Source organism: Talpa europaea (genome assembly GCF_964194135.1).
Source record: "Talpa europaea genome assembly, chromosome: 6".
NCBI lineage: Eukaryota > Metazoa > Chordata > Mammalia > Eulipotyphla > Talpidae > Talpa > Talpa europaea.
In genome coordinates, this window is record NC_140072.1 from 62,313,268 (window position 1) to 62,385,356 (window position 72,089).

General features: G+C 42.7%; 1 protein-coding gene across 1 annotated transcript; it reads right to left on the reverse strand.

Annotated features, from left to right (window-relative positions):
• Positions 1–12,725: 12,725 nt before the first annotated feature.
• LGALSL (galectin like) lies at positions 12,726–17,509 on the reverse strand (the record flags this gene model as incomplete). Its single annotated transcript, XM_084235568.1, has 5 exons — positions 12,726–13,252; positions 15,560–15,737; positions 16,383–16,471; positions 16,616–16,687; positions 17,474–17,509. The coding sequence occupies 5 exons, from the start codon at positions 17,507–17,509 to the stop codon at positions 13,109–13,111; spliced, it is 519 nt and encodes a 172-aa protein (XP_084091694.1). The 3' UTR covers positions 12,726–13,108.
• Positions 17,510–72,089: the final 54,580 nt, after the last annotated feature.

Genomic DNA, 72,089 nt, shown 5'->3' on the forward strand with positions numbered 1-72,089 from the left:
TGGGGACCCCAGTATACTTAGGGAAACCAGGGGTCCAGTATTCCCATCCTCCTTTCTGTCCCTTCCTCTGCACAGTCAGGGTGCATATTCCTATTTTCTGACCTAACTCGGGTACCTCTTTGGAAACCTTGCTCTCCCCCATTTCACAGGAATGAGCAGTCCTGTACAAGGCAAAGAACCCCAGGGCCAGGGGTTATCCATCTCTGCACGCCAATGCCCGTTTAGAGTGTGGGCAGTGGACACACTTGGTCAAGTTGGTCCTTGGCACCTGTCTTTGAAAATTAAGCCATTCTTGCGTACCACAGCTGATAAATTTATCTCTGTTCTCTTTCAACAGACTCTGCTAGAATTATCCTTACTGATCTGAACTATCTACAATACCTCTGGCAGACTACTGATTTTGCCTATAGCTGTCCAAGTTCACCTGCTAATGCTCTGTCTCAGGCCTTCCCTTCTGTAGGACAGCTGACTAAATTGAATGTGCCCTTCTCTCTTTTTGTAACAGTTTTCCTTATCTTGAAGCACAATCCAGTTACTTGGAGGGGCACCTTCATTACTCTTTAATCCTTGAAGAACATGTGAAGTACTTGGAGCGCCAAACTCCTTTCGTTTCCAGCCTCTGCCACACCCTTGGGCACTCTCATTCCACTTCTGGTTCTCACACAGCTTCCTCTGTACCTGAGTTTTGTCCTTCAAAGAGTCCTGGCCGAAGAAGCAGGAAATCAGCCTCCCATCTGTGTACACCTTTGAAAAACTGTGATTTTTAAAACAGATTTATTTATTTATACATACAACAACTGGGGTAAGGCCAGAAGTGCGGGGGGTGAGAAGATTCACCACAGACAGAGTGGGGAACAGAATAGGCAGATCGACTGAAATACACTCTGAGGGGAGGAGCGGGTGAGTCAGGGGAGGTCTGTTGCTCCATGTGGGTAGCTCCCTGGCCGGTAGGGGATTAAAATCGTGCTGCAGAGGCTGTGGATAGCTTCACAGTGCTGTGCTTAACCCCTTGCACCAGCAGGGAGGCCCTGAAAAACTGTGATTTTATGTAGCTGACTTCATGGCTCTGGTCTCAGTTTTCTCATCTGTCAAATGCCAATAGTAGATCATCTCAAGAATGAGATTCATGCCCCCAGTCAATTTCCTCTCTTGTTTTAGACTTGGTCTCCCAGGTTCCAGTCCTGAAGGGCCACTAATATCCTTCTGGATATTTTCTTTCAGTTCTGCACAGGAGCTGTCTAGAGGAAAGGCCTCTTCTCCAGAGTGTGGCTCCCCTGCTGGGAACCCCATGCCCTGGTTGGGTGGGGGAGTGATCGCCCAGAGCACCATTCTATGGTGTCCACTACCCTTTACAGAAAATCAGATGCCCAGAACTTGCTTGCTTAATTGATACTCCCTTGTGCTCAGATGCTTCAAGTGTAGCAATCTAGTGCATAAACAGGAATTTTCCTTCCTTTTGGCTGTGGTACGGGATAGGATGTACCTTGAACTATTGTAAACACAGATTGACTTTCCGCTTGACTTTCTCAGTGAGGGCAGCTGGTAGAACCTCATATACAGAGCTTCTAGTAAAGGTCTATGCTAGGCACTGACATCCCACCCTTCTGACCTAAGAAGGGCCAGGTGCTTTGTTCATTGCCTAACCAGGGAATTACTTTTTGTGGAAAAGAGAAAAAACTGACCTTTTTATCTTCCAAAGGGTAGGTTCTAATAAGTTCCAGAATGGATTTAAAAAAAATAAAAAAGAAGTGTGCTCTTAGGGTTAAAGATGGAAGTCATCCAGGTGAATTGAAGAGAGCCTTAAAACCAGGCAAATATAAGCACAGACTCATAATCTCGCATTTGCAAATGACTTAATAGCCACCCAGAACATAGAATCTAATCAAAGCAGGAGGCTGTCCAGTAAGGAAAGCCTTAAAAAAAAAAACAAAAAAAAAAAACCCATAACTAAAAACAGTACCCCCCCCCCAAAAAAAAAAAATAATGAAAAGATGGGATAATTAGTAAGACTCTCAGGAATCTCCAGAATTAGAGCCAAGCAAGCTCGTTAAGGCCTAAGTGGCTGTTTTCCATCTGGCTGTAGCTGTTGGATGCACTCGGGTGCCTTATTGGAATAAGGATGCCCTGTCACTGCTGTTTTAGCAGCCACTAATTAGTCCCTTCAAACCATCGCTGGGAGGTGGGTCAGGCACATGAGCCTCCCCTGAAGAATCAAGTAAGATGATAACAAAAGCCCAGCTTACCCCAGAATGGCCTTGGGGAGCCATGACAGGTGGTCCCAGGCCTCTCGTCAACCTGCCTGAGCCGGTCCCCATGGTGTCTCCTTGGAGAGCCAGGCCCAGGATCCTAAGAAGCAGCGAGGAGCAAGTCGCACATGGACAAGTCATTCTCACTCTGGGCTTGCTGTTTTCGTGTACAATATGAGCACCATGTGAGCTCGACCACTCAGGTAGCTCGGAACTGCAGAGTGGAGGTTTAGAATATAAAACACCAGGTGAGGGAGTCCTCACTCTGATCTGTGTCTACCAGCAGCACATATGGAGCTCCTGTTTCGAGCCAGGCCCTGTGCTAAATGCCTTATGAACCTTCTTTTGTTTAATCCTTATAATAATCTTGGGAAGATGATTTTTTCAGCTTCGTATTACAGAGGAGAGAAATGAGGCTCAGATTGGTCAAAACTTGTAAAAGAGATCTCAGAACTGGCAAGTGGCATGCTTTGAGCCCAATCTATCTGTCCTAATGCTCTTTTCCTTTCTAAGTGGAGAGAAATTGATTTACCTACAAAACATTGCCAAATACAAAGAAGGCACTGCAATTATAGAGCCTCAATCAAGGCTGCAGACTACAATAGCCCTGGCAGACAGCTTAACTTCAATATCATCACTGTGGTGATATTATTTGGAAGTTACGTTGCTCCCAAATTCCAGGCCAAAATACATTGCATGCGATGATAAATATTTATTGTTTTACACCTCTAAATTTTGGAATAATTTGTTGTACAGCAACATAACTACTACAACATCTTAGCTACCATCCACTCATCCAACGCATATCTATTCATTATTGTATGACAAGCACCATGCTCTGGATGCAGCAGTGAACAGGACTGCTCTGGCACCTCCCTTATGGAAATGATAATCTGGCAAGAGAGAAGGACCTTAAGTAAGAAAACAGAGAAGAGAAAATTGAGAACAAGGCAACTTTTTAAAAATTAACTTCCTGGGGAAGTTGAAGAAGAGACTGTATACCTGAGCCCGGAAGACAAAAAGTACTGGGAGGTTCTGACATTTTCCTCCTCACCTGTCTTAATGTCTTCACTTTTTGCTGCTTGAGTTCTTTTGAAAATGAGGCAGTGTGTTAAAGAAACTAAAATGTAAAAGGATAGAGAATTCTTGTTTTTCTTAGGGGGAGAATGTCCCCTGTGGAAAAATTGGCCTTTGCTGGGTAAATGATTTATAAAGTCCCCTGAGACAGCTGATGGTGCCAATAGCTCTGCATAAGGAAGGGAATTGGGGAGATTTTGAGGTTTCCTAGGAGAAGGTCAGAAAGGGGTAGAAGCTACAGAGGGACTTGGGGGAGAAAAAAATGTCTAATAGCACAATTCTTATTTCTTTGTTAGGATGTACATGTGATGAAATCCTCTTCTTCCCATATTGTGAGGAAAATCTCTTGCTCCCTAATACTGTCTGGAATAGGTCGGCTCTTTAAGGATATGACAAAGCTCTGTACCTTTCTTCAAGGTCGACAGCAGGTGAACTGGACGCTATTCTCAGGAGACCAGCCACTTACAAGCTAGACAAAATGTAAGTACAATGGTGTCAGTCATAGAAATAAATAAATGCTTCTGATCACCACTGCAATTCCAAAATGGACAGCTGTGCTCTGATGCTGATCAGTGGCATTGGCATGCTTGATGACAGCTGTACAGAGGTTGCTGATGACAGAGGCCCACCAGACACCACCACAACTGCCAAAACTGCTGGCGGCCTCTAGCACTATACCAGCCACATAGGGAGTGCTCAGCACATGGTGTCAAGACTGAATGCTGCCCAAGGTTACTGCAGCTGCCTTGTCCTTCAGTGCTTCAGGGAGTGGGGTTCACAGGGAAGCAGGGTGACTATTGCAGCTCCTTGCTCTAAGATTCAGGTGGGACTGCATGGAGTTGGACCTGGGACAGTGTGAGTGACAGCACAGCACAGCACGGACCACAGTCGCCCCTTTCTTCAGCAGCTTCCCTTGTCTTCCTGAAACAAACTCCCCGGACAGTTCTTTCTCCCTCTGGGATGAGTTCTTTCCCACTGGCTCCTTGGTCTCTCATATGAATAGGGTACCACTGGCCTTCAGAAAGTGTCCAGACATTGTGTATTTGAAGGTGAACATGCTTTAGGTTTTTCTGCTACTCTGAAAATTCTCTGAGTATTCTAGACTAAGCATGAGCCTAGCAGGGTCTGATGTTCTAGACCTGCACTGTCCCATATGGTAGCCATAGTCACATGTGGCCACTGAAAGTTAAATTAATTAAAGTCAAATGAAATTTAAAATTTCAGTTCCTAGCTGTGGCCTCCATATTGGGCATTGCAGGCTATAGAATCTCTCGAACATGACCGAATTTTATTGGCCAGTCCTGTGTCTAGAACCAGAGTTCATAAGATGGGTTCTGCAATCAAGGAGCTGGCGATTATATATAAACAAGTAAATTATCTTCTCAGAACAAATGGTGGACGTCTGTAGCACACATGGGCCAGGCACAAAAATTAGCATGTAAGGCAACATTTGCTTAAACTCAAAATTTCCCTTGGAAGAATCCCTTAGGAAGGGGTCACTTTGGAGACTTTCAGTAAATCCAACACTGCAGTTTTTCATCCACTGTCAGCACAGATCTATTTTTCTTTAGTTGAGCACCAGAAGGATCTGGTTTGTAGTTGGGAGCAAAGCACACGAAATAGCAACAGTATCTTTAAACGCTGGTGTGACTCTGCAGGGAGCTGGAAGGTTCCACTGGAATGACCCAGGAAACAACCAATGGAGGAAACTTCTGAGTCACATCCCCCTTCTCAAGCTCTTTGCTCTTTCAATGGGGTGACAGTGGAATGGCCCACAGTTTGTAATAGTCCTATTTCTATACATGGTGTTCTGTTCTGTGTTTTGATGCCAAATATGTGGAGCTGAAGTTAAGCATATTAAATGCATTTAAGATGCTGTTTCCCACAGATATTCCAAGAAGCACCCCCTTCTTTGCCTGGGGCTTCGTGAAAGAAAGGGTCTTCTCCCTAGGAAAGTTAATCGTGTGCTTTGTAATGAAGGAACCCTGAGTTTGCTCCAATTTTTCATTGGGAGGCCAGAATTTCAACTGCAAGCTTTGGGAAACACACCGCTGGCTCCTCGCCTCAAACCCAAAGTGGGTGTGGACTATGGAGTTTTGGTGCAGCACATGGGTGCAAAGGGTGTTCAAGCTCTGGGAAGCCAGTGGAAGTCCTTTATTCCCATTTGTCCTCCAGAGTCACCCTGGCAAGCAGCAAGCTCTGTCTCCTGGGAATTCCTGTGCCATGCAATGTTCTACCCACTCAGTCTGGCCCTGCTTATTGACATTCACCTTTATGTATATTTTATAGGCGCATGACCTGTCTTTCCAGTTAGATCATAAATTCTTCAAGGGGAGATGACATGTCTTTTATCTCTTTTTTGTAATTCACAGTGTCTAATATGGTGCCTTCATATAAAAGGGATCCATTCATATCTAGCTTCATTAGCAACAGTTATGAATCTCTTATAGGACAGAGGAGCTATGCATGCATTAACTATGCAGACATCCTTTAAGAACCCAAACTATAGTAAAGGAACTGTATTTACCCTTTCAATTTAGCAGCTGAATTTAAAAAATTGTTTACTTAATCTTGAAGTTAGTGAGGATTGCCAGGGGATTCCCAAGACTGGAATTTACATCATTTATAAAAGCAAAGAGAATATTAGTTGCCTTAAGAAACCCAAAATATAAGGCAACCCCAATATTTGACTTTAATCAGGGTCTTATGACAGGAGGTCTATTTCTAGTCTCCTCAAATAAAGAGACTGTGGTCGTGTTGTCTATAATGTGTTTGAGTTTTGTTTTTTTTTTTAATTTGGGTCTTTAAAAAATGTGGGATAAATGAATGGCTAGAGTCATAGAAGAATAGATTGCACTACTCCATGAAGAGGCTCATTAAAAAAATATTTTTGGTAGTTCCTTATCATTTTATCCCTATTTTCCTATTTATAATAGTAACGCTGAACTGAAAGTCATCTTTGTTGCTTTCGGAGAAACTCATGCTTTCTAATATTGGGACAGCTATAGTCATTCAGAGTAAAAGATCCGTAAGTATATTTTACAAGAATCATTCTAAATATTGGTTACTATGCTGCTAGTTTTAGCTAAATTTTAAATAAAATAGACTTCCATGTGATGCCATGAACAGTATACTCTGATGGATCAGACCTAGTTTCAAAGATTTACTATCCACTTACAAAATTGTGGAGGATTATTATAGAAATGGCTATCATGATTTTTTAAACTCTGGCTTTATCATGATTTTTTAACTTTGGCTTTATCAGCTATGAGAAGTGTTTTAGTCCTGCACTACCTGTTATCTCCTCCGGCTCTCCAAGCACAATGTCACAAATGTCACTATTTCCATTTCCCCGGGGGAAGCATATTTAGGCCTGGGATTTAAAGTACTGAAGGGAGCACACTCCACAAATCTGGGAGGGCTGGGTGATGCATTTCTACTTCTCCTCCTCCTGCAGCTTTCTGTCCCCAGACCAAGTGTTTAGGTAAGCTTTGATTATTTGTGTCTTTTTAGAATTAATGATGGAATATGGACAGAAAGGGAGATGAAGTTACTAGCAAGCACTTGTTATGGGTCTTACTCATGAAAACTTGGAAGGTTCCCCAAACCCCATATCATACTGGAAGCTTGTTGCTTCCCAGGACCTATTATTTAGGGATTGTGTTGCTCTGTGTGAAACAATGATGCCTCCTTATCCTGTGCTTGCTCACCTAGTCACCACTTTTCCCTGGGAGATGGAAGGGTGTATCAAAGCAAGAGAAAGAGCCAGTGGCTATTTCTTCTCTTCTTTTGGTTTGGTATTGTTTCAGCACCTTGTATACACCCATCTTAATTAATTATGAAATATGTGTCTGGCAAGGCAGTTCTTGGCCTTTTGCAGGAGGCACTTTTTAATAGGGAAAAATCCTTGTGAAATTAACATGGTGATTGGGAAGCAAGGCAAGCGGCAGTATGGGCACACACACAGCTGCGTTTTCTTGTGAAAGGAAGACTTTAAGTATACATCCCAAGTGCCATGAACAATTCATTTGGGCTTTTACCACTTGCCCTTGGCCTCTTTCCAAGTTACAAGCCACTTCGTGTTTTTGCCTCACAGAACAATTGGGCTCCACCCTGGTGATTCTCCAATGAATAACTAATTGAAATGCTTACAAAGGAGGAGGACAGGCTTCCCTCCCCAACCTCAATGTTTCTCAGAGCATCCACCGGGTAAGACAAGTATCATCAGGGTGCTACTGAGGTCATACGCCAATCAAATAAGACAGATTTTTACAGAACTCAGCTTTGTTTTACTAGTGTTTTATATTTGAGGTGTGGGGAGGAAGAGTAAGAGGTCCAATCAGCAGTGTCACACAACTGTGGCATTATGATGTCAGTTCCATGATTCTTGGCAGAACAGGATACCCCTGTGTTGAAATGTGTTTTCATAGAAAAATATCCATAGATCAGATCTCACATATCCATACAATCCGATAGTTTGATTCAGCGGATGTTTATGGTAACCTCAAAGGCAGAGCTACTTCATTTGCAAGCCAGGACCACCTGCACTACCCAGGGTGTTTCTTAAAAATATAAACTCCTAGAACCTACTCCAGAACTCCTGAATCTCTGAGGGTTGAGGGTGGACTTCTGCCCCACATGCAGGCTTTCTGGGTGATTCTTGAGCACACTAAGCTTTAAAACCACCAGAGATGTTCGTATGCATCTAAGTGCCTGCAACAGCAACTCACACAGCTCAATAAATACCTGTTGCATGCATGCAGGCCCTGATTGTGGAGGCTTCAATAATGAATGTCTTCTAGATCATTTAATCCAAAATGCTGTCATAAAACAAGTATAATGTCATTTCCCAGGAAGCAGCTTCCTAGCTAAGCAAAGGAAGCAGATGAAATTCCCTGATCTCTGCCCAACAGTCTCAGAAACTTGTCCTCACCTTAACAGTTTCTCTCTGCCTGTACTTAATTGCAAAAACTGTAATACAAACCAACCTTACAGATTTGCAACCTTAAAAAGAGGGGCTAATAACACCAGTTAAGGTATAAGTAGGACACTAGGTCCAGATGTAAGAAAAATATATGTTCATGACTGAAGCATGGCAAACTTCTGTAAGCCATAGTTTTATTTGTAGACAGACTAGCCAAGGGATCAAATTTCCTTCCCAATCATTCAGATCACAGGAAAGAAATACAATCTTGTCGTTGTACATTCACTGTGTCAAGACCCTGTTTAATGATTGTAGGGTAAGCAATGGTCAGGCTTTTGCGCCATTGGCTTCTGCAGCTATCATCTGTGACCTTGAATGCAGGAGGCACTTGGGACTGTGGACTCGGGGTATGTATGCCTGATGGTGGATGCCTGGAGTATGGTGTGGGTATGTGTAAGTGCGCACACCTGAGCCGAGAAACTGAGCCTTTAAGAACGGCAGAGGATGGTGCGGCAGAGAGCAGCAGACCTAGTGGTGGAATGGCTGAGAGGAAGAGACCACAGGACCACCAGAGAATGCCGGAGAGAGACCAAAACATAGATTCGCCAGGGGCTGAGAGGACTGCCAGCCTCCTCACCCCTTGGTCCCTCTGCCTGCCCTACACCTGGTTGCCTCACTAACCTGACTCATGCCTGGCTTCCACTATGATGATTTATTCAGAACCCACTGCATTCTTAACAGGTGATTGGATAAAGAATGGTACACTCATGCAATGGAACGTTACTCAGCAATAAAAAGGGAAAATGCTGATGCATCCAATATGAATCTTAAATGGTATCAACATAAAAATATTATAAACTCTTGAAGTCCTTTTTATGCGATACCAGGAAAGGGCAAAAGCTATAGGAAGGGGGAATCACTTGCCTGATTAAGGTTAGAAATTGGGGACAAGTTTAACTACAAAAGGGTAGTATGAAGGAATTTTGGGGGATGAGGGGAAGTTTCTGTATTCTGAACACAGTGATAGTTATGGAACGATGCGCGTGTTAGAACTCATAGGACTATACAGCCCCCACCAAGTAAAGGTGAATTTTTTGTTTATAGATTATATTTTGAAAGAACCTACTGCATATACAACATAAACTCATTAGGGCTCTGAGGGCCTCGAGACATTTTGGTTCTCTTGATCATTTTTTTTTAAAAAAGATTTATTTTATTTATTTATTTATACAAGCACTGGGCACAGTCAGAAGCGCGGAAGGGTGAGAAAATTCACCAGAGCCAGAGCGGGGAGCAGAGCAGGCAGAAAGACCAAAGCACACTGCTGAGGGGAGCAGCGGGCGGCAGGAGAGGTCTGCGCCCATGTGGGACCCTCCTCTGGTGGCCAGGGAGCAGCCCTGCATCAAGCCGGTGCTGCAGAGGCTGTGGGCAGCTTCGCAACCCAGCGCTCAATCACTGCGCCACCGGGGAGGCCCCGACCATTTTTTTTTTTCAAGATTTATTTATTTATGCACACAAGAACTGGGGTACAGGCCAGAGGTGCGGGGGGTGAGAGGATTCACCAGAGTGGGGAACAGAACAGGCAGACTGACTGAAATACACTGCTGAGGAGAGCAGTGGGCGAGACAGGAGAGGTCTGCTGTGCCACGTGGGTAGCTCCCTGGTCAGGGATAGAACTCGTGCTGCAGTGGCTGGAATAGCCCCTAAGTTGCATCTTAACCCCTTGTGCCACCAGGGAAGCCCTTGACCAGTTTTTTAAATGTGGAAAAGACACCAAGTGGCTTGGAGTAAGAGTGTGAAACAAGGAAATGCTGGGACACCATGTGGTCTATGCTAAATACATCACACCTGGTGTTCAAGTTCAGCACGTTAAAAACCAGAAACCATTTTGTAGAAAATTCCTTTATTATAGTGCAAATAACTTTCAGCAGTGACATAATAATGTAAGAACACATTTAGTAACATTTACACCACACAGTAAATAAGAAGGTGTTTCTTTGAAAATATGTCATCACAGAAACCTTATTTCTACATTAATGCCAGAAAATGCCAAGACCGTTCCTCTCAAGGCAAAAGGGCTCTCTCCCTCTTTTGGAATATTTTCTTTAATATAAATGAAAGAATTTGCCATTTCAATAATTCACCATCAATTCTAAAAGTCATCTCTTCGGGGGCTTTGAACTGAGGTTGGCATGATTTGAAATAGGGTTTCAAATTTAAAAAAAATAATAATTTTAAGACAATTCTGGGACAGCCCAGAAAGTGGAAGTCACTTTTTGCTAATGTTAAAGAGATTCATACATTCACTCCAATTTTGCTGCCCAAACGGACAGATTGTCTAAAGCCTACCTTTTATTTCCCCAGAGCTTGATTGTTATTTATATTTCTTGGTTTTGGTCATATTGCAGAATTAGGGCTCTGGTCAGAAATAACTCATTACATACCCAAATGCTTTCCTGTGAAGCTTTAAATTGCACTTTCCATTCTGAATTCCCACCTTAGACCTCACATGCCAAGAGAGGATGTGAATTTTGTTTCCAGTTTCCAGCTAATGATTAGTACAGCCAGACTAGTCCCCTGCTAATTTAGCTACACCTGAATCCAACCATTACATAATTTAACTGAATTCTAATAGGCTTACCCAAGAGGTTCCCACTGACCTCAGAAAAATGAAGGGTTAACGGTGTATCTTTACACTAAGACGCCTAAGGCTTGGCTGCTAACCAGTTAGCTGATAGGTAGAGAGAACAGTGTCAATTCCAATTTAGTCACACTCAACTCCTCTAGTTTCTGCTGAATTATGCAGTGAGTGTGAATGTATCGAGTGATAGTCAAAGGAGACCTCCTGTGTGTGTGGGGTCTTCCACCCTTGGTAGAATCGAACTCCTCACAAATATATTTCCCGGTGTTCTCTAAGTCTGTACAAACAGTCCTCAGAATCTAGTGGCTTTACCAATTGTGAGAAGTTAAACACAGGCTTTATAATACCTGGAGCCACAGAATAGCCCTCCTGGCTGAACATGGTTGATGAAGTCAGCTGGTACATAAAGCCTTTCAATGCTCAGCCAGTCTTGTTTGATGTATCTTCTTATATAACACAATGGTGGTATGCTAAACAATTCAAAGTTGAGAAGAATCCAAACATATCAGCCATAGAAAATTCACAAATTTAGGCTACTTTTTCTTAGACTTTGGTCTGAAACAGTCTACATTCTTGACACGTGAAAATGACGTGGCCTTTTCAGTGCCTCTGCATGTTGTGTAAAAACTCAAAAGCAAAGCAGGACAAGGATGTGTCATAACAAGACACAGTATGCTATACAAACAAAACCTAAATTATGTATAAATACACCCCCACCCCAGCAACCCCTTCCCTCCAACTACCTGACTAAAGCAATGCCAACCGGCCTCCTCTCTCTGGCCAGGTTGTGATGTCCAGTACCGAGGGCTCCCACCACCCCTTGCCTTGTACTGACATTTACTACTGCAGGCTCCTCTGGACTTGCTCTGCTGTCAGATCAGCTCCACAAGTGCAGCAAACTCCTTCAACTTAACTGGAAGCATCCACGCTATAGGCTAGACTCAAAGACTGGGAGTCCTGGAAGTTAACCTTTCAGATAAACTAAGTGGATCATTTCCTAATCTGGACCTTGTCTTATCCTAGTATCTCGGTAGAGTCACCTCAGTAGGAAGCATACTCTATCTTGAGGCTCCAAAGGCATTGCTAAGGGATACTGGTGAGGTCATATAATAAAAGTTATACAATGAGCTAACAACTGAAGTTGATATAAATTATTTCCAAGTAAGTTATTTGGGATCATTTGCTTCTCCTTTACATATCACTTTCACACTACTTTTAAGTTTATATAATATTAAAAAATTTGTCTATGCAATCACCTCATATGTTTTGAATTAGTTTAATACCAACTTAATGAACTATTGTGTAAATCTAGGGGAAGATAGTTAACTAGTCTTAAAGAAGCCAATACTGTGCAAATTCACAGTAAAGAGAAAAACAATGTAAACATACTTTATATAATCTTCAGTAACATAAAAAGCAGTTTTATCGAAATGTTGCAAAGTTCACCCAAAAGCACTTACAACAATTTATATCGAGATTGGAAGATCAGGAGCGTGGAGGATATGACTCAATTCTTTAAGGTAGAAATTCACCTGTTTTATGATTGCAATACATATTTTTCCCCCTAGGACCAAGTATATTTGTACATTCAAAAGTTCCTAACTTGCTGTTCTTGAGACATTGATCATTCTCTAATACATACTGAGTATAAATAAATAACTACGAGAAAGCTTTAAAAATCTGAATTAACATTATGCTGTGCAAAAAAAAAAAAAAAAAAAAACCCACAAAACCAATCAAACCTTGAACAACCTACATTCTATATAAATACCCTGACTAAAATGTTGGTTGTGCTACACAATTCCACTTCAGTGCAGAAATGAATTGATTTCGGTGTACCGTTTTTGTTGTTGTTTTAAGTCTTTAACACTTTTGTTTCTAAACATCACCTTGCTTTGAAAAGATGAGTAACTTGCTATCAAATCACAAGTCATCACAAATCCATTTCAGCTTAGTCTCAAAATATCCAGCATAAATGTATTTGCTCTGGGAATAATGGCTCGGTGTCTTTGTTCTGACAGCTTTCTTCCTAATGGCAAACCACCGCTGAAGTTGTCATTTTGGGTTTAAACTGCACAGAAAGAAGACAGTGAAGCTTGCCTTTGTTTTTGTTTTCTTTTTTAAGTCTCCAGATCTTGTTAGGACACCTCTCCCAGATTGATAGTCAGATAATTGTGGCACCTGATCCTATTTGAAATAGAGGTGATGATTTAAACAACATCAGCCAAGCTTAGTGATCTGGAGGTCCCCGTTTATCTTTATGGTGTCGATTGCAGATAATGTTTGAATGCGGTGGTAAAAATCAAAAAGTTGGTGTCCATCCACAAACACTCTGAAACGTGGGTGTTCACAAAGAATTTCCACCTGGAAGAAACAAAATAATCATCTCAGTTCACAAATTCAATGAATCCTGCTGGGAAAACAGACAGTGCTGGTGATCATTGAACAACCCTAGTGTTAGGGGTACTGAACCCCGGTGCAGTCAAAATTTGCAAATAACTAAGAGTCAGTCCTTGGTATCAGCAGATTCCACACCCACAAGCTCAATCAACCCTAACTGAGCTTGGTGGAATCTGTGAATACAAAACTGTGGATAGAATTTTTTTTTAAGATTTTATTTATTTTTGCATAGAAGAACTGGGGTGCAGGCCAGAGGTACAGGGGATGAGAGGATTCACCAAAGACAGAGTGGGGAGCAGAACAGGTGGACTGACTGAAAAACACAGCTAAGGGGAGCAGCAGGCGAAATAGGAAGAGGTCTGCTGCACCATGTGGGTTAGTAACCTGGCCAGGGATGGAACTCAGCCTGTTGCCTTAACCCCTAAGCCACCAGGGAGGCCCCCTGGATAGAATATTTAGAGAGGAAGGCAACATGTGCACTCTAATGCACTGGAATCACACAAAAGGCTTGTTAGAACATGGATTGCTGGGTTCCATCCCCCCAAATTTAGTAGATCGATGGTAAGGCCTAAGAATGTGCATTTCTACAGCATTTCCAAGGTGATGCTGATATTGCTAGAACAAGGAAGACACTGTGAACTAATACTCTAGACTATTAAATAGTATTTAAAGAGTTAATATTGCTTATGCTTTAATATTTTGTCCTTCTCCTGAACTCCAGGAAGAGGTGTGAAGTAGCAAACATTTATTTAAATGGCACTTATGCTTCTACTGTTGTCCCCTGCAATTCTATCCCAACTTCAGAGGAGCCCCTCACAAGGCAGAACTGGTAGCCATTAGTAGCATATAATAATAGTCTAGACACTCAACATGGTAAACACTAAAGCAAAGAGAAGGTTACACAGTAATTACTGTTGGACCAAGGATGTGTAATTAACAAAGCTTTGTTAAGCCAAACAGAAATACTGATTCCATGTGGTAAAAGCTCTTTCTTCCTCTTTTCCTTAAAGCATTGGTATTCATCATGCAAGGAGAGACTCCATATGTGATATTAGTCATATTTAATTCATATTATTACTAAAATTATAGCACCAAGAAGGGCCGATTTCACTTCAGTCTTGTTGGGGAGCATTATACTTCTCTTGGCAGTCAAAAGCTCTGATTATTCACACTCCTGAGTTATGCATTAAGATTCATCATTAAGAAACTGCTACAGTCAAGAGGAGCCTAAGGGGCCATTACCACACCAGAGCAGGGAGAAGGCAGGGATAATGGTGATGGGGTACCTTCCCCACACTGTGATTAGCAGGCCAACAATATTAATTCTATCATTGATGTGAAAACCATGGATTCCCATTATTCCCCCTGACTGTAAGAAAAGGATTATGTCTTCATAAGCCTCTTCTAAATTTCTAGATGAAGAACAATAGGTTAAGGGTTGTGCTACTTTTTAAGGTATACAGACAACATGGAAATTTAAACTGATTTGTTAATGGTGATGTATGTTAATAAGGTATAATGCAGACTTCATCCCCTGGCCTGACATTTTAATAAATCCTTTCCTAATACATTCCTGACTTGCATCTCTTGCTTGGCATTGTCCCTTAAAGGGGAAGGTGCTGCTAATGTTGATTGAGAAATTTGGGCTGTGCTTCCTGTCTGCTAGATTGTGGGAAGCAAATCGGGCTCAAGAAGAGGAATCTGTCAGTCACACAGCCTGTGACAATGAAATAGACTGAGGGTACTTAAGGGAAGCAAATCGGGCTCAAGAAGAGGAATCTGTCAGTCACACAGCCTGTGACAATGAAATATAGACTGAGGGTACTTAAGGAGGGTACAATGATAATGACTATATTCTTCAAAAGTCATAACTAGTAAGGTTTAGTGTGAATTAAAGGACGAGGGGGAAAAAAACAAGAAAAATTCTAAATACTTGCTTTTATAATCAATCAGATATTTGGGAGCTGGTGTCTATTATATGACTTGTACTGTGTTAAATATTAGAGAAGTATTTATTCTTAACAATGTAGATATGTAAATATGGGTTAATATACTAAATGTATTGGTGAATGAGAGCCAAGAGCCACTATTGCAAGTATTGAGTCACATCAGCAAACAGAACTCTTATGATCTTTTTTCCTTCATCACCATCACATGACAAATTTCCTGGACATGCAAAAATTCTGGCTGCTTAAAGCCCTCTTGGCACACATGAGAGGAGCACATCATCATTCTGCCAATGGTTGGAGCTGAAGCACTAGAGGTACTCACCCTGAATGGCTGATCTGGGATGAATGGAAAGTAAGGGATTGCTGACTGTTCTTCGCCCCTTTCCCCAGATATACAAGAATTTCTGATTAGCTGTCGGTCTGTGAACACTGCTTTGAGTTCAATTGCCACATCAGCAGGAGGATCTTCAGAGTCGCCGCAGGTCAAGCTGATAGCAAAGCTGAAAAGTAAATGGTCTCATTTATTCAGGGGTGGATAAAACAAAATATAACAACCACCCAGGATCCCAGATTTCCTTCTCTACTTTTTATTGGCCACTACTGTTACACGGAGGAGGTTAGACTATGGAGAAGCAGGATTACATTTAAACAAGTTATTTTGTCACCTAAAGTTCTGGTAAAAAACTTCAATGAAGTTGAAAATGACTAACTTCAGGGATTTCAGATTCCCCCCCCCCCCAAACCCATACATCTGTGTTTGAATTCATTTCAGAATTCTCAAAAACAGCCACAGAAACTGATCGGGGGGTAATAATATGTTGTAGAGTTTGGTTCTTATTTATACTGATAGGTCTAGCTCCAAGCAATGTTTAAAAACCATTAAAAAAAAAGTTAGCCTCCCTAAGGGTCAAAGAGAAAATGATGTGGGCTTATATTTATAATCTCTGATATAAATAGCTGTCTGGAGAAATGATGGCTGGGATTCATACACATTCTTTTCATGGGAACATGGTACTTTCTTGGCACTCCCAACTAACAACACTAGCCACAGGGAGAAGAGGAGGAGGAGCCCTAAACCACAACAGAAATGGGCAGGACTTTGGAAACTGCCTGACAGGTCTGGGGCCACAAGGATGCTGCCTTACCTCTCTGGGTTGAGGTCTACGATGCCCATCACTAACACCTTCTTGCCTGGTCTCATGCCACCTTTGATGTGTCCACAAAATGGAACTATCTGCAAGGGATGGGAGGGGGTAAAGTAAGTTTACAGCCTTTAGGGACGAGACAAGCCCTCAAATCCAAAGGACCTGACCCATTAGCAAAATGCAATTAGAAAGGAAGCAGGTATAGGCAGAGACAAACACAAAACATCATTTACCAGCCGTGGGAAGTACACGTCGGCTTGAACTGGAGAGCTCAAGGAGTTGTTTAAATGCCCATCATCAAGTTTCTAAAAACAGAAGCACACAGATTGGCTTTCCAAAGGCTATTTCGTGGGGGATGGGAGGGGGAGCGGACGGCCTGAGGGCGGGGGTCGGGGGAGACGCAGCAGGGAAGAACCGACCCTAATCTGGAGGAATCCAGCAGCCCTCACAGAACACAGGCAGCGTCTGCAGATGCTGCCCGCCTCACAGCCCATTGAATAACTGCATAAATCCCCGAACAAAACCCTTCCTTTCACTCGGTAGCTATGCCTGGATCCCCAGACATTAAAAATCCAGATCAATATCAAGGTCGAGGCCCTCGGGGAGCCAGAACCCCGTGCCGGAGAAGGGCCGCTGCAACCCAGGCCTGCCCTGGGGGCCGTGGCTGAAGCCGAGCCGCCGCGCTCAACTTCTCCGCGGAGCCGACCCATTTCTACCGGGGAATCCCCGGGATGCAGGGGGCGGACGCGGGCGCGCGCCCCGGACACACTCACACGCACACACACTCACACGTGCAACGTGCACACCCCTGGCCGGCGGCTGCACAGCAGGGAGGGGGCTGTCGGTCACCCCCCTACCCCCGACCTTCCACCCACAAGCCCCCTTCCAACCCAGCGCAGCGGCCTCCAACCTCGGGGGGCCCCCACCCCCATACTGGCTGCGCCCAGCCAGGGGCTGCAAACAGGTACCCGGCGCCTTTCACGCCGCGGGGCTGGGCCTCGGCCTCGGTGCCGCATTCGGGCCGGCGCAGGCGGCGGCAGGTTCCGGGGCCGCGGGAAGGGGGCGTCTCGCTCGCGCCCCGCCACACTCACCACGACGGCATCGCTGTCGGCCACCGACCCCGCCATCTTCTCGCAGCGCGCGGCGGGGCGCACGGCTGGCGGCCGGGCGGCGGGGACGCGGGGCGCGGGCGGGGATCCCGGGCGGTCCTGCGCCGGGCGGGCGCGCGGGTCCGCGGCGGGCTCGGGCGCGCACACACGCGGGCACGCGCGCGCGCGCACGCCCGGGGCCTGGCGCCGACCCCGCCGCCCGGCCCGAGGGGAGGAGTAAGGGGCGGGCAGGCTGCGCGGGCCCCCAGGTCGGAGGTGGCGGCGGCTGCCCGCACCGCGGCTGCCGAGTCGGGGCCGCCCGCGTCCTCGGGGTGCTGCTGCCTCCGCCCGCGGAGGAAGGTGGCAAGGGCCGCGCCGCACCGGCCCTGGGTGGCATTTAAAGGCCCCCGGCGCACGTTCGGGAACAGGGAACAGGGCGGGACCCGGCTTGGCCGCCGCGGCTTGCTCGGCTGGCCCTGCCCATCGGCCCTGGACGGTGGCCATTGGACGGCGGCGGCGGCGGGCTGGGGCGGGGGCGCCGGGCCTCCGGGTCGGGGCGCCGCGAGGGCTGGGGCCCGGGCGGCTTCCCGGCCCGGCCGCGAAGGTGGGTGGGCGGGGAGGTGGGGGCGAGGCCTGCCGGGTCACAGGTGCGGGCGACACCCCGCCCCTCCCAGCCCACGTCCTTCCTTCTCCGGCCACGTCCTGGGGCAGGTCGGACGGTGGAGGTGAGGTCAGGGAAGGCTGCGGCGTGGGCGTGGTGTGCCAGCGGCTGAGTTATCTCGCAGAGAATGATTTCTTTCAGAGAATTCCAGCAAGGTTAGGCGCTCTAAGGTAGAAAGGTAATGGAACATTTGTAAGCTTGTATGAATAAATATTGGACCCAAAAGGAAGAGGCTGAGAGAACTCTCTAGGGGCTTCTGTGTTCCAGGAGACCGGACACAGAACTGGCCTGTGGAAGAATGGCCGGTCTGGGGGTCCCGGGAAGCTCTGTGGGGCAGGGGGGCTGGCAAAGTCTTCCCAGATGGAACAGTGACTGCTCTCCGAGAGCCTCCACTGGGCCCTGTTTTTCCAAGGCACCTGTCCAGTGTGGGGCACTAAGTTTCTCACTGAAAACCTCCTGATACCTTTTGTGGAGTAATTCCCAAGGGAGCACACCCCTCTTTTAGGGTGATAATGTAACTTCTCAGATAAAGCTGTATCAACATACCCTTTATTAGGTGACATCTTGGCTTAAACATTCCACTGTGTGACTCATCAGGGTGTTCTACACTAATAAGCAGGGAGCATGTGTGACCTACTGCAATCCCAGAGGAGCCCTCAGAGTCTCCCCGCCAGCCACTGGTGCTGGCAGCGGGGCCTGGAACATCATGGCAGCTTTTGTGTCTTAGCTTTCCTTTTATGGACCAGAGCTAATCATGGTAATCTCAGTTTAGTAGGGAGAATTACCTGCACACGCCTGTGAGCCACAGGCATATCCTTTGTGTGCTCTGAAGTAGAGACTGAAGGGTAGCACAGTTGCGGCTCATATGTTTACGCTTGTGTATCAGTCTTAGTTCAAATCACACCTTATTAATTATTTAAATACATTAGGCAGTCATAGGAAGTTATTGACATTTTGAAAGCACACTGCAATAGATCTCAGTTTCTGATAGTCTAACATAGGGGAAAACTATTGAAGTAGTTCTTGATCACTAGCTAAGAGTGGGATACTGTATACTGATGGTGAAACAGCTTGTGACCTGGGTTCAACTCTTGGCTCTACAACCGACTAGCTGGGCTGATCTTGGACAAATTACTAAACATCTCTGTGCCTCAATTTCTTTATCTGTAAGCCAGAGATGACAGTAATGCTGATAATGATGATCACATGTTACTGGGAAGATTAAATAAGTTGGTTCCTCTGCCTTCCTTAGAATATTACCTAGCACACAGTAAGCACTTAACCTACACAAAATACTGAGTGCTGGGCCTCCCCAGTGGCGCAGTGGTTGAGTGCTGGGTTGCGAGGCTGCAGCCTCTGCAGCGCCGGTTCGATTCCCGGCCACCGGAGGAGGGTCCCACATGGGCGCAGACCTCTCCTGCCGCCCGCTGCTCCCCTCAGCAGTGTACCTCGGTCCTTCTGCCTGTTCTGCTCCCCGCTCTGGCTCTGGTGAATTCTCTCACCCTCCCGCGCTTCTGACTGTACCCAGTGCTTGTATAAATAAATTAATCTTTAATAAAAAAAAAATACTGAGTGCTGCCATGGGCCAGGCACTGGGGATCCATCAGGGGCTTTTTTGTTGAGCTGACATTTTAGTGGGAAAGGCAGTCAATAAAAATATGTCAACTGATAATGTTATTAGAAAAATTGGAAAGCAAGTAAGTTAGGAGAGAGAGATGGGTGGTGTGGCAGTGCTATTTTCATAGAGTGGTCAAGGAAGCCAGCTTTGGTAAAGTGATATTTGAGCAGACCCCTGAAAGAAGGGAAGGAGGAAATCTTTTGGTATCAGAAAAAAAAGTTTGCTGGCAGAGGACTGCAAGGGCAGTCTTGAAGGTGAAGTTTATGAAGAAAGTGTTGCATGCACGAGTAACTAGAAATGAATGGGCCTTTACTTGGGAGAGATGAGAAGACATTGGACTTTTTTGAGCAAAGGGTGACATAGTTTGCTTTCTGTTGTAGTTGCGTCCCTCTGGTTGCTATATGGAGTGGCTTTTGTGGTGAAAGCATTAGTTGGAAAGAGGTGAGAAGCAGGGCTTAGGAGGCTGTGACACCAGACACAATGGGAATGAGGGAGATGTGAGAGACCCTGAGTCCTTGGAAGTCCTAGTTATCATTATGCAGTTTTGAGAGTTCAAATCAATTGCTGGGCCTCAGTTTCCTTACCTGCAAAATTAAGGGGTTGGCTTCAATCAACATTCTTTCTTAGTTCTTAGAAAGTTCTTCTGGTTCCTGAAAAGTTGTGCAAATACCATCTAAATTTAATTGGGTTTGAGAGTAGGTGCTTTTAAATGGAAATAATCTTGGGTTGAAACTTTCAGTAAGTGGTTTTGTAGGGTGAAGAATAACCCTTTGATTTGTTTTGTAAGTGGGATTGAAGATACTGGATTGTTTGTGATGAGTTTCTTACGTTTTAGCAAAGTGAAGAACAGAAAGGTACTGAACCTGCCCAGAATACTTTAACATGGAAGATCACCTTTTTTCCAAAAAAACGCTTGGTTCCTTTTCAGTTTGTTGAATGGTTATTTTGAATATGGAGAGCAGGGAGAAAGCCTAAATGAATTTTTGTTAAATTAAAGCTGGACAGAATCAAATGACTTCTTATAAGAAAAAGTCACTAGCAGATTAAGTTATAGAGCCTAATTTTTTTTTTTTAGCTCTATAGTACAGGGTAGGCAAACTTTGCTGTATGCTTTGATTATGGGCATTTATGCTTAAAAAAAATGTTAACCAAGATTGAGACCCTTTTATGAAACGCAACAGTGATATTTCAAGATGAACCACGTTACCACTGGAAACGACTAAATATGCTAGAGAAAGGGGGACACTCAGGCAGATGGCTAGCATAGAAAAAGTGTAAACCAATCTTTGAAGTTAGACTTTGCTAAATGATCTTCCCAGATAAAAATAGTAGATCACTTCCTTTTTCCTTTGCCATTTAATGTTTTACGTAAATGCATACAGAATTTCTAATATTGGGAGGAGAATATAGCTCTGAGGTCAGTTAAGCAACCATTTTAGGAGGGTGGCATGTACTGTGTTCCATGGACCAAAAGGAGATACTGGAAACTGCGCGAGTCTTGTCTTTAAGGGGCTGACAGTTCTTTCTGGGAGCCAATGGCAGAATATAGAGGTGAGTAAGACTATTAGACTTCAGCCCTGTAGCTTGAACACTGAAAGAGGAGATTCACTCACATTTGGAAGATTCATGCAGCTCTTTGGAGGAGAGGGCATGTCTCTGATCGCAGCAGCTTCCACGATCCCACAAGAGCAAGTCTTCAAAGACTACATTTCAGCTCTATTCATCGACTAAATAATAAATTCACTCCTCTCCCTGCTTTGGCAGTCAGCTAAGCCCCTGTTCAGCTGCCTTCTGTCACCTGCCCTGGTCTAGGGAGACTGTGACTGCATTCTTAGTTCTCATGTGCACCCTGATCCCTGACTTTGACCTTCCCATCACTTTTTTCTCCCTATATGTATGTACCCATTGGCTAGAGCAGAGTTTTTCAGCCTCAGCACTTTCTTGGGCTGGGAAATTCTTTCTTGTGGGGTTTGTCCTGTGCAGTAGAGAATATTGAGCAGCCCTAGATACCAGTAGCTCTAGCCTCCAAGTTGAGATACCCCAAAAAGCACTCAGCTATTAGCAAATGTCCCTGGGGGAACAGTGGATAACCAATTATCTGGAGGGTGCTTTAACCTTCTTATTATTCATATTTATATATATGATTTTATTTTTTTAAAGATTTATTTATTTATGCATACAATAATTGGGGTGTAAACCAGACGTTCAGGGGCTAAGAGGATTTACCAGAGACAGAGTGGGGAGCAGAACAGGTACAGCTACTGAAATACACTGCTGAGGAGAGCAGAAGAGGTCTGCTGCGCCATGTGGGTAGCAAACTGGCCGGCTGAGGATGGAACTCATGCAGCAGTGGCTGGCGGTAGCCTGAGAGCGCTGTTTTTAACTCCTGTGCCACCATGGAGGCCCAATATATATCATTTTAAATGAAGCCAATCTAATCTAGAGTAAAAACCCACACATCAGAAACACCTTCCTTTTTATTTGGCGAGCCAGTGCTTCCTGACACTATGGGAGCATTTCACGAATAGTTCCACAAGGAACCCCTAAAATAAAGGTTTCTCCTGTAGGGCCCCTGTGGGTGTAGCTCCAACTCAAAGTGTCTTTGTGGTACTGAGAAATTTGTGTCACTTTTGCATCCTGTTCCACAATATCGTTGTGTTTATTTTGATCCAAACATCTCCCTGTCAATTCAATTCAGTGAAATTAAAGCATTCCAAATGTTCTACTTGCTGACACGTTCCCCACCTCAGACCCCACAGAGTGGTTGCAAGAATAAAACACTGGTTTCATAGACCGGTTAGGCTTTCAGTTCTCTGTAATTGTTTTTGTCAGGCCAGTCTCTGTTCATGATAAATATTCACGGAGGCCGCAAAATATACAAACTCAGCATCCTTTTTTTAACCTACTTAGGAAGGAGGGCAAACATTTATCAAGCTATTTCTCTATTTTTCAATCCCTGATTAAAGTTCCTAATTACTTTAGGAACTATAGCCATGGTTATCAAATAATTATTTTAGACACACACACAAAATTTGTGTTGTACCAAAGTAATTAGGGAACAACCATAAAACTTGGCAGACAGTGCCAGTTCCTAACATTTCATTATTTTCAGTTTATTTATGAGGAAACTAGAACCAGCCTCCTGCTTGTGTTTTAATTACTCAATGCAGGAAGGATTGATTTCAGAAAGGCTTCATGCTGCTGGAGGCAATAATGAACCAATCCCAGGAGGAATTCAGGGCTTCTAAGGTATGCACCTCTTCTTGCCCTAGGGGGTGTCCCTGTTGGCCCTTTAGTGCATCTGAGCAGCCTTTGCTGGAGTTTCCTCCCTCTAGAGAGAGTGCTCTTCTGTAAAAGGTAGCAAGAGCCTTTCACAGGGCAAAAGGCTGATGGGCAAAAGGAAAGGGTTCTGTCCAGGGAAGCAGAAAGAATACTGCTTCCAGCCTGTGAAACTGGCAGCATGAATGAAAGAAGATTTTCACTAGTGTTGTGCATATAGTGAGAGCCAACGAGGTGCTTCTGTGACTTTTCTCCAGCCTCACCTCTGGGCCATTCCAGGAGGTGGATCTGATCTTCTGATGTGGTCTTCTAGGGTCAGTCTTTTGCCAGCAAGGAATGTGACAGGCCAGTGTGGAGGTGCCTAGGGCCTAATTTTTCTCTTTTCATTATACTTGACATGTCTGGTTTATAGTCATACTTTTATATTGCCCCTGTGATTTTATTTTCTTGTTGTTTAGTGACAAAGGGCTTCTTAGTAGCTTCATGGAAACTTGTATGATTTCGGCTGGTAGACAGAGACCAAGTTTCAGATTTAGCAGTCTTTTGGAAATCCTGACTAATGGGGAGGAAATCTCAAGAGGTGTGCTGTAGGTGGTTATTTGACTTTTAGAGGAAATGTATTTGAGTGACACAGATTTCTGGACTTTTAAAAAATACCCAGAGTAGGGATTAACATGGCACAGCTTTGGAACAAATCACCAGCCGGGAGAAACTCTTGGCATCCAAATCTGACTAACCAAAATGAGTCAGAGAAAACAGTTTTCCTTTCTTTATTTAGCAACTATTGAACTGGGCTCCATTTTAGTTGCCATTAGGGTCATTTCTTCATCTTGTTAAATGTTAAAAAAGTTAAAAACAACTACATACATATTTGCACTTAAAATACTTGCCTTCTTCTCCTATGAGTTTCTTAAGTATATCTCTATTCCTCATATTGTGGATTCCTCCCCAGCACAGTGCTTTTTCCATCTGACAGTATTCAGATGGAGCTAAGAGCTCCCTCGCCAACATGGCAACATAGTCCGGGAAATAAAAACGAAGTATTTTGAATTCAGAGGCTGGTTCCATTCCACTTTCAATCTGATTGCATGTTTTATATCTAAATTTTGTTTATCTATTAATTCAGGTCTGGATTGTTCAAATGATTAAGAGAATGATTAAGTGAAGAGTTGAAGAAAATGTTTTGAAGTGCAGAAGTCCAAATTGGCAGTTGACATTGGCTAAACACACATTTCATTCATTCACCTTGTGCTTGGTTGATGCTGCTCCTAGAACTAAGAATTGGTTGGAACTTAATAAATTCAAATGGGTTTGGCCTGGATACAGGTTTTCAAGAGTGTGTGTGTGTGTGTGTGTGTGTGTGTGTATTGATATAACTGGGGAATTGGGGTCCACTAGGGAGAGAGGGAAAATTCAACTTTTCTTAAAAGCCCAATCATCACTTTAATTACCAAGAATAAAAGTAACTTAGGGAGAGGAAACAAAGTAGTTGCCTGTACTTGTTTTTGATTCAGTTGATTTATTTTATTTATTTATTTATTTATTTTTAAAGATTTATTTTTTATTTATTTATACAAGCACTGGGTACAGTCAGAAGCGCGGGAGGGTGAGAGAATTCACCAGAGCCAGAGCGGGGAATAGAACAGGCAGACTGATGAAATACACTGCTAAGGGGAGCAGCGGGCATGGCAGGAGAAGTCTGCATGCCATGTGGGACCCTCGCTGGCGGCTGGGGATCGAACCGGCGCTGCAGAGGCTGTGGGCAGCTTTGCAACCCAGCACTACTGCGCCACTGGGGAGGCCCTCGGTTGATTTATTACCAGAGAAAACTCCATCATGTCAAGAGAGGAATGTCATTTTTTTTTTTTGAGTGATTGAAGCAGAGATGCAAGTATTAAATTTCTGTTCTTTGAAGTTTTCTCTGCTCACAGATGTTTCCCTTGACAATGATCTGGAATCTTCTCCCACACAATCTGATTCCCAGCCAGCCCTGCCTACCTTACACAGTTGCAAGTTCACTTAATGATACAAAATAGCCCGTTTCCCTAGTAATCCCAGCTTCTTCCCTGTGCAGGTTATTGTACTTCCTTCCTGCTCCTCAGACCTTCCCTGCTCCTCCCATTAGTTCCGGACTGTCCTCCTGGGCAGGTTCTTCCTCCACAACCTGTCTGTTCTCATCTGGTGCAGGGCTTTTGTGATTTAGGAGACTTTTCATCACTGCTTCAAATTTCCTTGTTTATAATTGGTCTGTTCTAGTTTTCTTTTCTTCCTGATTTGGTCTTGGGAGATTATATGAATCTAAGAATTTCTTCTAGATTATTCAATTCATTAGAATTAAGATGTTCATAGTAGTCTCTTAGGAATCTCTGTATTTCTGTGATGTCTCTGTAACTTTCGCTCTTTCATTTTTTTTTTTTAAGATTTGTTTATTTTTATCAGCATTGGGGTACAGGCCAGAGGTGCGGGTGGGTGAGAGGATTCACCAGAGGCAGAGCAGGGAACAGAAAAGGCGGATGACCGAAAACTGCTGAGTGGAGCAGCAGGCATGACAAGAGAGGTCTGCCATGCCATGTGGGTATCTCATTGGCCTGCGGGGAATCAAACCCACACTGCAGAGGCTGCGGTCAGCTTCATAGCACTGTGCTCAATCCACTGTGCCACTGGGGAGGCCCTGCTCTTTCATTTCTGATTCTATTTCTTTACTTTTTTTTCCTTCATGAGTTTAGGTAGAGGTCTCTCTATTTTCTTTTTCAAAGAACCAACTCTTAATTTCAATTTTTCTGTTACTGTCTTTTTGATTTCTGTTTCATTTATTTTCATTCTAATTTCATTATGCCCTCCCTGCTATTGGCTTTGGTTTCATTTGCTCTTCTTTTTCTAGTTCTTTAAGGTAAAAGGTTAGATTCTTTGAGCTCTTTCTTGTTTCTTGACATAGTCTGTGTTTCTATAAATTTCCCTTAGTAGAGCTTTTGCTGATAGCTGACAGTCATTATGATTACTTGTGTCTCCATCTTTGTTTCTCTTAGATATTAGGTATTTTTAAACTTCTCCTTTGATTTCTTCATTAACCCAACAATCACCCAGGTATTGAGGTTTTTCCTGCCTTTGGGGGTGCTGGCTGGGGGGCTGGCAGCCTCCCAGCCCCCAGCAAGTCTTCACTCTATCTGAGCTCTCTGGAGTTCGTTCTGTTGCTTCTTGGCTTCTGCTGCTTGCTTTCTCGGCTTCTCTTTCGGCTTCTTCTTCTGCTGGCGTCCCCGTGATGCCGCCCTTAAAAGCCCAGTCTCACTCAGCCCAGGTGAATCCCATCTACCTATGCCCACACCCTACTCCAGGTGCCCGCCATCAGGCATGCATTCAGGACCACAAGGATCCATCATCTATCCTGATGGTGGGAGGGCTGAAAAGCCTGACATTTTTCCTTACCCTACAATATATTAATGGCATCTCCAATTATATATATATATAATTGGAGATGCCAATTAATGCCAGTTAACTGGGTTCTGGTTAATCTGAGGTTTTAATGTTAGCAGAGCAAATTATCTCATCTCTAGAAACATCTACAATAAATTTATTTTTCTTCTTCAAGTCACTAATCTTTTTAAACTAAAAATATTATTCACAGAGCCATATCTTCAAACTATTTATGAAACCATGTTGTTAACAGTTATCAAAAGTCTTTTCTATACTTCAGTTTGCTGGGTTGAGAGGTGGTGGTTCTGAATGCATAAGTCCTTCCTGACTATCTAGAGAGAACATAAACTCCAAGCAATGAGGAGGATATGGAATGTGAGAATAGATTTAATAATGATGTTGTAGGGTAAAGAAAATGTCAGGCTTTTCTGCCCTTCCGCCATCAGGATAGATGATGGATCCTTGTCCTGAATGCATGCCTGATGGCGGGCACCTGGAATAGGGTGTGGGCATAGGTAGATGGGATTCAGCTGAGCTGAGAACTGTGCTTTTAAGGGCGGCGTCAAGGGGGGACGCCAGCAGCAGCAGCAGCAGCAGCAGCAGCAGCAGCAGCAGCAGCAGCAGCAGCAGCAGCAGCAGCAGAAGCCGAAGCTGAGAAGCAGCAGAACGAACGCTAGAGAGCCCAGATAGAGTGAAGACTTGCTGGGGGCTGGGAGGCCTGCCAGCCTCCCAGCCCCCCAGCCAGCACCCTTGCCTGCCATATGCCTGGTGAACCCCAAATAAAAAACCTGCAAAACTACTGAGGACTCTGACTCCTCCTTTACCCGGTCTGCATGGGATCAGAAAACCTGCATCGTGTCCTGTTCCTGCCCTTACAGCAGTTCTCTACAGCAGGGGCAAACTGGAGTTGGTGGGAGTTTGTTGACCATTCTTGCTTCTGGGAAGCAAGTTCTTCCTTAGAGATCTGGGTAGTACACCTCTACCTTTCCTCCAATATTAACTGATTTAACCCAGTGACAAACCTGTGAGGTAGGCCCTCTTGTAATTCCCATTTTACAGACAAGAAAATGGAAGCATGGAGAAATTAGGTAACTTGCCAAATTAGGTGAGGTAGTAGAGCTGACATTTGACTCAGGCAGCGTGATTCTAGAATCAGAGCTTTTCACCTACTCAGCTGTGTTATCTTAACTATTACTTCATAGAGTTGAGGATAGCCTCATATAACAACATTGTTATTAAATTCTTTCTAAGGTTGTGTGTGTGTGAGAGTATGTCTGCACATGTACTTGCTTAGTACTAGAGTATTAATTAAGAACAACATCAAAAGGTGATAATTTTGTGTTACCTGCTGTATTTGAATATTAAATCCTACCTATAAAATCAGAGTCAACACTAGATTCTGTGGGGCAATGACTGGGCTTGAATTCCAGTACAAAACAGCCTGTGCTGGGGTTCTCATGTTGATCTGGCAGAAGGACGGGCCCTTTGGTGTTAGGGCAAGAAGTGAGTAAGCGAAGGCAGGCCATAAAATGCAGGGTAAGGCCGACCACATCTGTGCTCTGCCAGTCACAGGAGTGAGGTGTTAAGATGAAAGAACCTGAAAGAAAAGCAGGTGGCACCAGGGGAAAGAAGTTAAAGGAAGGAGAGAGGGGTCAGCAAGTGTGAGCAGGCAGACCCCTGGTGCTCTTCTGAGAGGTCTGTAAGACAGCACAACACTGAGGAGCCAGGAGGGCCAAGGTGGAGGTGAAAGACAGGGTGTGGGGTGTGTCTCACATAAGAAATGTATGGACTTAGGCACAGGAGGGAGGAAAGAGGAAATCTAGTATTAGCAGAACTTTTTCCATCACTTTTGGAATTATACATCCACATAATCTTTGAAATACAGTTTTAAGCCATTTCTATATCATGAAATTAGATTTCTTGTTTCAAAAGACCAGCCTTAGGTAAGGAAGAAATTCAAGGTTGGCAAGTTTTATTTTGAATGATGCAGAATACACATTTCTCCCTAATTTGCAATTCTGCTTTGTCTAGAGTTGCTCATACAATGGAAGTCATTACCTTCCAGACTTGTAGCTGTAGTGTGATTAACTGCTTCACCTTTTTCTGAAGTTTGCTGAAATCCCCTCTTTGAGCCTGATAGAAAATTTCTGTTTTACTCCCTCACTACCTATATTTGTGTATAAAAACATGGTCCAAAAAGCTGGGACAATTTGTGGCAGGGAGTGCTTTTTGCAAAAAAAAAAAAAAAAAAAAAAAAACCAAAAAAACTCAGCAGGGATAAAATTCAGCAACATGACTTGTAAACTTCCCAGGAGACCAAATGTCAACTCTGAGCCAGAGGGATTAAAGGATTGTACTTGGGATCTGAATAAAGGTCATTATTGCTGCTGAACTGACTGTCATCATCATTGACTCTTGTGTTAATAAGCTCTTTACTGTGTCACATATTCTGCTACTTTCTCTTACGGATATTTCTGTATGATTTGTGCATTTCCATCACACATAAACTTGTCTTAGAAATTTACCCTGTAGCCCACTCTAAATAATTCACAAAAACAAAGCCATTAGGTAAATGTTAAAAAGTAATTCACAACTACAAGAGAACACCTGATGCCAAGGACGGGTCCTGCTCAGAGTCACTGAATCAAGTTAGGAGAATATACAGAGACATCTGTGTATGTGCAGCGCAGTTTATTTCCTTTTTTTTAATGATTTATTTATTTATGCTTACAAGAACCGGGATACAGGCCAGAGGTGTGGGGGGTGAAAGGATTCACCAGAGACAGACTGGGGAGCAGAACAGGCAGACTGACTGAAATACACTGCTAAGGGGAGCAGCGGGTGAGACAGGAGAGGTCTGCTGCACCATGTGGGTAGCTCCCTGGCCAGGGATCGAACTAGTGTGGCAGTGGCTGCAGATAGCTTCATAAGCTGCATCTTAACCCCTTGTGCCACCAAGGAGGCCTGTGCAGTACATTTCTAACACCCTTCTCTTGAAAACCATCATGGATTCACAGAAACATAGCTGTTTTCTGGTATGATGATTTGTTTTGGGGTGGGTGAAAAAATACATTTTTTTCTGAAATGGAGAATTTTATTGGACAATGTTTTCCTAACTCCACAGGCTTTAAAAAGACAGATGCAGAAGTAAGTAATCATCATTCAGTGGTAGAGTCTGGAACAATGGTGGAAGGTAAAGGAGTTATTTGGGATCCTTCGCACTCCCCATTGATCCTTTGAGGTTTGAACTGCCCTCCTGTGGTCACTTCTCTGTGGGGCATGGAGAGTGGGGCCCAACGAAAATAAAAATAAACCCTAGCCAAGGAGCATTCAAAGGGTGGGCTGTTTCAGATTTTGGAGGTACTTTGTGTTTAATGCTTGGACACTGCATTCAGATGCCAGCTCTGCTTCTAGGGCATTTCTCCAAGAGCTTCCAAGAGCTGGATTTAGTATCAGAAAGTGAACTATTTCACAGAAAGTGATACTCATCAGAAAGATCAGAACATCTTGCAAAAAGTAAAAGTGTTTAACCATATAGATGTGAAATTGATGGACCCTAGGATACGCACTTCTGATAGTTTTATACATACTACTAGGTTTCTGTCGGGTGGAGGTGGACCAAGTAAATGCATTTTCTATTCCCATGTATGAGGCATCTCCACTCAGCCAAACCAACCATAAAACAAATTCAGTTTACCCTGCCAAAAAACAGACAAAACACAACATCTAGTCATCAAAATTCAATCTGTAAAAGACATTTAGTTATAGATAGATCTAATGAATTCGATGGGCACCTGATATAGACTCTTGGCACTGTGCCTCTCCTCTATGATACAGATCACGCACACACTTTTCAGCCTGGCGTTGTTCTAGAATTAACTGTACACTTCTTTCATGAGATGACATTCAAGCCACACAAAGGCAGCAAGGTCAACGAGGGCTGGAAGGGAAAGTGAGCGTGGCTCATAAAACCAAGAGGCACTTACGATTTAACAAGATTAACAAGTGCTGCTGAAAAGAGCTACTGGCCTGAGTCACAGAATGGGAGCAAGATGCCAGTTGAGTCCTCCTGAATTTGCTGTTACATACATGAGCGGCAAGCTCCCCGAAGCCTTACATGAAGCTGCAATAAAGCTCTTTGGAAAATGATCCTATCTTTAATGATTATTGCTCTTGGATCTTCACAGAAGGAACAAGTCGTTCCTTTTCACTGGCCAGTTATTTGCTGTTAACATTTCTTCTGTCTGCCTCGTTGGGAAGGTTATATCTGAAGTTTGTCCAGGTTCTTAAATTCAAGTTATTTAAGACAAAGTAAATGTACACTGAACTCCTTTGGAACAATTTCAACTAAAAAAACCCCCAAAACCTACAGTGAATAGCAACAGGAGGCTGAGGACGATAATCCTTTCCCTTTGTAGGTTGTGTGTAAATATATAAATATATCTTAATATATAAATATATGGATGTATTAATATATAAATATATCTTAAATTTCATAGTGGAATTCATAAAAAAATCTCATCATTCAAGTAAATGTCTATCGATCTTTTTTTTTTCCCCCCCTGGGCAAAAGCATTTCTTCCAAATCAGTGTTTTTTGCTTCTATAACAATTGCAATTTTCAGAATATACTGTTTGATATTTAATATGCTGAAAGTTGACTTTAAATGTTTAATAGTTAATAACTAGAAGATCTCAGGACTGTTGGTATTTCCTGTGTAAGCAATTTGCTAAATTTTATATATACATGGACCGCCCAACAATTAGCTAGGTATATATATGTGTACCTTGCAATATAGACAGGTAAACAGAGCATGGACATTTTTATATGTCTTTTACATGCTTAATTTTCAGGTTATATTAGTATAGGAGCTACAAGGATAGGTAATTGGTGCTTCCTCTCTCAGACACTTCCAGATGGTTACCTAATAATATCCAGTCTCCCTTTCTCCCTTACAAACAGAACCTATTTTGGGGTGAGTGGCTATTTGCCAACTAACAAGCTCTATTCCCCAGATGTCCTTGCTCTTCAGGGTAGTCATATAATATAGTTTTGGACAGTAAGAATTAAGTGGAAGCCTAATTGATGAGACTTTCAGAGAAGCCACTGTTTTCCTCATAAAAAGCTGGGCTGTGCCTATCATTCTATGTTCTTCCTCATTTTTTTCTAAGGGAGCATGGACATAACGGGGGCTGAAGCTAACTGTTGGTGCTGGGATAGCAGAGAGTTAGGAGGAAACTAGTCCTTGATAGTATCAAGGACACTTGAAAAGCTAACCCTTGAAGTACAATTCTATGCAAGGGGAACAAACATGTTTAGCCATTGTCATCAGATTTCAATTTCACACAAATGAAACATGTTGCCTATTATCTTTAGAGTGATGTATTTACTTAAAGAACCGTAGTTCTAAACCAGAATGATTCAGTTATCCCAGAAATGATGGTACCAGGCCTAAATAATCTCACTGAGGAATTCCATAAAAACACTTAAAGAATTAGCACCGATTCTATACAGTCTTTTCCAGAATATATAAAAGGTGGGATTAACTACCACTTAATTTTTTGATGTTAGTATTACTTTAAACTCAAACAAAACAAAACAAAACAATACAAAAAAGGAAAACTGCAGACCAATATCCACTATGATAGACAAAAATCCTTAACAGAATATTAGCAAATAGAATTCAACAATAGGGCCTCCCCGGTGGCGCAGCGGTAGAGCGCTGGGTTGCGAAGCTACCCGCAGCCTCTGCGGCGCCGGTTCAATCCCCGGCTGCTCCCCGGCCACCGGTGGAGGGTCCCACATGGCGCGCAGACATCTCCTGCCGCCCGCTGCTCCCCTTAGCAGTGTACTTCGGTCCTTCTGCCTGCTCTGCTCTCCGCTCTGGCTCTGGTGAATTCTCTCACCCTCCCGCGCTTCTGACTGTACCCAGTGCATGTATAAACAAAACAAACAAACAAGCAAGCAAACAAATAAAGAAAAACATGCCTCTATTAAAAAAAAAAATAGAATTCAACAATATAAAAATGATTATCTACCATGGTCAAGTAGTGTTTATTCCAGGGAAACAGGTCTGGTTCAATATCTTAAAAATCAAAGTAGGGCCTCCCTGGTGGCCTAAGGGTTAAGTCTCAGTGCTATCACTTCTATGGCCTGAGTTCAATCCCCGGCCAGGAAGCTAACTCACATAGGGTGCAGCAGACCTCTCCTGTCTCACCCACTGCTCCCCTCAGCAGTGTATTTCAGTAGATCTGCCTGTTCTGCTCTCCAGTCTATCTCTGGTGAATCCTCTCATGCCCCCACCTCTGGCCTCTACCCCAGTCCTATGCAAAAAATAAATAAATATTTTTTAAAAAATCAAAGTAAATACATCATATTAATTGGAAAAAAATTAAAAATCACATGATGATATTCACTGACACAGAAGCAGCATTTAAGAGCATCCAACATCCATTCATGATAAAAATTCTTAGAAAAATAGTGATAGTGGATTACTTCTTTAACTTGATAAAGATCATAAAAAAATCATATTGATAACTTTTTATTTGATGGAAAAGACTAGATTTTTCTCCTAACATCAAGAACAGATAAGATTATCTGCTCTCAACTTTCTTATTTAACATAGTACTGGAAGTTCTACCAAATGCAATGATGTAAAACAAAGGAAACAAATGGCATATGAATCAGTAAAGAAGAAAAAATTATCTCTAGATGCAGATAACATGATTGCTTATGTAGAATATTGCTAAAGAAGTACTATGTAAGTTCAGCAAGGTCACAGGATATAAGATGTAAAATAGAAACAAAACAACATGCAAAAATATATTGCTTTTCTATATATTAGCAAGGAACATGAGGCCACTGAAATAAAAAATACAATATCAATTATAATAATTCAAAAAGGATGAGAAAAATGCTTAGGAAAAAAAAAATCTATAAAACACAATAAGGACTTTATAGTGAAAACTACACAGTGAAAGAAATCAAAGATCTATATAGATGGAGACTTACCAAGGCCATGGACTGAAAGACACAACAGAGTAAAGATATTGCATCTCCTCCTGTAGACTTAGCTTAATACCTATCAAAATTCCAGAAAGAGTGTTTGTAGCTATAGGCAAGATAATTCTAAATTTTAAGTCAGAAGGCAAAGAAACTAGAATAATAGTTTCTAAAATAATTCTGAAAAAGATGTAGGAGGAATTGGCCTATTTGATTTAAGATTTTCTAGACAGCCTATTTAATTTAAGATTTTCTATACTCAAGATGATGTAGTACTGGTGGAGAGATAGACCAAGAGGTCCATTAAACAGAATTCAGAAATAAGCCCACTGATTTTTGGCAAAGGTGCAAAAGTAGTTCAATAATGAAAAGATATATTTACTGAAAATTGTTCAATAAATTATACTATAGCAATGGACCTCAATATGCTAAAAAAAAAAAAAAAAGAACCTGAGTCACATTGTATACCTTATACAGATATTGGATCATTCTCTAAAAAACTTTTAGAGAGAAGCTTAGGAGAAAATTTTCAGGATCTTGGGTTAGTTAGAGAATACTGACACGTCACCAAAAGCATAATTCGTAAGAGTAAAAGTTGGTAAGTTGGACTTCATCAAAATTAAAATTTTTTGTTTTAGGCAAAGTCTTGGTAAGGGGATAAAAGGACAAGTTACAGAGTGAAAGTATTTAAACCACAGCTGACCAAAGACCAGTACTGTGAATATAGAAAGAATTCTCAAAGCTCACCAGTAAAAACCCAAAGAATGCAATTAGAAAATGGGTAAAAGATATGAAAAGGCATTTTCCTGAAGAAAATATACAGATGGTAAATAAATATCTGAAAATATGTTCAATATCGTTTGTCTTTGGGAAAGGCAAATTAAAACAAGAATGAAACTGGATCCCTCACACATTACTGTTGGGAATGTCAAGTGGTACAGCCTGGCCTACTCTGAGAAAAGTTTAACGGTTTCTTAAGACAGTAAATATGCAAAAATCATACAGCCAGCAATCTTGCTCCTGGGCATTTGTCCTAGAGAAATAAAGACTTATGTTCATACATAACACCACACACAAAACTCTATATGTTTGTAAAATAGCTAGATTTTTTGTCAGTGCATCGTCAAGTCCCCTGCACCAATCCTCTTGAACTCATTAATACATCCTATATAGAAAGTCTGGATTCACTACTTCAGTTTTTGTAGACAGTAAGAGAGAAAAAATACAGAGAAAAGAAAACCCAGTATTTGATTTGAAGAATGAATACTAAGCCCTCAAGGAAGAGGAGAAATTGCATACTAAATAAACTTGCAAGCAATTCTAGTGCTGTTCTTACAATCATTGATCTGAACCTGGACACTACTGGGTAAAACTCAGATTCCCGAAAAATTAAAGTGATTAAATAATTTGATGAATATTTATTAAACATCTATTATGTGCAAGTCATGAGCTTTTGCATGAAATTAACTATGTACTCTGATGGGCAATTTGAATATGGCTATATTTGGAGATACGATCTTTAAAAATGTGATTGAATTGAAAAGAAGTCATTAAGGTGGGCCATGATGCAATCTGACCGGTGTCCATCTAACAGGAAAAAATTTGGACCTAGAAAGGGACAGCAGGACTGTGGGAACATGGAGGAAGTACCCTGTAAAGACACAGCAGGAAGGCAACTGGCTATAAGCCAAGCAGCAAAGCTCCACGGGAAACTAAACTTGCTGGTACCTTGATCTTGGTATCTTCTAGCTTCCTGGTACTTCCAGCTTCCAAATTATAAAAGAATAAATATCTGTTGTTTAAGCCACCCCGTCCGTGGTATTCTGTTTTGGCAACTCTAGCAAAAGAACACAACTGCCCTCTGCGGAGGATCTCCATCAACCATGGAAAGACACGTTCCCACCCCCAGTAACTGCTGACTTTCATCACACCATCCTTAAAAGACACCTTCAACAACAGCCCAGGGTACCTGTCAGCCTGTCCACGACAGAGGGAGCCTGGCCCAAGAAAGGTGGGGACGGTGTGGAAGGGAGGACCCGCAGAGAAGTGCGGTGCTAGACCATCAGGAAAGCTTTTCTGGTTACAGATGGGCAAACCTGCATCTGCAGATGGTGACTACAAACCTCCCTCTGCAGATGGTGCCTAATCGGACCCGGAAGCAAACCCAAACTCTCAGGAGATGAGTGTGAGGGGAAATTGGTTTCTTTTTCTCATGAGGCCCAGGATTCAAAAGCGCTGTCACTTGACTTGGTGGGGACATTCTTTATGTAACTAAACTCAGGGGGGCCTCCAGGAGCCAGTTACAAAATGACTGTAGACCCTCATTGCTCTGAGCAGCAGCCATTCACAGCGAGACCCAAGGGTTTACATTCCTGAGGAGTCCAGATAACCTTGCTAGAGAATCCAGTGACAGAACAGCTTCCTGGGGTACATGGTTCAGGGGCTCAGATGGCAGGCACCAAAGGAAAGGGTGCGCTCTGTGGGGTTAGGGATAGATTGAGAGACTAGACCAGCTCTCTTGTGGCTTGTATTTTGTCTTTCTGTTCTGAGCCTCCGCTACCACATCAACTTTATCCTTGGAGTTTTCAGGTCTGGGTTTGGTGCTTGAAAGGAAACATAAGTGACCACATTGTATATGCTGGAGCAAAAGGAAGCCTCTGGCTTTATGCATGGATAGTAAGAGGAAGCAACACATTCCTTTCTTTTTTTTTTTTTCCTTCTTCCACCACCCCTCCCTCGCCCCCTCCTGAAGTCCAAACAACAGTTGCATAGATGAGAGACAGTGAGAGATACAGAAAGAAGAGGAAAGACAGTGAGACAGAGACTGGCACTCAAGTCTTAACCAACATGGATGGTCCTAAAACTCTCAGAGTGGCACAGTGAGGACCTCCCAGCACTGAGATCTGAGGAAATATCAATAGTTTCAGTCTAGGAATAAGAACACACGTTCCTACTATCTGCTAAATACTAACTTCTTTGCTTATAAACAGATTAAATGATAGCAAAATATGAGAACTCTAGGATCTGTAATTTTACTTAAATTCTTGCAAGTGTTTAAGTTAAACCCTCTCTAACACTAGCTTCCTTTTCTTGAAGGTTATGTGGCTATTTGTGTATGCTGTGTGTGTGTATATGTGGTGTGTGTGTGTGATGTGTAGAGTGTGGATGTGCTGTGTGTAGTGTGTGTGGTATAGGTGTCACGCATGTGTGCAGTATGTATGTGCTGTGTGTGGCATATGTGTGCAATGTGTATGTATGACAAGTGTATCGGATTTATTCTTACTGTCCCAAACAACCCCTTACGCTGCCCCATCTATGCTGGACTTCTGAATCCTTCCGAAATTCTCTCTCCTACACCCAGCCAAATAAGCAAGAACACATGTGAAAAGTCTTTCTTGTTTCAGTGGCTTTTGAGATGCAGCCAAACAGCTGGAATCACACGCTTTGTGGGGAACCAGGGACATGGCATGGCATTGGGAAATATGGTTGGGTTTGAAAACCAGAATCTTTTTCACAGAACCTGAGAGGGCCAGACGGGGTGGGCTGGGCTGGCTCTGGGCACATAAGGGAGTATGTGTGTGTGTGTGTGTGTTTAGGGGTTGTTTTTCATTAAAATCTCCATCTTCTCTGGCGTTCCCCCATGTGCACTGGCATTTCAGATTCCAATTTTAAAATCAGCCTCTTCATTCCTTTGCATCTCTTCTTTTAGTTCTATTACTCTTCATGTCTCTCTGCAGCCCCCTTGCTTTCTTTATTGTGCATGGAACCAGCTCCTTATGGGACTAGAGCTCAAGGTTCTTAATTCGCTGCACAGAGGAGGCCCCAGATGAATGTGGGGTAGACCAGTAGTGGGGATGCTGGGCCTTGGAGCTGTTTAATCCTCCCACCTTCTTGGTGATAGAAGGTTTCCTCTTGATTCTGGGGATGCATAGAGTTGTGAGGGTCCAGCTTTCTAGTCTACGTCTGTTCTAATCAAGTATTGCTGCCTAACAAGTCACCCCAAGTTATTCTGCCCTGTGATTTTATGCAAAAATAGGTAACATGGTTTAAAAGTAGATTTGGTTTGCAAACTTTTGCTACACTGCTGAAACAATTTGGGATCAAGGTTGAGAGAACCTGTTTTTGTATAAGTTGAATTGATTTTAATATTTTTCCTGTGATTTGGTAGCTTTGCTGTTTTATTTTAGCTAATGCCTCCAGATTTTTTTTTTTTTTTTTGGCTTGGACTGATAAACTATTTCCCAGGAATGGAGGACTTTTGCTTTCCACAGTGGACAATACCTGGAGAGACTGGTTTGCTTTCCAATGGGAACCCTGAGAAAAATTTTCATCTGCGACTGTACCCCAGCATCCATACACTTGATCTTCAACACCATGGAAATGGTGGCAAGAAGTGAAAGTGGGGAATTGTTAGGGGGAAAGGATGTCCTGAGCTAATTTCATACAGGCTTTGTGGATGCCACCCCCACTCCATCAAGACACTGGGAACTACAAATCCCAGGAGCCCCAGTGGAACATTGCGAGGACCTAAGGGCAGAGTTAAGCAGCCATTTTCTCTGTTTGTAAATAAAAACCAGCCATGTTAGTGGGGTCGGGCACACTTGGCTCGTGCTCTTGGCCAGGCAGGTTTGGTCTCAGCAGGTCATTTGAGATTCTAGGTTGGCAGAATGGGTAGGACACATTTAAGAATTTATCTTCCTCTTTTCTCCCTAAGTTGTACCTTTCCTCATTCCCCTTCCCTTGTAAATAAACCTTTTGTTAACCTTTAAAAAAAAAAATAAAAATTGTTCAACCCCCCCCAAAAAACAAAAAAAACCCCAAGTCACCCCAAGTTAAGTGCCTCGAAATAACATTTATTTTGGTCATAAATCTGCAACTTAGGGTGGGGTTTAAAATATTCGTCTTGCTCTCATAAGGCACTTTGAAGGTGAGGGGTGACTCCACAGTTGGGGGGTGGAGATGTCTGAAAGTCATTCCTTCACATGCCTGGTGTTTGCTGCTGCCATTGACTGGGACTGTGTGGGCGCTGTCTGTATACCAATGCCTTGTGGCTGTTTGGCATCCTCTTAGCAGTGACTGCTTTCCCAGAGCAAAAGTCTCAAGAGAGAAGGTGGAAGTGCATATTATATTTAGGACAGACTCAGTGATTTAGCGTCCCTTCTGCCATACTACGTTGTCCGAGGCTGTTATAGTTCCATCCAAATCCAAGAAGGGGCAACCTAGATCCCACCACAGGATGGGAAAAGGGTTCAGTGTCATCTTGTCAGAGTTGCGTGTGTAGTATGTGACGCTTTACACTAACTTGTAGTAATGAAGTGTGTATGTAAGAAGTGTGAGGAACACACACTACCTTGTGGCAGTGAAGTTTAAGTATACCATCTGCCATATCTCTTTCTACACTCACCACTCCTTCCTTTACCTCTTAAAGTCTTATTAGTTTAAATTCAGAGACAGAGATGGAATTTGTAGTAAGGATTGTGCTATCACATATGTGCTAAAGCTTACAGTTTAGTTTGAATCATGTGGTAGTTATGCAGAATGGTTCCAAAGTGGGCCCCAATGTTTCCACACCCCTGGAATATATGCCCCATATAATCCCCTCCCTTTGAGAGGGGCTATGAAGATGGTGGATTTTTGCTGGGGTGGTTAGGCTACATGAGATGGCAAGGTGAAAGGATTTGCAGGCATAATTAAGGTTACTTTGGATTAATTGAAAGGGAGATTACTCTGGGTGGGCCTGACATAATCAGACAATGAGTCTTTTTAAAGATGGGTTCAGGCCTTCCCTACAGAGAGAACTTCTACTGACCATGAAGAAGTAAACTATCATGTTATGAGAAGGTCCTGTGGGTACAATGTGAGAATGGGCTCAAGGAGCTGAAAATCACCCTCAAACTAAGGTCAGTAGTTTGGGGACTCCAGTCCTACAATATCAAGAAAATTCTATCACCAGCTTTTGTGAACTGGGGAGAACTCCAGTTTGCACTTTAATGTGAATCATGAGAACATAGTCTAGCTGACATCGTAATTTCAGCTTTGTGAGTCCCTGAACAGAGAACCCAGCTGCTTTATGCCTAGCTTCCCGATCATCCAAAACTACAAAGCGATAGTGTATACTCTTTGTTGGTGATGTGTCATGAAGCAACAGAAACTAACACAAGTCACAACCATGACCTCCACTGGCAAGCAAACTTCTTGAGTGGGTAATTGGAGAAACACGTGCAGATCTTGTGGCGAGACTATGTGCATGCTTTAAGACTCAGCTTAAATGTTACCTCCTGTGAGGTCTCCATGGATTCCCTTCAGCTAGAAGTAATCTCTTGCATCTGAAATCCTATAGCTTTGTTTGTACCTCTTGTGGCACACTTCTCATATTCTATTTGTATTTATCAGCGTACACAGTTTGCCTCCCTCACAGAGTTGTAATATCTTCCTCATGGAAATGGTAATCTATGTATGTTTGTGACCCCAGGGTCCTTAATATAAATTTTTGCATATCACAAATGTTTATCACAACTTATTAGGTAATTCGCTGTGTCAGGACTTCAACTTTAGTTTGTGGGGGCAGTTTGAGACTATAGCTTAGTATAAGGAAAATCAAAAGATGGTCTTCTCCCTTATTTTAAGAGGGTTAGTTTAAAATATCAAACTAACCAAGTATTCTGGTACTCATTTGCAGTCAGTGTGAATGTTTCTGTCATTTGAGATTCTGAAATTAAGACTATGAATCTTCAATTTCTGTTTCCCAGACTCTGAAACTCTCTGCCAAGACAGAATCCCAGATCTGAATTACCTCTATCTTTGTCCTGAAAATGGAGACAAGAATTTCCTAAACCACTGGGACAAGCTATTACTGACCTATTACTTCTAGAGTCAGGACTAGTGTGTTCATGAAGATGGGGATGAAATTTCTTCCTGAAGCACTAAATACAAATTGTTTTAGAGAAACAAGTAGCCTGTAGCTCCTCTTTTGAATCTAGTTTTGGGACACCAGACATAGATAGATAGAACAGAAAGATCGGGGAAAAAAAAACTGAAAGTATAAAATGTCATGCTTTCAAGATAGTCAAAGAATCCGAGAAATTCCTTGGGAGGATCCTTCAGAGGTACCGATGTCCCTGTCTCAAGGAATCCCACACAGAGTAGCGTCTGAGGATCTGCACACCATAGAAAACTAGTTTTGGCAAGTTTGTTTATTAATGTCAGAAAGCATTGCCATGAACAATCTTCCATGCAGCTCTTACAAAAACAGAATTATAGTGCTAGGAGGGATTCTTTTTGGTTCAAGCTATTAGTCAGGTTCACGTATATGTGCTTGAGGGGTGCACCCATGGATTATGCTGAGCTCAAGAACATCTCTTGAGGACTTCTGGATCTTGGTTTTATAAAAATAGTGAGTAGAAACACGACATTTATATAGCTCCTGAGAATTTGCAAAATTTCACATATATTATCTCAGTGTGTCTAGGGATAGGAGAAAGCAGTCCTAATTCAGGCTATTAGGTACAGGTGAAATTCAGGACCATGATTATTTAGGCTTTAAATAATGTCCACTTTGTTGGAAATTGAAATTGTGCGTCCTGTTCTGGTTGCCAGTCTCATGAGGTCCCCAGACATCTGGTGCAAACAGAACAGATCACTACTAGTAAGCATTAAGATGGTATTAAAGGCTTACATCAGAAATAAATTGTACCAACTATCCTCTGGTTCACACTGTAGTTACCCCCAGGGTCAATAATGAAAACAAATGTGTAAGGTCTAGATTTCATATGACATATGGAGGATAAATAAGTATTTAGGAAATTATGTTCCCCAAATTCTGAAATTGGATCTGTGGTCTATAGTCATAGTAGTGATATTCCATCATTTGTGACATAACAACCTAATCAAGGAAGAGATATGCCATCGCCTTTCTATTCTATTTGTTAGAAACAAGTTACAAACTCCACCTGCAATCAAAAAGAGAGTATTGTAAGGATATGGCATATACATGGGGGTCACCATATAATGATATGCTGTATTTGCATCACTATATTGTATGTCTGTCCTGTCGTACCTCATATCTGATTTCTTCGGTTCAATACTTGATTCCACCTGACTATGAAAGTTATCCTTGGTCATTATTTTTCATTGTTGTCTGATATTTCTTTACACGAATTGACCACAGTTTATTTATCCATGGATGGATATTTGGGATATTTTTACTCTGTGGCTATTATAAATAAGACTATTTTATTTTATTTTTTAAGATTTATTTATTTATGCATACAAGAGCTGGGGTACAGGCCAGAGATGCAGAGGGGTGAGAGGATTCACCAGAGACAGAGAGGGGAACAGAACAGGCAGACTGACTGAAATACACTGCTGACCCCTGTGGCGCAGCGGTTGAGCGCTGGGTTGCAAAGCTGCCCGCAGCCTCTGCAGCACCGGTTTGATCCCCGGCCACCTGCGAGGGTCTCACATGGCGCGCAGACCTCTCCTGTCCGCCAGCTTCTCCCCTCAGCAGTGTACTTTGGTCCTTCTGCCTGTTCTGCTCCCCGCTCTGGCTCTGGTGAATTCTCTCACCCTCCCGTGCTTCTGACTGTACCCAATGCTTGTATAAATAAATAAAAATAAATCTTAAAAAAAAAATGAAATACACTGCTGAAGGGAGCAGCGGTGAGACAGGAGAGGTCTACTTCACCATGTGGGTTGCTCCCTGGCTGGCCGGGGATTGAACTCGTGCTGCAGAGGCTGCAGATTGCTTCATAGTGCGGTGCTTAACCCCTTGCGCCACAAGGGAGGCCCCTATTTTATTATTTTTTAAAGATTTATTTATGCATATAAGAACTGGGATATAGGCCAGAGGTGTGGGGGTGAGAGGACTCACCAGAGACAGAGTGGGGAGCAGAACAGGTGGATCTACTGAAATACACTGCTGAGGGTAGCAGTGGGTGAGTCAGGAGAAGTGTGCTGTGCCATGTGGGTCACCTCCATGGCCGGGGCTTGAACTCATGCTGCAGTGGCTGTGGGTAGTGCTGTGTCGTAACCCCTTGCACCACAGGGAGGCCCAACAAGGCTATTTTAAATATTCACGTGCACGTCTCTAGATGGACATATATTCGCTTCTCTGGGATATATACTCAGGTATGCTTAATTATTTTTTCCTGTAATTTAATTCATTCCACACTTATTTACACTAAGCCCTTGTTGCAATTCTAAAAGTCACAACTAGGGATTGGGCTGGAGGTTGCAAATTGTTGGAACAGTTATGATTCACCTCCTCCCCCACTTGCCCAGGGCAGTAGTGATCGGATCCTTATTATATGAAAGCTTTGCTGATGATTCCTCTAACCTGCACTTTTTCTTTCAGTACCAATAAAACATAAAATAGCAACCACCCTCCCTATACTTAAAAGACTGCATTGTGGTTGCTAATCTGGTTTCAATGGGATACAGGTTTCCAGTTCCCAGGGACACCTCTTTCGGCGTAGGGTTTCTGTCTGAGAATCCCAGCTCACCAGAGGACTCCCATGGAAGCATATGGGGCTCTTGAACCTAAATCTGTCACCTTGTGAGGATTGCCAGCATCAGGCTCCAACCCCAGAGGAGGCTTTCCCCTTTCAGTGCAAGGGAAATGAAGAGATTTAGTTATATTTGAAAGGAGAATCAGGTAATGAATAAAACTCAAAAATTCCCCCAAAGAGAAACAACACCCCAGCCTTTTCCTATGGCTTGAGATTTCTTCCTCCCACCTGCCAGGAGCTGAACAGCTATCTTAAGCAGTTCTTACAGACCAATGAATCCATTTTAAAGATATACAAAGCTAAAAATCACACAGTGAGTGATCTGAATTCAAAATGATTCATAGAGTTATTCTGCCATGCAGCCTCTGCAGGGAAGTGTTTGTTGATGGCATGATTGCACATCTAATCACCCATTTAGAAATCTCAAGTCCTGTTCAATTAATGTTACCTCATCTCTCACACCCAATCCAAAAAATTACAAATTCTATCAAGGTAATCTCATAATCATGTGTTTAATCTAGCTCTTCTTCACTTCCATGACTGCTCCAAAATCCTGCATGCATGGATCCTAATAATTGCTTCCACTTATTAACATTATCATTTGTCTGGGATGATGTTAACCATTATATATATATATTATATATATAATTTCATTTAATTTCATAACATTCTTGAGAAGTAGATACTTTTATCTCCAATCTACCTATGAGGACAGGAAAGATTAGAGAGTTTAGACTGTACCAGGTCATGCAGCTTGTAGCAGAGATGGGGTTCAAACTTGGATATGTCAATGCCCAAGCCTGTGATACTCTAGTGGCCAGTTGATCCTGTCCTAGACAATTAAGGGGGTGTGCCCTCCTCCACTTATGAGATGATTTAATTATTGAGAACTTGAAGTGGTTTCCACAGGAAACCTCTCCTGATCTTCAATTACTGCCAGAAAGGAAGGCTCAAGAATAATTATTCTAAAAACACAACAGTCATTTGGGCAGAAGTCTTTGAAATTTAATTAACATGTATCCAGTAATATTATGCAACAGGTCAAATCATGCAGTTCCTTATAGTTACTAAATTTACATGTAATTTATTCTGACATGATCATTCATTCATTCAGTTTATAATTATAGAGCACTTATAATATGCCATGCATTTTTCTGGGTGCTAGAGATAGAGCTGTGAAAGAGGAGACAGAATCCCTGCCCACATATAACATACATTCTAGTAGAAGAAACAGAAAACAGGCAATATAACAGACAATGAGATGAAGGAATGTATATGTGTTAAGCGCTATAAAAACATTATAAGGTGCTATCATAGAGAAAAACAAAGGTGGGAGACATTTAATCTAAGACATGATAATTAGAGAGAAGACAATCAGGCTATACGCAGAAGAAATGAACTTTCAGATAAACACATTGTGTATGCAAAGACTCTGAGCTGTAAAAAGACTTGAATTGTCCTCGGAACTGACTGAAGTTGGGTATGATGGCAGTGCGGTGACTGGGGTAGGGGACAGATACATGAGATGAGGTAGATGAGGTTGTCTGGAGCTAGATTATATAAGGCAAGGATATTGGGTGTTGTTCTAAGTGTAATTGGAAAGCACTGAGGGGTTTGAGATAGGAGTGGCATAGGATTTGTGTAGAAAAAAAGTCTGTATGGAAAATGAATTGGAGAGGAGCAAGAATAGAAGTGGAGAGACCAGTTATAAGACTTTTTCATTACCTGTGTAGTGGTCTGTAGGGTAAGGTAAAAAGTATCAGGCTTTTCTGCCCTCCCACCATTAGGATAGATGAGGGAACCCTGTGGTCCTGAATGCATGCCTGATGGCGGGCACCTGATGTGGGTACACCTGGGCTGAGAGACTGAGTTTATAGGGGCGGCGTCACAGGGATGCCAGCAGAAGCCAAGAACAAATGGAAGCCAAGAGAAGAAGAAGAGAAGCAGAGAGAACGCCAGAGAGCCCAGATAGAGTGAGGATTTGTTGGGGGCTGGGAGGACTGCCAGCCTCCTGGCCCCCCAGCACCCCTGCCTGCCATATGCCTGGCAAATCTAAATAAAAGACCTGCAAAAACCACTGAGGACTCTGACTCCTCCTTAACCCGGTCTGCTGGATCAGAAAACCTGCTCAGTGGCCTGTCCTGTCCATACATGGTCCAAGTATATGGGTTGATTCTGTCCCCCCAAAACTCCTATGTAGACGTTCTAACCCCCAGTAGAACGTGACTATTTCAACAGAGGGTCTTTAAAATGATAATTACAGCTAAATGAGGTCATTAGGATGGGCCATAATCCAATATGATTGGTCTTTCAGAAGAGGATTTGAGCATATAAACAAATACAGAGGAAAAGACATATGAAGACTGAGCTAGAGATGGCATCTACAAGGCCAGGAGAGAGGCCTCCAAAGATACCAATCTCAATTTCAGACTTCTAGTCTTCAGAATATTGAAAAAATAAGTTTCTATTCGGCCACTCAGTTTGTGGCCTTTTGTTGTAGCAACTCTAGCAAACTAATACACCAGGTCAGAGATGATGGGAAAGCAGTGGCTGTTTCTTTTTGGGTCTCCCACCTACTGCTGACATGGGTGACCTGTGGATATAATGGTGTCACAGCTCCTGCAACAACTGGAATAGCAGCAACTAAGCAAGGAGACCAAGAGCCTCCTCCAGCCTGAGGGAGACCCTCTGACTGCCAGGTGCTACCCAGACTTGAGCAGAGGGATTGGTGGCTGCTGGGTCCAGAGTCCACCCCTCTGAAGCTTCTGATGGTTCACCTCCTTCCACACATGTGTTGGGGGAAGTTCAAAGTCATGTCTGCAATTTCCTTTTCCCATCAGCCATTACACTCTTGGCTGGTTGTCTGGCCTTCCTGATTGCCAGATCTGGGTTGCAGTCCTGATGTGCTGGATGCACCTATGAGATTGCAACAAGTTTAAGGGACATTATCATTCTTGGACTGACCATCTTTTAGTTACTTGTCTTTATTGTTATATTCCCAATGGCTTCCTATTCCTTCCTTGTATTAAATTCCTAACATCCATCAATATGTAAGATCCATGAAGGCACAGTGCTGTGAGCAGTAGCTGGTATGTAGTAGATACTTTGCGAATGAAAATGAATGAATGAACACCTGTTCAAAAAATATGTTAGGACTAAAATGAATGAAAGTTGTGACACTCCTTTGCTTATTTCTTCCACTAGGAAATCGCCCCATAATCTATAATGGCATAAGTCTGGCCCTGCCTGAGTGAGGGACCAAGGCTACGTGAGCTGGTCTTATTCTTTTGGTCTAAGGATTCTGGGACAGTGAGGCAGAAGGAAGAGGTGGCTAAAAGGTCTTTGGAGGAGCCTTAATAGCCGGGTGAAATTTCCTCTGGCGTCTTCCTCCCATTGGCTTGGAACCTGTGCCTGCCTGTCCCACAGAAGTTTGGCTGTGGTTACACTTTCATGCTCCAAAGTCAAGAAAAGTGAAGGGAGGAGGGGCTGCTCCTTGGATCAAGGATTGGGGGAGGGGGAGCTGAAGGGCAAGGAGCCCAGGCTCCGTGTGGTATCCGGTTTTAAACAAATCTGCTTAGAAATAGAAAAGCAGCTCTCCGGAAAATGGGAGGGCTTTGGCAGGCTTCCCAGGACGTGGAACAGCAAGTTCCTGCCAACTTGTGACGGAAGTGGGGATTTGTGGGAAGGGCGGAGGGACGAGGGCATGGGAGGGAGAAGACATAACCCAGCAGCAATTTTCCTGGTTAAAAACCCCGCTCTGAAGTAAACATGTGTCTGAAAATCAGGAGGGATTTTGTTCTTCAGACTTGTGCTCAGGGTGGGCCTACTTCTAGTGTGTGCAATTATTCCCAGGTGTTGGTTTTCAAAGAAGGGCTATGTAAGCTAAGCTTGGCTCCCCGCTGAGAATGCTTTGGAATAATGGATGCAAAAATCAGTTCTATCTCTTCCTGTGTTTCTGAGGCAGGAACAGTCCTTCTGAACTCTCTCCTGCAGGAAGGGGCTGGGAAACTCCGTTTTTTTTTTTTGTTTCTGGTTTTTTTTTCCCAGGGAGCTCCTTTTATGGCCCAATAGAACTCCAGAGCAAATAATGCCCCTTCAGAGATCTAGTTAGGCTGGAGCCGGTAGAGAAGGGGTCTGGATGTGCAGAAAATCTTCCCTGATAGGCAAGATCAACTCAGGAAAAGAAAACCCTGAGGGAGGATCAGGGAACCTTTACAGTAGCAAGCAGTTGCAATTTTAAATGCAAAAAAGTCTAAAATCACCTGATTCCAATGAGAACTGAAGTGGGGAAACAGACCACGAGTCTGAAATAATTCATTCTCCTTTCCAGAACTCCAACCTACAGCTGTCTCGGGTGGGTTTGGGGAGTTTTACAGTTGCTTTGACCTTAGCCTTGGACAGAGACAAAGGCGTCCTGTCCTTTAGGAAGCGGACTGCGAATCTGCTTCACCTGGGAAGCCCACCTGGAAAACTTGTGTTGGCAGGAGCAGAGAGGAGAAATGAATTAAATTTTGCTTAGGTCAACTAACATTTACCATATTAGAAATTAAAAATAAGAATTAGCAAATTTATGAGGTAATAATAATAATTTAAAGGTAATAATAACCCCCCCATACACTAACAAATAGCATGTTTATGTAAAATAACTACATTTTCCAAAATAAGATAACTTAGTGGGAAGACTGGCATTGTCTCAGTCCTGCAAGTCTGACCGTTTTCTCATTTCTACGCCGGCATCATATCATGCTCCAGATATGCCATGTGGCTGCCAGACAACTCTGCTGTTCACTTGAAAGAGAATGAGGCAAAGGGGGCAAATAACATTAATGTTTTTAAGAAAATGGTTTTAATTTCACAGACCCACCTAAGAGGGGTTGGGGGCTCCCACAGGTGTCCAGACCACCATTGAGAGCTGCTAATCCAGAAAAAAATTCTTACTTCTATGCTAGCAGATGTGAACAGCAGGTTCAGAGTGGTGTTATTTATAACAGGAAAAAGCCCAACTGTAATGTTTATAAATGGGAGAATGGAAAAATTGCGGTATATTTACAGTATCAATGACTCTCACAAATTCTAATTTAAAAAACAATAAAATATGATTTATAGTAACTCACAGGAAAGTGAATTATTGTAATGACTGGATTACAAATTGTTTTGCAAATCAGATATACCATCATTTTAACAAGTTTGAAGGAGAAACTTAAGAGCATATAATAGCATCAGAAGATAAATCACTAATCACAATCTTGTGGTTATATGTGATTTTTGGCACACCACTTGGGATGAGTTTAGAGATTCAAATCATACCACTAGAATACAACCCCTCCAATAAGAGCAAGTTTTCTTAGCATTTTTTTTAAAAGTAAAAATTAATGGAGTTGCTGCTGAACTCTCTTTCAATCTAATGAAAGTAATAGGGATACATGAAAAAAATCAAGTACCTGCCATCTTGTTAAGAAAGTTATTTCCATAAAAGTTTACTTTGTTTTGGATAATAATATCTGATCAGAATGTTCAAAAACCATGTGATAAATTTATTTTATTTTGATGAAGTGTATGTTACTGGGGGCCTCCCTGGTGGAGCAGGGGTTAAAGACAGCTCTATCAGGCTATGGCCAGCCACTGCAGCATAAGTTTGATCCCCGGCTAGCCAGGGAACTAACCCACATGGCACAGCAGACCTCTCCTGTTTCTTCTGCCGCTCCCCTCAGCACTGTATTTCAGTCAATCTGCCTGTTCTGCTCTCCACTCTGTCTCTAGTAAATCCTTTCACCCCCCCCCCCACACCTCTGGCTTATACCCCAGTTCTTGTATGCATAAATAATCTTTTTAAAAAAACAAAAAAATAAAGCGTGTGTTCTTACTCATTATAATAATAACTAATTCTGGAGGAAAATCTTTTCACATTGTAGACCAACAGTGATGAAGTGTTTCCTATTTACTCTGTCCAATACTGTTTATAAGTCATGGGACTGTTGAGAGCTTGCCATATAGCTAGTGTGGATGAAGAAATGAATTTTTAATTTTATTTAATTAAATTTTAAATGGCCACATGTGGCCAGTGGCTATATTATTGGACAGCACAGCTTAAGAACTTCTTGGTCATAGAAAAGGCAAAAAAATTTCAAGTCATATACATTATTGGCCTGGTGATTCATAAGAGATTTTAATCATAAATATATGTTTACTAGGGTAAGGTTCTATATGGGGAGAAAATTGAAAATACAATTCCAAGGAGAAAAATGCAAAATGTAAAATTTATTTATTTATTTTTAAAAGATTTATTTATTTATTTATACAAGCACTGGGTACAGTCAGAAGTGCAGGAGGGTGAGAGAATTCACCAGAGCCAGAGCGGGGAACAGAACAGGCAGACTGACGAAATACACTGCTGAGGGGAGCAGCAGGTGCGACAGGAGAGGTCTGCGCGCCATGTGGGACCCCCGCCAGCGGCTGGGGATTGAACTGGCTCTGCAGAGGCTGCGGGCATCTTCGCAGCCCAGTGCTCAACCGCTGCGCCACTGGGGAGGCCTAATAATGTAAAATTTAAAGGGATGATGGGGATATTAATTGTTATAACTTTTAAATTCTATTTGGATACATTTAAATGAGTGGTGATATTTAGAAATGTCTAAATAGCTAAAATGTTTCAAATTCACAGTGGAATTTAATTTTGGGCAGCTATTTAAACTTAAGATGAGAATTTTTCTAGATACCATCATAGAAATGTTAGAGGGGGCTACATAATATTTCAAAATTCACTCGAGGGATATGTGAACACTATACTTGCGGCCCCTGCATGAAACATTGGCATTCACTGTTTCTCTCAACTCTTTGGATGTTGTGGACATGATGTGAGAGGTCACTCTAGTGAGTGAGCACTGTAAATAGCATGGAAAAACATAACAAAGGAAAAGTTTCACTTAGAGTCAAGTGCCCTAATGAAAAACAAAATCCAAATAAACAAAGCAAGGAAAAACCAAACCACCAATCCTCCCTGACCCTCTCACTCTCTTAAACACACACACACATATACACACCCCTCCCACTCTCACCCTTCAATTCTGGGGTCAGGTAGTTCACGATCCACACTTTTGAGAAATATGAGATGGTTTGCAATATGGCGTGGTAGGTGAGGGAGTAATCGCCAGAGGTGGGAATAGCCTCAAAAGATCATTAAAGATCAAAAATTCTGTTTGCAGTAGTTTGCATTGCTCAGCATAAATCCTTCTGATCTGAGTAGCCATTGACAGATCTGCTACACACAGAAGGTTTTGCGTGGGTGTCTGGTTTGATTTTGGTGGAAATCAAGGCAAAAGCCTGCATTCCACATCTGGGTACAGACCAGGGACGGTGTATACCGATGGTGAAATGACTCAAACTGAAGGAATCCTGTGGAAACAGAAACTAGGAGCCAGAGATGATCATGAAAACCTAAGTGTCTTCTCAGCCCTGCGTCCAAGAATATGCACACCTCTGGGGGTGAGCCTTTCCGTGGAGTGGACCTATGGTCTGGACCCCTCTGCTTTGCACTTTTCCAGGCATGGTGAGACCCTGGTTGGATTCATTTTAGCACAAGTTCGTGTAGTATCAGGAAGAGCTCAGCTCTTTTCAGGGAGAGCAGGAGGGCAGAAGGGACAAAGGAGACTGAGCAGGCAGGTCTCTGAATGACCTCAAGTCACCACAACCACCAGTCTGCTCCATTGCTGAAGGGAACAGGAAAATATTCCTGTGACCAAGAGTGCCAACCATAAAGGTGAGCACTGACGGCCAGAGCGTGCGTCCTTCTGGCAAGGGAGTGGTGGGGACTGCCTTAGTCATGTTGTGGGACACTGGACTGGCAGCTCTGAGTCAGCTTCCAAGTGGTGATTGGCAAAGAAGGAGGCCTCCCTTTCCTAAGGGTTTCCACTTTCAGCTGGACACGGCCCAGGTGGGTGGCCAGGAGGGGCCGGTCCCAGGACTGGCCCCAAGACTAGCTGCTGGAAGCAGCAAGCAACCCATGTGGCCTCGGCACCATCTCAAAGGCTGGCTTCAGATGCTTATCAGCTGACTTTTGTACAAGGCCTGGGCTGAGGTAACATAAGAGAATGCAAAAAATGCCCAAAAGTCAAAAACACTTTTCTTTAAATAAGAGTCAGACCATAGGCAGGGTGCTGACATTCCACTTTGGCCTTAGTGAAAAAATAAGTACAAATATTAATTGGTGAAAGAAGCAGATACCACCTTGGAGGAAGATGAAGGAGTGACTCACAAGACAGGGGGTGCAAAGACAGGCAGGGGCTGCACGTTCTCTTTGCTTTGAATGTCGCACTGTGGGCCACCTGAATGCCCCAGAGTCTGGTGTCACATCACACTGTGAAAGTCTGGGGCAATCTGAAGAGAGGGAAGAGCCAAGAACAATGCAGACAGGCATGACAGGAAATGTCTGGAGATCTTACGCTACAACTAGGGTCAGGGAGGTATTCATTCATGTAACAAATACTGAGTCCCTGAAAAAAAAATATCTATAAAAACCCAATCCTCCCAAACCTATATTTTAGTGCAACTCATATGACCTTTATCTGCATGACTGAACCTTAGGGACAGTGCCAGATTTTGACACAACTGTCAATTTTTGTGCAATTCCTGGCTTCTTAGCCCCAACTCCATTCCTTCCACTTCAGTTTAGGAGTGTAGGAAAAATGCATGTAAGAGTATTGTCATTATAGGATAACCTCGAATCACTCTAACTCATTAAAACAGTAAATTCCTTATAAACTTGAGAATGAAATGAAGTTGCCTCTCTTTCATCAGTTCCATTAGTTTGGCTTCAGTTTCATCTCTGCTACTGCAAAGATGAGCTTTTTTTCCTCCCAGCTGGCTGTCCTGTTATGAGCCCAAGACAACCAGGTCCCTAAAATGCTCACCTGAAACCCAAGGGTGACTCCTGCTCCCTTGGGCTACCAGAGCCACCTCAAGACTAGAGGGGCTTCTCGGTCACTGCCAAACCCAGGGCTTCTGGACAGGCACCCATGCCAGGGGCATATGCTCTCCAGAGGAAGGTTGCTCAAACTGGCTCTGTGGCATCGAAGCCCATCCACAAGGTAGTATGACCACCACCACATTTCGTCTCCAGAACTCATATCTTCCCCAAGTGAAATTCTGTCCCCACAAAAAAGTAACTCCTTTTCCTCCCCTCCCCTCCCCTCCAGCCTGAGGCAACTATCATTCAACTTCCTGTTTCTGGATTTGGCTACTCCAATACCTCCTGAAGTGGAATTATGCAGTATTTGTCCTTTTGTGTCTGGCTTCTTTTCCTTAGCATAATGACTTTAAGTTTCATGCATGTTGAAGCAGGTGTCCAAAGCTCCTTCCCTTTTAAGGTTAAATGACATTCCATTGTATGCACACACATTTTGTTTGTCCATTTCATCCACTAATGGGCACTTGGTTGTTTTGTACATTTTGACTCTTCACACCCTTTTCTTAAGCATCTTGACCTGTAAGTGACATATATCACTTCTGACCACATCCTGTAGGAGTGAGCACCTATTGTCTGGCCTGCCTGCATGCAAGGGAGCCAGGAAACATAAGCACCTGTGGATGAGCAGCTACTTTCCAGAAACAATGCAGCCCATGGGAGGCAAGACACACTTTTGCCCTTCTAATAGCTTTTTACTCTGGCCCGGGGAGAAAAGTGTCTTTAGTTTTCCCAATTTCAGTTCCTAACAGGACAGAGGTTTTGAGGTGTAAATGAGCTTTCAGTGAACATGTTTAGCTAATATTTGCTAAGTTTTGTGTAGTTTTTCATGCCCTTTTCATACAGTGTATTAATTCAGGTTCTGATTCTATCACTTTCTCACTGGGTGATGTTTGTAGAACCCTTAGCACTATAATAAATCCAGTAGATGGTAATTATTAATCTTCACACCTACCTCCATGAACCTCACTTTAGTGGCAAGGACAGGCAGGCACATGGCTTCTGAAAGTACAACATCCCCGGTGCCATGCGGCATTGTATAAACTGTGATTAATTCTAATAGCTTCATGTTGAATGTTTAGTCAAGATATTGGCTTACTGGCTTCCCCTTCTGTAAACTGGCCTCATTGGGATCCATTTCAAATATTATGAAAATTTCACAGTATCATTGTGAACTAATCATAAATGACACTGTCAGTTTGATACAAAAACTTATTCAGAAAAAGTTCAGATTGTCCTATCAAATATATTACTCTCCCATCAAAATCTTAATGTTATTTTCCTCTCCAATTTTGTTCTAGTTTTCAGAATTATTTTGCACAACAATTTGCTGGATTCCTTAATCCTCTGACCCCTGCTGGGTCTAGGGCTCTGGTGGGGTTCCACGGTGAATGGCCGAACATTCAAAAGGTAAGGCAGAGCCTGCTGGTGGGTTTCATAGGAAGCCATGAGTCAAAGCTGCTGTTCAACACACCACAGCCCAGCAAGTTTTTGGGATCCAGAATTTATTTTAAAAGACATGCATTGAGCAAGTTAAGAAAAGATATTGGCAGCCCAAGGATTAAAGGACATTCAGATGAAAGTTAAAGGAAGTAGATTGTAATTCAAACAGGGAGAAGCTGATGATGGTTAGAACCATCTAAGGCCTGATTTTCAGTTACCCTTTTCTTGTGAGAAATTCTATTAAACAGTGGGCTGCCTGTTGTTGCCAGAAGCCACACAGGTGTGGTGACATTCAGGTGTTCCAAAACTGGTCAGAGGCCACATCAGATTGGGTCTACAGTCCTTTGTGATGATTTGAAGTCCTTGCTCTGCTTTCAGCTGATGGAACATATCCTAGCCATTAACACTGTCCTGGGCTCTGTTTTATCATTGCTAAATTGGGACTAGGGAGCAATCGTCAGAGATCTCACTGGCCAGTATGGAGGACCCCATACCCTGGACTTCAAAGATGAGTGAGCACAGTCTTGGGAATTGGGTCTCTAGATCCATCAGCTCCATAGGGTAAGTTGGAAGTTCTTTCAACCACAACAGTGAAGACCAGCAAGACTGGTTTTTCTTGTTCTAATTATTATTTAGATGACTATTTGGATCATTCCTGAGCAAGGCTTGAATCAAGTCAGACCTGTTAATTGAATCAAGGTTATATAATCATATTTGGGCATTTAAATGCAAACCAATTATGTTGGAATCCAAATATCTTATCCACAAGGAGAGAGTTCTAGTAAGTGTCAGGTATGTATGCTAATACACAGGCCTAACCCCATCCCACCTGAGGTGGAGGGTGGAGCACTCCAGGGCACTCCTGTTTCGATGAGGTTGTTGTAATAGTTATTGCTTTGGGCACATTCTGAGAAGATGCTAGAAACATCTCAAACAAGCATGACATTAAAGTTACCCCAGCTTGTTGAACCCATTACATTTGCAACATGTTCCTCTGTAAAATCTGGCTTGGCTTACAGCTGCCTTATCAGAATCTGTGGGATGCCTTTGCTAGGAGGCCTCCTTGGCTTTTCTCAGCACTCCCTCCTCTTCTCCCTTGACAAATACATGCCACAGGGCCTGATGAGGCATTTGTTTTTTTCACTTGAGCCTTTTTATAGTTTCTAGTCTCAGTCCCAATGCCTCCAAATCTTGCACTATTCAAATATTAGCCCTTCTAAAAAGGGGTAGGAAAGCAGGGAAGAAGCAATGGAGAAGTCTTTGATAAAGTGATATGGGGATTAGCAACATAAGGCCATGCCTTAGAAAGAAGACACTAGGCTGAGTTTGAATCCAAACTGTTCCTAAACTCTGTCCTAACTAAACTCTGTAAGACTTATTCAGGGAGCCCTAGCCTATAGACTCACCATATATTCTACCCTCCCCATTTGAAGAGTGAGGGGGCAGATGCCCAGTCTCTGTCCAGTATTAAGAACTGACCTGGTAGACCTTGAGGGATTATCGAGTCTGAAAAGACAACCAGATGCCACTGCCAGAGATGGCACATTCCTACAGTAAGCACTTTCTGCTTACATTGTGTCTTAGTTTCTGGCATGAAATTGTCAGTTATTTCTAAAGAGGGATATTCTAGGGAGACTGTCATCTTCACTACCATCCTGCTGGGAACCCTTGCCTACTTGGAGTTGCAAAAGTCAGGGAGGGGCACTCACTGGAGGTGGGGCCCTTGGGCCAGCGTCATTGCAACCATGTAGTTGAAATGTGTCACAATTGGGCAAGCATGCCAGCATGCCCTGTGTACACCTTCCAGACAGAGGACACTGACGTAGGAAGACCAAATGAAACAGCAAGCTGATTTTTTCCATAAGCTCCATTAGACCCACAGACAACTACCCTTAAACCTGATTTTTCAATTACCCTTTTCTTGCCAGAAATTCTATTAAATGATTTTATATGGAACAGAAGGTCTTGATGGAAATCTGGTATAGTTTCTCAATCTTTTGAGATTCAAATACCAAGGGTTCATATTTATTCCAGGTTGACCCTTCACTTCTTCCCCCTTGGCACCTGTGACAGAGATAAGCCCACAACATCTGGCAAGGCTGGCAGGACATTAAGTTTAGGCAGGAATGTGGGTGTTAGCATGTCAGAGTAGAACTGAGAAAATATTCCAAGCCAACCCTACCACACTGGGAACGCATCCCCTAAGAATCATAAAAATAAGGGCAACTGTCTCACCTCTCACTCTTAGAGGGAAGTGCAAATAAAGGATACTTCTGTTTATGTGTTCAGGGAGGTGGGAAGCCTCCTTGCCTCCTGCCTTTGACACCTCTAAGAAGAGTGACTCTTGCCACATGACCATAGTGTCAAAGGCAACTTTTCTCCAGTGAAATCATTGAATTTTAAACTTCTTAGAAGAGAGAGCCTGTAAGTGAGAATACAAACTTCCGGTTGTCCCACTTGTCATATACTCCCAGATCTGTGGGCCAAATAAGAAACTTTACTATGTTAAAAAGCCTAAAAATAAAAAGATAAATGCTGGCTTACGGTATATGGTGCTACTTCAGTTTCTAAAACAGAAAGTGGCCAGGTCCAGAGTTTAAAATATCAAGTGGTTGTTGGGGAACAGCTTAGGGGCCATGGTTCTGCAGCCACTTTCCCAGCTGTGCTCTGATGGCCTGGGTTTTATAAAAGAGAATCATAATTCCCTCTTTTAAGGAAAGCTGAATCTAATTGTAGTTTTTCCTGTCTGAAGCACTATCTTCTAGCTTCTCCCCTCCAATCCTATCTATCCTTCAAAATCCAGTACAAATGTTTCCTCCTTTCAGAAGCCTCCCGTGATTGATCCTATTTGGAATTGACCTCTTTCCTCTAATCCCCAGGGCACGTTCTTGATCTGTTTGTCTCTGATGGCCACTTTCCATTTACTGTAAGGTAAGTTACACATTTGTTTAGTATCAATAAATTTGAAAAGATTGAAATCTTACAGACTATGTTATATCTTAACCACAATGGGATTAAACTGAAAACTAAAACACTACCTAGATAACCTAAATATTTGGAAATTAAAGAACACACTTCCAAATAATTTCTTCAAAGAAGAAATTTTAATTGAAATTAGAAAATAAATTCAGTGATAATGAAAATTCTATGTTACATTTTAAAATGTGTGGGATGTAGGTAAATTAGTATTTAGAGAGAAATTGATAGCATTGGTCTGATCATATTAAGAAAGAAGAAAGGTTTATAATTAATTACACAAATTTCCACTTTACAAAAGAAAAATAAATTAAATTGTGCAAAGTTGAATAAAATAATAAGATAAAAGCAGAAATCAATATACTGGAAAACAAACTGCCAGGATTTTTAACAGTTTTAACAGAAATTCCTTCTTTGAAAAATTTCACAAAATCAAAAAACCCCTAGCAAGATTAAGCAATTTTTAAAAAAGGAAACACAAATTACCAATACATGGGTTGGAAAGAAGCATATTTACCAGTTCTGTAAGCATTATAATAATATCAAGGGAATTTTATGAACCGTTTCATGCCAATAAAGTTGATAACTTAGGTGAAATGAACAAATTCTTTGAAAAATACATCAAAATCAACATAGAAAGAAACAGAAAATCTAACAACCTATACTGTACAAAGAAATTGAGTTCGTTATCAGAACTTCCCACCAAGAGAACTCTATGTCTAAATGATTTCACTTGTGAATTTGATTCTTTTAAGGAAAAAAAATGCAGATCTTGAAAAAGAGAGCAAGCAAGAAGGGCAAATTTCCTGATTTATATTTTAAGTTCACTATAAGCCTGATCTCAAGACCTGACAAAAACATTTAAAGAAACAGAGATTAATATACCTGTGAACATAGACACAAAAATCAAAATATTAGCAGATGGAATTCCCGTAATAAATAAAAATAATAATGCATTGTGATCACATGGAATTTATCCCAGGAATATAAAATTGACTTAGCATTAGAAAATCAGTCAATTTAATTGACAATGTTTGTTATATATTGGTTATATAAAAAACTATATAGCTATCTCAGTCGATGCAGAAAAAGCATATGATAAATTTGGCACACATTACTAACTAAAAAAATAACCTCTCAGAAATCTAGGAACAGAAGGAAAACTCCTCAATCTGATAAAGTGCATCTAAGAAAAACCTAAAGCAACATCTTGTACAAAGGTGAAATATTGAATATTTCCCCCTAAGATCAGGAGAAAGGATGGGTTGTCCACTTCTATTAAACCTTGTAACTGGAGGTATTAGCCAGTACAATAAAACAAAAAACAGATTAGAAAAAAATTGTTTTTTATTGCTTGTGATAGGATTGTTTATGTAGATAATCCTAAGGATAAAAAACCATTATTAGGGCCTCCCTGGTGGTGCAGCAGTTGAGTGCTGGGTTTGCGAAGCTGCCTGCAGCCTATGCAGTGCCAGTTCAATCCCTGGCTGCTCCCCGACCACCGAAGGAGGGTCCCACATGGCATGCAGACCTCTCCTGCCGCCCGCTGCTCCCCTCAGCAGTGTACTTTGATCCTTCTGCCTGTTCTGCTCCCCGCTCTGGCTCTGGCTCTGGTGAATTCTCTCACCCTCCGCGCTTCTGACTGTACCCAGTGCTTGTATAAATAAATAAATAAATAAATAAATAAATAAATAAATAAATAAATAAATCTTTAAAAAAAAGGACAATTATTAAAAAAATCAATTATATTTCTATATAATAGCAACAATTAGAAATGAAAATGCAAAAATATACAATACTTAAAAATTAATTTCCTCAAGATGTATGATGACTTTGCTTTAAATACTACAAAAGAGTACTGAGAGAAATTAAAGACCTACAAAATAGAACGATACATACAGGTCATGGATTGGAATATTCAATATAATTATGATGTTAAGTTTACTCAAAATGACCTAGAAAATCTCTTTCTCTCCCGCATGCACACACATATAAATATATACACACACACATTTATATTTATTTGTATTCCTAACTCTGTATCTATGGAAAAGGATCAGCTCACATTTATGCCTGCAGTTCCAATCAGCCACTACAAGGTTTGCTTTTCTCTCCACATTCATAAGCCCCGTTTCTGACAGTCACATCCACTTTCCTTATATTTACAAGTTGATCAAGTTACAAGCAACAAGTCCCTGTGTCTGTACTCAGTCTCTCACCACCCTTTCCCCTACCTGGCTGCCCTCTTCAGCACATAAAGGCCCAGACACCGCTGGCTGGGCCAGCCCTCCGTGTGGACACCCTTCTAACTTCACTGGCACTTAAACATACCTCTCTGGACACCTTCTGGAGACACCTACCTTGTATTGCCCCTTCATAATTTTAGGATCAAATGGTTCTTGAAAGAAATGAAACAGCAAGTAGAAGTCAGAGGAGAGAAAAAGGAATGATAGACTTAACTCCTGGATATTATAATCATTTTATAATTTAAGTTCAGTTTTTCCACCTTTAAAACATGTCCTGGGAGGCCTCAACTTTTACAACCAAGTGAGGCAAAGAAACTAGGAATTTTCATAGACAAAGGTCATTTCTCTCAGAGAAATTCTCTCATTCTCCCGGGGCATTTATTCAAACAGCCACTAGTTTTAAAAATAACATTCCCCCCTTCTTTTCATCACCGGTAAAATCAATAAAGTCTCTCTGTCAAAGTACAAGCAGATGTTTTATCTGCTTTAGTAACTCTGAGCTAGGTTGTCTTCATTTTACAAATGTGTCTCAGAGGGATAAATAGAGTAACTGGGACTTGAAAAGCATTTTTTTTTCCCTCTAAAAACCTGTGTTTTCCATCACATTGAAAGGTTTCCTATAATTTACCAAGAGAACACCACACACACACACACACACACACACACAACCATAACACAGCTGAAAAGAATTATCTGGTATTCTTGGGAATCCAGATGAGAAGATTCTGTAGCAAGAAGTTCTAGCGCAGTCTTCTTCTAGGAAGGAACAGCTGACCCATCTCAGGACAGTCCTGCCAGGTCCAGAGGCAGGAGAAGGAAACTCACACAGACCCAGAGGTATGTTGGGGCTCCTTTTATAAAATAATGGGTTTCTAAACATTATTTCTCTAAGTCTACTGGAATAGCATTAGATTTGCTTACTTTCAATAAACCTTAGATTTCATATTTAATTTTTAAAATCTAATGAAGGCTAGCCTTTGCCTTCATTTTTGGTTGAAATTCAAACTGGTCCAATCACTAAGGAAAACTGTCTGGAGCTACCATATGACCCAGCAATTCCACTCCTATGGATCTACCCAAAGGACACAAAAACATTGATTCAAAAGAAAACACCTGTACCCCTATGTTTATAGCAGCAGTATTTACAATAGGTAAAATCTGGAAACAACCCAAATGCCAAAAAATAGATGACTGGATCAAGAAGATGTGGTATATATACACAATGGAATATTACTCAGCAATCAAAAAAGATAAACTCATGCCATTTGCAGCAATGTGGATGGAGCTAGAAGGAATTATGCTCAGTGAAATGAGCCAGAAGGAAAAAGAAAAATATCGGATGGTATCACTTATAGCAGGAATATAGGGGAGCCAATTAAGACATCAGTGTAAAAAAATAATAACAATACAGAACAAAACAAAGCAAAAACAGACAATTAATACTGCAGGGGAGGAGGTGGGAGAGGGATCAGAGGGAGGGAGGGAGGCACACAGGGGACTGAGTTGATGGTGCATGGGTGCATTGGTGAAGGAAATTCTATGGGGACTACACCTGAGTTGGGGGGGAAGCAAATACTGCTTTACAATGATGTAAAAAAATTTTAAAAAGTTAAAAAAAGAAATTATGACATAAAAAGAAAAAAATAATAAAATCTAGTGAATTATTAGGCTCTTATCAGCTCTGGGGGATGTGGGAGATAGTGGACATTGTGTCAGGAAGAACTTCGGTATCAAGTTTATTATATAGTGACATAAAATGCATAAACCCCCTTCACTGAACTTTTCAACATTATGGACATATTTATTTCAGTTTATAGTCTTTTTTAAGAACAAATTTCAGGGGTACACAGAACCTCCTTTCCAATTTTTGTAGTTTCCCAAGTCTGCAATTATTTCAAAATAAAGAAGAAAAAAACAAACAAAAGACAATCACCAAGTTTAAGAACACTATCACAAATGTTTATTGTAAAATTGTACCCAAGCTAAGTATTACATTTTTTTGCTGAAATCAACTCTATTACAAACTTAAAGGCCATTCAAACATGTGTTTGAAATACAGTATCTATGTAATGAGCAATACTTATACATCTATAAAATAACATTATTTTCCCCAAACATATTTATTTCCCAAATTTAATCCTAGTTTTAAATGCTTCTTCCCCAAATTATTCTGTCTTTGCAAGATAAAAAAAAAACCTGAAAGTTTACTATTTTTATTTGTTATTGAAAAATAAAGTATGCGTCATAGGGAGGGGACAGCTCATGCTGTAGGCCCAGCTAACTGACTCCATGAAAGAGGCTCTAGCACAGCATCCTCCTTGGCCCGCACTATCACCCACTCCCACCTCCCACTTCCATGTCCCCCTCCCAACTGGCCCTCTGGCTGTGGTGAGTGTAGTTTGTTGGGGAATCACTGTGATCCTGTGTCAGGAAAATCAAGGCTCCTATGGAGTAGGGGTAGTGTGCTTAGAGATAGGAATGGGCCCTGAACTCCTGGCTGTGGGGTTGGAATTCATACTCCAGGCAAAAGAGAGTGGTTATAGACTTTTAACAGGGAGAAACGCCAGGGCTGTAGAGAGGTACACATTTCATCTAATCTAAAGTATCCGATTGTGAGACCCACCACTATTGTATGTTACATACAACCTCTAAGGAAGAAAACACTCCTAAGATGGGAAGGGGGAGGGAGCAGGACACAAAGAACTATTCTCTCAGTGAAGGAGAAATAAACTCATGTTGCAGAGGGCCAGCCAGAAATCTGAATGCCTGGACTTCCACACTAGTTGGAAGGGGAAAAGCCACAATCTCTCCTGAGAATGGCATGAGGCCTGAAGTTGCCATCACTACCGTCTGAGAAACATGAAGCAGAAAACCTGGGTGGATCGCAGGTTGTAAAGGTGAAAGCAAGCACAACAGGGGTTGTCGAGAGGAAAAATTTTGCACTAATTCAAATTGAGGAAATAGGGTAACTAGCAGCAATTTGGAGAACACAGAGCCTCCTTTGTGCCCATCCATGGGCTGAGGCTATCACATCAGTTTCTGGAAACTGTCTGCTGGGTGTCTCCTTGCCAACACTTCACAGCAGAAGGGGTTCTTTTATCTGGACCTGCCCCCTCTGTAGGCTCTCCAGTCACCCAAGGCTGGAACCTAGAAGTTGTTCTAGAAGCTTCCTTCTTCTTTACTCCTGGTTGTGCATTTAGAGACTTTTGGCAGGTCCCTAGATTACAGGTTTCTCATTTGGGTGAAGGCCCAGGAATCTGACTGTGTTTGTACCCCCAAATGATTGGACCTCAGAATCTGACTCACTTGAGGCCAAACTGTATGAATAAGAAGACTAATTTGATATGAAGTCCAGCACATGACCAGTGTCCTCTGGTGAGGGTGTGAGCTCTTAGAAGGCCACCTCTATGGAGGCTAGGTCTGGCAGCTCTGAAGTCAGCAACAAGGGGTGGGAGGTGGTCAGTGGCAGCTGAGGGGAATGCATGGCACAGTGTTGGAAACAGCAATCAGACAATGAAAAGAATATGAGAGTTGGCCCTGTGCAATTGGCTTCTCACCCCTTCCCCTCTTCTTGTTATGTGCACTCTGCTTGCCTTCACTGCTCCAAGAAGCTGACCTAGGACATATGCCTGAGACAAAATGTATTGAGTCCATCTGTACAATGCATGCTAATAAACCCAGTCAGAGCCTCCAAATAAATTTTTAAAATTGTCAGATGGGAGGGCCTCCCCGGTGGTGCAGCAGTTGAGCGCTGGGTTGCGAAGCTGCCTGAGGCCTCTGCAGCGCCGGTTCAATCCCCGGCTGCTCCCCGGCCACCGCAGGAGAGTCCCACATGGCGCGCAGACCTCTCCTGCCGCCCGCTGCTCCCCTCAGCAGTGTACTTCGGTCCTTCTGCCTGCTCTGCTCCCCGCTCTGGCTCTGGTGAATTCTCTCACCCTTCCCTGCTTCTGACTGTGCCCAGTGCTTGTATAAATAAATAAAAATAAATCTTAAAAAAAATTAAAAAAAAAAAAGATTGCCAGATGGGAGATGGTGATAGGGGAGTAGGAAACTCTCTAGTCTTGTAGCTACCCAAGAAAAGCAGCTAAAATAAGTTTCTTTGGTTATTAAAAATGCCACCTACCAGTTTCAGATTACACCTGGGAAATTTCTGATGTTGTGACCATATACACATATATTGATAGATGCCTGGTCTTACATTCATCCTCTCATTTAACCCTTAAACAGCACTTCCAGGCAGAGACTTGTCAGTGCCATAGCATATAACTAAGGAAAGTGAAACTCAGAGAGAGTAAGCCACTTACCCAAGGTCACACAGGCAGAAACTGGGATTTGAACATAGTCTGTGTCCTTAGTGAGCACTTTTTACTGCTACACTCTGGTTCTCAAGCTCACAAAAGAAGGAGGCTTCAAATGAGGTAGGGGTATCTAATAATATTATATTTCAGGGCAATTTGTAAAGGAAGGAGTGTGTTGAGCAGATGCCAGATTCAATGGGTTGAGGCGGGAGAGGGTATGAGGAAGCAGACCACACTGCTGTAGACTCCATGAAGTATGGCAATTCAAAGGAGCTGATGGTTGGATATTTTTTCCCTTAAGTTAGGAAGGACATGGGAAGAATTATTGTTTGAGCATAAATAATATAATCAGGCTCAAGAAATCTGTACAGATAGCAAGGAATAGGATCAGGACTGAAGGGGGAATATTGACTAAGACAAAGGACACATCCTCTTAGTCTGAACAAAGGAACCCAGGATTATGTGGAGACCCTGGTTACGGTTATGGGAGAGGAGGTTGAGGGACTTGAGCCCTGATTTCTTGATGCAACAGGTGGTGAGGCCATTAGCTGAGGTGAGGACATCAATGTGAGTTTTTTTTTTTTTAAATTGAAGTAGAACATACAGCAAATTGAACAAATCAGGAGAAAAGTTGAGTAAATTTGTAGATAAGCTTGATAATTATGAGTACAAAGACTAGAAAGAAGGGATATATACAAGATATTTTAAGTTCTGTTAAAGATTAGTGACACTAGAGAGGCTGTAAAAAATTCTTTCACTATTATATTGATAGTTCAATGAAAGGGTAATTTGAAAAAAATACATCAAATCTTGCTTTGCACCTCCCAAATCACTGCCTCAAAACCTTTTGACTATTTGGCCACTTTCGCCTCTATCTCTTCTCTTTTTCCCAGCCTTCAAATCAGATTAGATTGCCTATCTAGTTTCTCCTGTGATTTTACATTCTCCAAATATTCACACGCCCTGTTTTGTGAGATGAGGCCTCTTTTTGGAGTGTCAGCTGTTTGCTTAGGAAGCCTTGCCTTGGTTTGATAATTTTCTGCTTTACGCTCATAAAAATGAGTAGGACATTTATAGTTTACATAAATAAAAACATCACCACTTTGTTGTCATGGAGATGGGCCCCTCCCCACCTGCAGCCCGAGAGTCTGGTTTGTACAGTCAGCTGCAGCAGCCTTCAGGAAGTCCAGACTCACACAGAGACAGATCCGGCCTGCTGGCAGGTCAAGGCAGCACAGCTAACGTGTACTCACAAGACAGACGCTTCTGAGACAGGGACAGGTAGCTGTACTGCTGGCAAACTTCTGCCTTCTGGACTGAATTTGCCCCCTGTATCAAGAATATTGATTCAGCTGTTGTAATTAAGGCCCCAAACAACAGAGGCTTAAACCAAGCAGAAGTCAACTTCTTTCTCCCCGGGTTCCTTCTATTTTGTTGCTTTACTAAATTTGGGGTATTGCCCTCAACTGCTTTCTTCACGATCACATCTATATTCCAGCCAGAGAGACGGAGAGAAGGCATAAGGAAGGCTGCCCCTCTCTTTACTGTCCTGAGCTGGGCTTGCTCCCATCAACCGTGGCAATGGAGGTAGAGTCACAAGGCAAGAACATGGCCAGATACCAGCTAAGCTGGTCAGAGCCAGACCGCCTGGGAATGAGACCTGGTACCACCACTGAGTGGTTAACCTTGAACAAATTATTCATCTACCCTATGTCTTAGTTTTCTTATCTGTAAAATGGAGAAAATGATGATAATAGTACTCGCCCCTCTGCATTGTTGAGGCTTAAGTATGCTATTATGTGAAAATGTGAAGTTTCTCATTTATATATACAGTAAACTTATATAAATTTACATATACATTTATGTATTAAACATGCAACTTAAATGAATTGTTATGTAAAAATCGCTAAGAATAGTGTTTGACCCCAAATGGGTACAATATATAATTATCATGGGAGCTTTTACTGTACCATGAAGTAGTAGTGGTAGAAGAGTGATAGTGGTGGTGGTGGTGGTCATGGTGATGGTTGTTGTTGTTGTTGTTGGTGGTGGTGGTAGACGGCACATGCTATGTAATTTCTCAGAAAGTCCCACTGTGACCAAGTTGTCCACCATGGTGCCTGGCACCATCTACTGCCCTTGGATTGACTTTCCCTGTTTTCTCATTCATCATCCAAGTTCCTCCACTCTGGCTCTTTGGATTTACTTCTCAAAAGAAGCTAGTTGCATAAAATCTCTATCCCAGGCTTTGCTTTTTCGAGGAAACCCTGGTAGCACAGGCATATAGAAGGGTCCCTGGGAGAAGGCAGGGGTCCAACGTGACATAAGCACCTTTTGCCCTTGTGTTCTGCTTTCTGTAGTGTGGTAGGGCTGAGAGGGTAGTGTGCATAGCATACCTCCAGAGGCAGCTACCCTCCTGTTTGCCCAGTCTTCCTGCAGAAAAAGGAGCCATTGTATTGGCTGCCCCTGCTAACAAGAGACATAGGTTGTTTCACTTTAGCTCTGTGGTCAGGCTTTATGACTTATTTATTTATACTCCACCTCATTCTACAAAGGATTAAGTGTGGCTGATAAGAAATAAGAAATGCATGAGTGAAATGTAAATACAAAATACAATTAGGGTAAAAAAAAGAACCAATTAGAATAGTCTACATGACAAGGTTTTATACACCTGAAATATTTGCATAGCAAATGTATCTTTGAGTTTGCTAGTGGTCAAAACAGAAGGCCCAAAACTTCCTATAAAACCAGGTGAGGATGCAAAAAGGCTCTCTCTTCAGAGGGCCTGGGTTGGTGAATCCAGCCATACATTTCCTCTTGATCAAGTATTTTGGTGGTGAAGAGGCGGAGAGGGCTGGGAGATAGCACTCACTTTAAAAATACAACTCTTCCCATGGCCACAGCCTCTGTTTTGTTTGACTCTCCAAGTGAGGCCTCAGCAAACCTGGTGAACTCCGAGACTTGTCACCCTCCTGTACATTCTACTTTCCAGATAAAATAATAAGTTAGAGTCTCCCAGCAGTTAAGCTTGCCTTTTCCCCTTATATTTACCTGTCTGACTTAGAATTCAGCAGAAGTTGAGGTTTCTACCTTAGCCTTCAGCTGGCTCATCGTTGTGGAATGTGGCAGACAGAAGGAGTCCAATTCATTTTGTGAACTGTGTTAATTACAGAAGGACCATTGTTCTAGGAGTAGAGTTACTCACCAGAGTGAACTGAAATGGCATATCTGGACAGGTCTACTTGGCAGTTGGTTGGTAGGCAGCTGTGATTTCACCTGGTTTACTGGTTTCTGACTTACCTTTGTTGCTGCTCCCTGAACATGGATGCTGCACTGAGGACAAGCCAAGGGGATCCCGGCCCCTTAAAGACTAAATAGCCCTTCCCTGTCCCAGTCTCATCTGCTAATTCTGAGCTCTAATTTAGTGATTCATCCTAAGTGGATCCCTACAGCACCCCCCAAGGTGTGTCACAACACAGTTTAAAAATCATCAGTAGAAAGGGGCCTCCCTGGTGGCGTAAGGGGTTGAAACGCAACCTATGAAGCTGACCGCAGCCACTGCAACCCACATGGAGCAGCAGACCTCTCCTGTCTCACCCGCTGCTCCCCTCAGCAGTGTATTTCAGTCAGGCTGCCTGTTCTGTTCCCCACTCTGTCTCTGGTGAATCCTCTCACCCCCCACACCTCTGGCCTGCGCCCCAGCTCTTGTATGTATAGATAAATAAATCTTTTTTTAAAAAATAAAAATCATCAGTAATGAAGAAAACCCAAAGTCCATCAACAGAGGAAAAGATTGATAGTATTCATCTATAATAATAGATTAAAACAGGGATGAATTTAACCACCACAATAAAAAAGAATGAACTGTTGATATATACGGTAACATGGAGGAACTAAAGATCACATTCAGTGAAAGAAGCCAGACATAAGAGAGTATGATGACAATAATAGGATTATTATTTATGAAGTTCCAGAATGTATTAAACCCATCCAAGATGATGAAAATACAAACAGTGGTTGCCCATGGGAATGAAGGGGAATGAGAGAACTTTCTAGGGGAAATGGAAACAGTCTATATCTTAAATGAAGTGGTGGTTACACAGCTGGGTATGCCTGTTAAAACATATCAGATTGTGCTTTTGTAACCTATGCATGTTGCCATATGTAAATTTTACCTCCCAAGTTTAAAATATCAAATAAAGTGAACTAGTAATTATTGGTCTTGGAAGTGAATTATGGTACTGTTTAAAGCAGGTTTGAAACATTTTGTGTTGTGCAAATACTTACAGAAATATATATGATGAACTATAGCAAGAAGGATTTTTTTTAAGATCACCTAACTGAATTTGCAGGTCCCATCCTCTGAACGTAAAATGAGGTAAAATTTGCAATTCCCCCAAATAAGAGAGGAGATGCTGATCTCAGTTGATTTCACCCAGTTTCTTCTGCCCACTCCCAAATGTCTTCCACTGTGGTGTGAATGCACCATGGAATACTGTGTAGCTATAAAAAAAAAGATGAACTCTTGCCATTTGCAACTATATGTTTGGAATGGAAGGGACTACGCTAAGTGAAATAACTCCAAAGGATAAAGACAAACACCAGATGCTTTCACTCACATGTGGAATATAGAGGGGGGAAAAAACCCAAAAGAACTGACAAGACTAAGCCAAAACAAACTCTAGAAATATGACAGCAGAATTGAGGTTGCTGGGGAGAGGGGGGAGAGGAATGTGGCAAGGGGGAGGGGCCCAAAGGCCTAGGGTAAAGGACTGTGGATGCTTTGATATTGGGGCAGTATAATAACATACATTTGAGGAGCTGTGAACCTCCTCCCCTATATCATACATAGTGTTTTAAAATAATGTTACCTCAATTAAAAAAAGAAATAGAAGAAAATTGTCTTCTAAGAATTTCTGGAAGTCCTAAAAAGATATTATTGATAACCACAAAGTATTCTGTCTACGGTCATTATTGTGTAGATTCTGGGGGATTTCCCTGTCCCTTTCCATGACCCCTGGCTATGGTCTTCCCCCTCCAAGGTGTGCCTCAAGGCTGCCTCCTCCCAGAGGGGCTCAGTTCCAGGCAGAGCGTTTTCTCTAATGTTCTTAACCCCAGGCAAAAGGGGCTCTGCCCTTCATACAACCCCTCCTCCCTTGCTGCTTAGGAACACCTTTTATAAAATTTGAGGGGTATCCAGGGACTTGTGAAGAGCCTTGCTTCCAGTTGGCTTCCAGAACCTGCAAATTGCTCCCCTTGGCCAGGAATCATGGGAGACTGAGTCACTGGGGATGGTACAAATGCTAATTTAGGGAGAATCTCACTTGTGTTGGACTAAGGACAGGGCTGGGGCTTTGGGAAACCCACACTCCATGACTGACTCGGGCCTGGGCTGCCTGTGTCCCTCTGCACTGACTCACCCACGAGTTTCTCCTGCAGCACCTCTCCCGGGCACTGCACAAAGTGCCATGGGGGTGGCGGGAAGGGCTGTGCTCTGTGGGCACCTTCTTCCTCTCATCACAGCAGCCTCGCCTCTTCTACAGGCTCTGGACCCAAGTCACAAGGCCCTGGAGGTGGTATTGCCTGTCTCTTTGAGGGGATTTAGACTGTAGCTGCTCTTCAATGTGATTGGGCCTTTCTGCTCACTGACTGGTTGCTCCCTGGGTGAGGGGGGTGTGGGGGGTCTTAAGTAAGAGCTTCCTCTCAAGAACCAGACTAACTTTCTGTCTTTGTCTATTTTCTGTCTTTGTCCACAAGCTCCTTGTCTATTGTCTCTGTCATGGCAGTGCTGGAAGGGAGGCCCTTCTCTTGATAGAAGTCCCATTCTAGGAATGTGGAGATTGTGGCCCAATGAATTTACGAGAAGACAAGATCAGAAGATGTTCTTCTATGCTTTCTGTGCTCTCGCTATTAAAATTTCACTATAAAATTTGGTTCTTCTAACGTGACTAGAAACATCACTGTTGTATCTTCCCGCAAATGCTGGGGGAGACGCCCATCTGTGGTCATCCCGAAGGAGGCACAGAACCACCCTGGAGAGAGTGACTGGCTGTGGGCAGCCTTTGGATGGGGCAGGCCTGTGAGTCATGCCATGGTGAGGCTGAATAACAGTACGGGGACCTGCAGGGTAAGAGCGACACCGTTTAAATACAAAGGTTCCAAAGAACCATAGATCTGTGAGGAACTACAGCGCCGTTACCTTTTGGGGTGTTTGGGCTCTACAGGGAATCTTTAGGTGCACTGATTGAATGATAGATGGAGAAGTTCTTGTCTTCTACCTGTTATTTAAAATCTTCATTAGCAAATGACTATCTAACATAGACTATGAATTTAGTAATTCATTTTTGAATCAAATAGTTTATGTAGAGGCCCCCAAGACTATTTGCCTGGAACCCCACACACCCTCAGCAGCCCCGGTGTCTCCTCTTATCTGTGCCAAGTGTGTTCCTTGAGGTCCAGAAGCCGCAGCTGGCAGTCAGATCCCCAAGTCTCTTGTGAAATCACTCCCCTCATTCCTACAAGGAGTCCTCAACACCAGAGAAGCCTAAACTGGTGAAGAGAGTCCCCAGACCAAGGAACACTCTTCCTGAAATGTGGCTAGAAGCATGTACCTCAAGAGGCTAAAAACAAATCCTGGCACTTTTAAAACCCTGGTGAATCTCCAGCTCTTAGCACCAGCACTTACCCGCCTGCTTCTTTCCCTCTCCTTCCAGTTTTAAAATCCTGAAAGTCCAGACTCAGCCGAGCCATCTATGACAAGTGTATATCGACAATCTTTAAAGTAAAAAAAAAACAGAAGTCTCAAGAGTTGACCACTTCTTCGCTGAAGTTCATCTCCTTTTATGTAGTATAAGGACATTTCTCTTTATTTTGTACAAATGGGTTTGAGAATTAAATGTGTTAACTTCGAAAACATAAGACAGTGGCTAGCACAGGATGCTAGATGTGTGAATTAACGTCAGTTCCTTTATAAAAAAAAGGTAAGTTTCTTTATTAAAAAAAAGTCCGTTCCTTTATCTTCCCTTTGACAACAGCAACTTAAATGACTTGCAGGTGAAGACACTGTTTTATTTTTCCTGGGCCCCTCTGGCTCAAGTTCTGGAGCAAGAGCAGGATCAGAAGATAGTTATGAAGGCTGCGGGGGAGCAAACCCAGGCTGGTCTTCTATGCTGAAGCCTCCTGAGGCCCGAGCTGAAAAAATCACTGCTAATTTGGAAGGTTCAAAGGAAAACATTCAAACAACTGCCAAAGATGAGAAAATAACTATGTTTGAGGTAAACAGACTTTTCTATCAACAGAGAGGTTCTCCTGGTTCAGTGTCCTCTCTGTGACAGGACAGGATGAAGGCAGAATGATCAGATGCCACACTTGGTCCCGTGACTGCCTGAGTCACAGATTGCACATTATCTTTACCACCAAGGAAACCTTGAACCCTGGCATCAAAATGCAAACTTTCTGTTCTACCCTCTGTCCAGCACAAAGTTCTTGTTGCACTTATTGGTTAGGAGGATCTGTTCTTTAGTCATACACCATGCTCAAGTGGGTAAGTAGATAAAATATCCCTGAAGCTCTATATGAGAGAAAACAAGCCCAGTAGGACATGACTAAAGAGATTAAGTGCTTTGCTTCAGAAGCAAGATGCTCTCTTTTCCACTAAGACGCTACTGAAAACAAAGTTACGTTGTGGTCACAAGGCATTATGAGAAATCAGTTGGCTTCTTCATGGACCTGGGTTGGAACTGGGTCACAGGAAAGTCAGCAAAGTCATTCCAAAGAAGGAGCCCTGCAGATCCTTTACTCCAGTCCCATGAGATGGACAATGTCCCTGAGAGTGACAGGCCAGCTACTGCGGATCACTGCCAGACAAGGGGGCATTCCCGCCCTCACCAAAATCCCATTCCTGATAGGGGCAGCTACAATTACAGGTGGTGTGAACCTAAGGCATGGGGCGCCTCTTCACACCTCCCACCCTCTGTCCTATTCGTGTTCTCTATAGCAATGCAGAGTCAGTCACTTTCCCCTCCCTGTGACAATTCTTTAAGGTGAATTGTTACCCCTCCTAATTTGTTTCTGTTTCATCTTCATTTCCTTCCACCGTTCCTACTACGATGTGACTTCCACACCCCTTAGCATCCTAAGTGTGTTCCTCTCCACTTACCTTGGTTTGCAGTGTCCATTGATGGCCAACGCCTTGGCTCACCCCACAGCCCTTTCTCCTTAGTCACCTGCAATATAAATAATGGACAAACTAATCACTCCCTTTCCCAGCCCTTCTTGTAACTAGGGACGTCCATGTGACCTGGCTCTAGTCAATGACACATAAACAATGACATAATGCGAACTTATGGGATAGAATTCACTCTTCTAATTGAAGTGATGATGCTCCTGGCACAGTCCCTTTATACTCTCTTATTCCCTTGAAAGGTGTATGTGATGTCTGGAGCTGGGGCCACCATTATCACATGAGGGAGAGGTAAACAATATCTTAGCGGTTCCAGCCTCTAATCGAATGAGTTGAAAATGCAGAACCGGCACCACTGCTTTCTTCCAGACTTTGTTTCATGAGAAAAATCCCATGATTTCTCTTAGAGAAGACTAGTATTTACATACCAAGGCCAGAGACGCTCTGACCTTTGCTCTCCATCCCTTTAAGCTGTGCTCACCCTCTCCTCCCTGCCCTCCCCCCACCACAACATGGGAACAGGCTGAGATCTGGCTGTAAGCCTGGCAGAGCCTCCACTCAGGCCACCTGTGCTTTCACCACACTGTGAGTGAGCAGGACCCTGCCAGTGGGGTGGTTTTGCACCAGCCCCCCCTCTAAAACCTCTGTCCAACCCCTCACTCCTCAGAGGCATGCAGCAGAGGTCTTTCCAGCTGTGGGCTTCAGAGCCAAACTTGAGAAGCTCCAACAACACACTTGTGCCTCCTGCACACAAGAAGCGAGGGTCAGGGAGCGTCTGGGATGCATGTGTGCCTTCGCTACATGCGAAAGACTGAAGCTAGCAAGCACCATATACCTGCAGCAGGCCCTTTCCACAGTCTATGCTTAAAATGCTGGGCGCTGCCCCCACTTAGAACAATTGGTTCCAGCTTGCAGCCTGGCAGGGAAGACCCAACAAAGGAAATTGAGTATTACACAGAAGAGCTCAGGAGAACTGGAGTCAGGCTTGGTGACAAGTTCCACCTGCCATTTCTTAAGGCTGCAACTGTTTGTTCACCT